Below are 68,614 nucleotides of genomic sequence, written 5' to 3'. Positions count from 1 at the left end.
TATTGAGGTTTTGATGTAAGTCTCTAAGCTATGTTTCTCTTTGATCATACAACAAGTCTACCCCTCTCACCCCTATTGAATGAACTTGGCTACTTCAATATATATATATGGCACTGAATCATAACGCAATCTAGACATTATGATGTTCCGGACCTTTGCTTGAGGACATTTTCTCTAACTGGACCTTGTTGAATTGTAATTGAATGCCCCTGCCCTACAGTCTCAGACTGACAGTTAGCCCTCACCTTCATCTGAAGTTCCTGTAGCTGCTGCTGCGCCTCGGCCAGCTGTTTGACCAGGACCTCGGACTCCGGAGGACATCTGCATGAGAGAGGCACAGACAGACACCCATCACCCTCTGACTCCCCAGTTGAGGGTTCAGGGGCCGTATTACAGAAACTTCCTATCTTAAGTCCTAAGTTAAGATAGGAAAGTAGAAGATAGGATTTATCTCAATTTGGTATTACAGAAGCAAATCCTAACTAACTTTAGGAATCCTATCTTATTTACTTCATCCTATCTTATCTCATCCTAAATATTAAATCCAACGTCGGTTATCAACGTTTATGTCTGTTACCTAGCAAACAATGGTACTTCCAAGGTAAGGTAGCCTATACGTTGTAACATATTGTAACGTCCCTATATTGTAAACAATAATATCTTATCTTATAATTATCTTATATAATGTCTTATATCTTATATAATGGATCAGAAACAACGACGGGCAATAAACTTCAAGACATTAGTATTATTATTATTATTATTATTCAAACTTCCTAAACATTTTGATTAAGTCTGTGTACATTAAAAACTGTAGTCGTCATCACAAGTTAGAAAATGGGTTTGAAATGTAAATGACCAACTGCCACTCCTTGAACAATAGCAACGGAATGCTGTGAAGCCTGCAGCACTCCACCACCTGGGTGTGATGTCTGACAGTTAGGACAGCCTAACGGTTATCCTAAAGTTAGGTTACTTTATTTAAGATTTGGTGAAGTTAGGAAGCTTGTGTAATACACTTTTCTTATCTCAAGTTAGGATAGGAACATTGACTTAGGAACTGTGATCTGTAATGGCTTTTCGGTCCTAATCCTAATTACCATGGTTACCAAACAGTTAAGATAGGATATGCAATTTAGGAAGTGTCTGTAATACGGCCCCAGGTCTCCATTCACATTCCCATCCCCATCCCATCTCAAATACATTATCTGGGATATCATGCTGGGGATGGAGGCTAAATAGTGTCATAATCAGCATGAAATCGATTTTGAACCATCTAACCATACCATGGGTCTGATCCTGTTGTGAGTTCTAAGTGTTCCATGTTCTAGGTTCTAATGAGAGAGAGTACAAGGTGACCTGTGGGAAGTGAGTGGGAAGTGGGAGGTCACCTGTCCTGCAGCTTTGGGTCTGTCTGGAGAGAGAGCGTGTGGATCCGTGGGCCTTCTCCCTAACACACACACACACACACACACACACACACACACACACACACACACACACACACACACACACACACACACACACACACGCAACAGAAGACAGACAGTCAGTACAGATGCTGTGGATGTATTAATGCTTGAAAGACAAATACTGAAGACAATTTTCCTTTTTAAATGTTTTATTTAACTTAATTTTAACATTTCATTTTGAAGTGAGAGGCATATTCATAACAAAGGTTAGGAAAAGTTTGTTTTTCTGTCACAGAGAAGAAAAACTGTCACAGTCACCCCAGTGGAGGCTGGTGGGTGTAGAAATCGGGAGGATGGCCTCACGTGTGTTTGATACTATTCCTCATTCCATGCATTATAATGAGCCCATCCTCTGAGTCCCTCAGTACCTCCTACTCAAGTGTACTGCAGTGTACCTTAGCCCCGTTGTGCTGTAGGGCCTCAGGACGGACTTCAGCTCCTTTGTCAGGGGTGTCCTTAATGTTCTCAATCTGAAGAACAGGGGGTATTTCCACATGACTTCATTTAATATCTAGACCACACATCCCACTTCCTGAGACCTCCATGTAATAATGCACATCTTTACAGTGTCAGGTAAGGTTAGTAGTACCGTCTCCATGAGGCTGCGGTTCTGTGCGTCCATGGAGCGCACTCTGGTCCTCAGGGCTCTGATCTCCTGGTCCAGGCGGTCGTTCAGCTCCTTGGCCTTCCGCAGCTCCACCACGTCTATGGGACAGTTTCACTTTGGGAGTAGCAGTGCAAAGGGGCCTTCCCCCCCCTTGTGCACGTTCATGCTTCAGACTGTATGGGCATTACTCCCCAGGAGGCACAGTGATTATCCCTAACCATCTTACAGGTGTACTGTATTATACTGTATTTACAGGTATACGGTATTATACTGTATTTACAGGTATACGTATACTGTATCATACTGTATTTCTGGAGAATTATCTAGAAATCAGGGGAGCCTGAGGAGGCTGGTGGACGTAAAAATTGGAGCCCGTCCTCTGATTACTCGCTCCACCAGTCACCACTGGTATCAACTACCTCCACCGGGCACCACTGGTATCAACTCCACAAAGAAGAAGTATTAGTTGGAGAGTGAATGCTTACAAAATCTCTCACCACAATTCTTCAACTTTTCCACTTCCTGTCTGAGCTGCTCTACTTCCTGCTGGGCACTCTGCAGCTCTGGCTCTGAGAAACACACGCGCAAGAGCACACACACACACACACACACACACACACACACACACACACACACACACACACACATGCACACACACCCACTTAATTAAAATGAAAATCTAAAAAATACACAGACACTGTGGATACACACAGGCCTAATTTAAACTCTCTGTTAGAGAAACTCTGTTTCTAATTCTGATTCTGAAATATGCTTCTGATTCTAAAATCTGCTTCTGATTCTGAAATCTGTTTCTGATTCTGAAATCTGCTTCTGCTTCTGAAATCTGTTTCTGATTCTGATTCTAAAATCTGATTCTGATTCTTATGCCTGCTGAGTGAGTGTCTGTCCTACCGTAGGTGAGTGAGTGTCTGTCCTACCGTAGGTGAGCTGGGTCATGCGGGCAGACTCCAACTCGTCGGTCAGGCGGCGGATCTCTTTGTGGGCCATGTCCAGCCGCCGGGACGCCTCCTCCAGGTCCCTCTCCAGACAGGCCCACTGCCGCTCCACGCTGACCCCTGACCCCTGACCCCTGACAGCAGCCTGAGGACAGGACAGACAGACAGACCCCCTGAGAATGGAGATGGACATCTACCAGTACACTAGTAGAGAGTAGAGACACAGAGACAGTGGGCCTCATTCCCGAAGGCCACTGATTGTGTCGTGCGAGACTTAAGATGTTCCCCCGAGCAGAGCGAAGTCAAAGCCGAGGGGGCGTCGACACATCTCAACGCCCGGTTAGACAACAGAGAGCGTGTTCAGGAAAGCACACATGCAGGGGCGTGCGTACGGTGCAGGAAAGAGGCAGTACAGTCAGACTCTGAATGTCCCGTTCCCTTCAGCCAGCGATTTCCACCCACAAACCGAACACATTGAACACAGTCACATGGTCATTGAGAAGGACTCAGAAGATGAACGGCAAGGATGCGGTTAAAAAAACGGATCAAACAGATGCACATGCATATAGAGGTCAACGCCATCAACGCCCTCCTCCACCTCCTCCGTCCAGTGTTAATGGAGATGCGTGTGTGTGATCTCAATGAACATACAGAGACAAAGGCCTGTTTGCTCTCAGCTGCCTTCCGGAGTCCAAAGAGCCTCTTCCACGGGCTCAGGCCACGGGAGGGCGCCCCCTTGTGGAGAGACTGTGAAGTTCAATTAAAAGTTTAGTCACAGGCGAGAAGTTGACACGACAGGGCACAGACACACACACACACACACACACACACACACGCCTAACCATACTGTGCTGGCTATGACAGTCTCTTCACATAGGCCAGTCCTGCACAGTTACAGCAAGTATGGAGGAGGTCATCTGTGGCTCAGTTGGTAGAGCATGGCACTAGCAGCGCTTAGGTTGTGGGTTCGGTTCCCGCTGGGACCATATACACTGAGAAACATATGCACTCACTGCAATGTAAGCCGCTTTGGATAAAAGCGTCAGCTGAATGGTAGATAGGAGGTGTAACCAGCGAGTGGGTCTCACCTCTGCGCCCTCCCCTGAGCCCCGAGGCTGGGCGTGGGCTCCCGGCCGGCTGGCTGAGGGAGCGGCCGCCTCGGCCTCCGTCTGGGACGCGGCGGTCTCGGGGTCCGGCCTCATCATGGTGGCCCTCTCCACCAGCAGGTAGGCCACCTGCTCACTGGGGCTGCTGGGGATCACGTCCGCCAGGCCCTCCTGATACAGCATCTCCGCCACCTCGTTCAACTGGGCCTCTGTGGACACAGCACGGAGGGATGGAGGGAGCAGGGTAAAAAAAACACTGATACCCACTGGCGGACTCGGGGGGGGGGGGGGGGGGCAGGGGGGGCGACTGTCCCTCCTGGTGCCCCCACGGTTGAAAAACGTCTCTCTTAAGTGCCCTTTTGAGTGGCAAAAATGCCCTTTTGAGTGGCGAAAATTAGAGGATGTGCCCTACTGGTGCCCCTCCAATGGTCTAAACTTGACCATGTGCCCCCACAGTTGAAAAACGTCACACTAAAGTGCCCTTTTGAGTGGCAAAATTAGAGGATGTGCCCTATTGGCTGCCCTTCCAATGGTCTAAACTTGACGATGTGCACTGATGGGGTCCCATGTTGTGCAGTAGGTGCCCTTTTTTTCTTTTCACCCCTGCCCTTCAAACAGCCTGAGGCCGCCACTGCAGATACCCATAGGGTATTAGCTTATACACAGTCGTAGCCTTTAGCATTTAGCATGATACCAATCTTCTAAGTACACTGATGCCACCGAGTGTTTGCTGACAGACTAGTAGTAGCCTTTAGCGTTTAGCGTGGCTAAAACCGTTAGCATGGTTCTAATCAGTGGGTGATTGCAGCTGCGCCGCCTACCTTGCTGAAGGGTCATGTGATGCAGCTGCGCCCGCAGGTCCTCGTTGTCCTGCTCGTACTCCTGAGCCAACGCATCCCTCTGCTCTGACAGGCTGCGGAGGTGCTCCAAGTATCTCTGGATCTGAGAGAGACGGGGAGAGAGAGAGAGAGAGAGAGAGAGAGAGAGAGAGAGAGAGAGAGAAAGAGAGAAAGAGAGAGAGAGAGAGAGAGAGAGAAAGAGAGAAAGAGAGAGAGAGAGAGAGAGAGAGAGAGAGAGAGAGAGAGACATCATCAGACCACCTGTTGATAGGTGTTCCTAATAGAGTGGTCAGTGAGTGTACGCCACCGTAACCTCAGACAGATCAAATCTCCAGGTGACGTCGTCGGGCCTCACCTCGTTCACCTCTGTAGCGTTTCGTGCGTGGAGGCTCTTGAGGTCATGGGTCACGGTGACCAGGCGCCCCTCGCTGTGTTGGAACTCCTGCCAGAGGAAACGTAACTGCTCCTCCAGAGAGGCCCCGGGGGCCAGCCCTTCCGCCTGCAGCCACTGGCCTATCTGCCCCAGCTCCTCCTGCTCCTGGGGGTGGAGGGGGGAGAGGGTAAGTAAGGGTTAGGGTTAAGTTAAGTAAAGCTTTATTCATATAGCACCTTTCATACAAGAAATGCAGCTCAAAGTGCTTTACAACAGGAATAAGAACATAAAGTGAATATAAAAACATATCTAAAAACATGAACATGCATAGAATGAATATAAAAGCAGGGGAAAACACTAAAAAGAAAAGGTAAAGATCTAACTTTCCATATCCCTTTCATCTCCCTACCTTACACAGTCTTTCTGTACTTCCCACTGGCTTTCCACCAGCACCACAAACAGTTTTTGGAAAAGGTCTGAGGGGTAGAACATCACTGACGTTTCACAACATACACTATGTAAATGGAGCAGTCTTTTCAGGATTTTCTGACACTGTGGTGGGTGGGGAGCTCGGACCTTCAAGTATTTCGTCAAGGGGGGCGGGGTGCAGCTGCTAGCTAGGTAGTTGGGTGACCCACCTCGCCAGGCAGTTTTTTACAAACACATTTCATAATGTAACCTGTTGATGGGAGGAGGAATGCATTGCGGTATCTCTTTTGACACGCAGCTCAGAAATACTGTAGGCCTACTTTCACATCTGATACACCACAATTACCTACTATAATATATGTTATTCAACAAACTCCTCTAACGAAACACGGTGAAACAGAGTTTGAGAGGGTGATTTGGGATGTTTACAAAGTTCATTATGTGTCCATATTGCTCATGGTTTTTGGATGTAGCAACAGATGTTACCTGAGAAATCTGTTTTAATAGATTCATTCAGTTAGAGAGGGTCTATTTACATTCAGTGTCTCTGTTGAGATGCAAGCAGTGGAACAGATGGAGATTACTACTGGTCAAAGCTTTCTCTTTGTAATGGACCGGGGGAAACAACTGTTTCTCCCTGTAGACGACAACTGTGATTTTCAAGAGAAGCAACTGCTAAATGCCCATCGTGCTTGAGTGAGACTGTCATGCCTATTCTAGAGATCTTAGTCCAACATTTTAATCCCACGGTCTACATGTAACACGTCCAAGGTGAATCGTGCTGAGTAACGGTACTTACTGCGACAATTCGTGACGTTAGAATTATAAGGTTCTATCTCCATTTTTGTCAAAATGTAGTTTTTTACATAATCTGATCCATTAGGTGTTTATTAATGTCTGTGTGGTGTTATTTTTTAAATGTTGACATTTTTGACTTAGTAATTCATAAAACACAAAGGTTCCATCTCACAAAACATAATGGAATGTAAAAACCTTGACGCTCGATATCTCTGAACTGCCCTAAACGGAGATAGAACCTTATCATTCTAAACGGAGATAGAACCTTATCATTCTAAACGGAGATATAACCTTATCATTCTAAACGGAGATAGAACCTTCTCATTCTAAACGGAGATAGAACCTTCTCATTCTAAACGGAGATAGAACCTTCTCATTCTAAACGGAGATAGAACCTTATCATTCTAACAGAGATAGAACCTTATCATTCTAAACGGAGATAGAACCTTCTCATTCTAAACGGAGATAGAACCTTCTCATTCTAAACTCACGATTTTACTGCGACAATTGATTGCATTGCAACTTTTTAAAGTCCCACCTCAAACGAACGACCAAGCTTTTAAGGCTTGATAAGATAACGCACCAAACTCGATCAAAGCATTCATAAGCATATTCATCCATTAATAGAGGATGTTATAGTTATAGAGTCCATTGCATAATTACTGTAGCGCTTTGGCACATATTATACAGTACCAGTCTTGCCACCCTTTTGTCTATTGACACATTTGCTTATAAATGATCTGTGATCAGCATCTTTGTAGAATGTATAGGGTTTATAAACTGCTAATCTGCAGTTTTGTCTCACATTAATGTACACTGTACTGTTACTGTATATGGGAGTGGAAAATAGGCTTGTAGCAGTAAAAGTAGCCTATTGATGAGTTGTGGGGAAACTCCGACAAAGAAAGTGATTTAAGTTCAACAGTTCAACATCCACTTGGAAAAAACAACACGAATGAACTTTAAAAGGGTGACTTACTTTGGGCGATTCCATCTTCCTAAATAAGAAGCAGTTACCCGATAGTGGAAAATTATAACAGGCCTATGAAAATATCAGAGAACGATCAGAAAACATGCATGAGGGATCTGCCTCCGAGATAATCTGAAGAACTGATTCTCTTTCTGCAGTGAGATACTCATTTAGGTTATTCTGCATTGCAACATTGTATCTTCGCATTCCATCTGTTGCGTAACATTTTGCATTGGGCCGTTCTGTGTCTAAACTACACTAAACAGAAGTCCTAGCGGACCACCTCTGACGTCACCTAGCGGACCCTCTCTGACGTCACCCAGCCCCCGTCCCATGCAAGGACGACCAATTCCTCTAGCCAACCCCTCTTTCTAAAAAAGATGAACTTTTCATGTGCTGGACCCTAGGCTTTAGTCTTGTCAAAAGCATTTACTTATTTTCAAGGACATTACGCATTTGTTTCTTAGTTGCTCATTTGAAACCAGTAGGTATTTTGTCGTGTCTATGCAATGCAACAGATCAGCGCACAGATGGTCGGTCTCTCTCCATCAGTTGGACTGCGGCTACGAGTGTGCACCGTTAACAGTTAGCCTCTGAGCTACAATCTGGCTATACCTAATTATTACCATTATTTTTTAAGAATTATACTTATTTTAAAACATGTAGTCACACATGCAATTGTTTATAAAAATGTATCAAAATGTCAACATTAGACTATAGGGCTATGCACATTTGTAATATGTAACATTTCGTCATTCAATTATGGCCATTTGTAATAATAATTTCTATTCTGATCAACTAAATCTATCTACCCTGTCCAACACGGCAATCCTGTAAGTCTAAATATGACCACTAGAGGACGCTAGTGTAACGCAGCTGAGGTTATGATCAAAAGAGGGCTCCGATCCATTGACATGACAATCAGTGAATAGTTAAATTAAAATGAATCCCAACCTGCTGTTCTCAGTTTAATTAATGTTCTTTCTATTCTTATCAAAAAATAATTGGCTTGAAAATATACAACTTAATTTATTTCTCTGGTAAATTCTGAGCTATTATTAGCTTTTTGTGCCTTGGGTGGTCTTGATTCCCCGCTCATTCGGAGTCAAAAGTGGTCTTTAATGAGCAGCAATTTCCTCTCGTTCACTGAATTCAAGATGGCAACATTCGTGTCCATTATATCTGGATGCCTATAAAAGAAACCCGCTAGACCCGTTAGAGTTTAGCAGCCAAGTATACCAGGCTCTCTGGTTGGGTTGGTAGTTTGCATAGACTTAGAGGTCTGTTTTATATATCAGAGATACAGCTAAAATGGCATACTCTAAGAAGAGGCTTGGAGTTTTTAGTGTTGAGCATTTTCAGGCAGGTCCAGTATGCTTCCATTCATTCCCTTTAGGATTACCATTTCTATAGGAGTTTTCAAACCTTTAAAGCAAATGATGAAATGGACACTTCTCAAACCCTCACTACATCCTCTGTTGTATAAGATCTGTAGCTGTGCCTCATAGACAGACAGGCAAGACGGGCTGGCAGGCAGACAGAGAGGCAGGCAGGCAGGGAGGGAGGGAGGGAGACAGACACATAGGCAGACAGACAGGCAGATAGTCACACAGACACACAGATACAGGTAGACAGAATGAGTGCCCTACAGTACACTAACACTTCTCGATCTCAAAGTAATGCAGCACATATCTCTGTACACAGTCTGACTGAATAGATACACATTGATATTCATCGGACTGTTTTAATGAACATAAATGTGCCTTGAAAGTGCAGAGAAAGGCATAGCAGTGGCCCATCTGGGTGTAAAATAGACATTGAACAATTTCTATAAAAACACATATTTTTCAGCCACATTTCAGTTTTCTAGAGAATCTGTCTCCAATGTGGGATTGATGATTCACAGCTGGACAGTGTGAGGTCCACTGGGCCATGCTGACACACACTGGGTGCAGATTTCAATGTAATGTTTACAATATGGAGCTTCTCATGTGGCGGGATTCTTTTCCCATCCATGGGCGGGTTCCAGTGGGTAGTCATTTTTTTTAGCTTGTTGGTCCGGGGGAGTTTGGGGGAGGTTAGAGGGAGAGGAGAGGAAATGGGTGGTGAGATCTCCCCTTCTATCCCCATCAGCATTCCTCTCCCTCTCTCTCTCTAAATGTTGGAGAGATAGGGAGCGTGGGAGAGGAGGAGGACGGGGTAGAGGGGGAGGAGAGTAAGAGAGAGAGGGAGACAGACAGAGAGAGAGAAAAGGGGAGAGAGAGAATCAGAGAGAGAGAGAGGGGGGGGAGAGAGAGAGAATCAGAGAGAGAGAGGGAGAAAGGAGAGAGAGAGAATCAGAGAGAGAGAGAGGGGGGGGGAGAGAGAGAGAGAGAGGGGGGGGTGGGTGGGAGAGTGGTAGTATAGTAACTGTGAGGTACAGAGGGGACCAGCAGAGCAGAGAGGGTGGGTGGGAGAGTGGTAGTATAGTAACTGTGAGGTACAGAGGGGACCAGCAGAGCAGAGAGGGTAGAACCGTGGTTTGTAGAACCGACATACTCGTATATCTAAGGTAAGTTGTTATATACAGTCTACATGTCTAGAGCTTAAACATAACTGACCATTTCTAATTCTGTTTTAGTTTCAGAGATGTATGTATCAATGTATTTTGGGCTTTGAATGAATAGTGGCTATACACTGGAACTCAGGATATATAGATAACCAGACACAGTATGAATGTCTTGTGTTCTGAAGTAGAAAATACACCCAATGAGTTTATTGTGATTTGGAAACTGGGTCCAATGTTTTATAGCTACAGTACTTACTTAGGAATGACGTACACATCAGTATAGGAAGATATACTATGAGAAAAGAAAGTAGATGTTTTTCTCATAAATGACCTACTGTGTTCACCTTTTGTGAGAATATGTTTTTGTCATTTATAATGAACCAATCATGCTGAGATGAGTGTTCTTCCTCCTGCTGGGGAAATCACTCAGGTTTGTTCCTGTTTGTACCAGAGACCTCACAGCCGTTTACATCAACCGCGGGAGGGCTTCATACAAGCCAGATGCAGAATGTACCTCTCACATACCTCTCATATAATAGCAGTCATTGTCAATCTAATGAAAACAAAGTTCACCTAGTCTTCTAACCTTCACGCAGTGGAACCAGGGGAGGCAGGTTGAGGGAGAAATCGGAGGACGGGCTCATTGCAATGCATGGAATGGAATGAGGAATGGTATCAAACACGTCTATTCTATACATTATAATAATAATAATAATTCTTTAGTTTTGAGGAGGCTCAAAGACGCTGAATGAGCTCCGTCCTCCGATTTCTTCCTCCACCAGCCTCCCCTGAGTATGTACTGTAGTTTCTCTGCGATCTTGAAGATGAGTTTAGGGAGAGAACAGTTCACTGTATCTCCTCTACACGTGCTCCACTCTCGTTTGTCCCATAAACGAGGCCTTTTCAGAGGAGTCAAATGAATTGAATCCTTTCATAACTCTCTGCACAGAATCACTGCTACCGCAGACATACCAATTCCCTCTCATCTCTATTGTCTCTTTGGAAATCGCATCTGTGGCACTAGTTCATGTCTTGAAAGAAATTGAGTTTTGAGAACATTGCTTGAAAGCAATACACAGTACTGTTGCTGGAACTGAGGCAGAGACCAGCATAATAACCTTTCTGAAAAAGTCAGATGATCTTTAAACATGGATTCAGCACACTATCAAACAACTCTAGAATAATTGTAAAAACCAATGGGATATCAATACCATAATGTAGAGATTTTAACCTTTGAATCTTCACTAATTGACCTTAATGGTAGGGCAGGATCCTTCTGTATTCTTGTAGTGCTTTTGAAAATCGGTTTACCTGCATCTGGGGAGGCTGGTGGTGGAATGAGAAATTGATTGAGAAGTTTCTCATGTCCCATGCATAACAATGAGCTCGTCCTCCCATTTCTACCTCCACCAGCCTCCCCTGTTTTGAGAGAGACCCAGGCACAATCTGTCTGTTTGCAAGTGATCCTTTTTCTGGGTTACTGTCTGTCTCACAGGAAAGACAAGCCACAAGACAAGCCACACGCCTCGCAGTACATGTGTGTACCCTGCAGTACATAAAACAATCAGTCAGATTAGGGTTACAAGCAGATGCTTGTTTACAAATGGCCCAGCGTGGTAGAGCTCTGCTCCGTCCCTCAGAGGGGAGGCCAGCTCTGTAGATAGAGGCTGACATTCCCCTGTCTGACATGCCTGTGGTTTGATAGATGACCAGAGATAGTCACTGCAGATGTGGAATGGGCCATGATGAAAGCTAGCCTATTTCCCCCCTTGAGAGAGAGAGAGACAGAGAGAGATAGAGAGGGAGAGAGAGGAGAGGCCCGGGAGAGAGAGGAGGGGGGAGAGAGAGAGAGAGAAAGGAAAGAATTTATGTCAAAGAGTGAGGGAGAGAGAGAGAGAGAGAGTGAAGAAAAGAGATTCAGAGACGCCATTGCTTCAGTATTTGACTGTATCTGTGTGTGTGTGTGTGTGTGTGTGTGTGTGTGTGTGAGTGTGTGTGTGTGTGTGTGTGTGTGTGTGTGTGTGTGTGTGTGTGTGTGTGTGCGTACGTGTGTGTGTGTAGGACCCCTAGCCTCAGAGGAAGCTCCCAGCAGCCATGGTCTTCCTGCTCTTGTCTGTGACCGTGCTGCACCTGGTCACCCTGGCCATGCTCTTCATCGCCACCATGGAGAAGGTGAGACACACTCTGCACCAGGGGAGAGGCTGGTGGAGGTAGAAATTGGAGGATGGGCTCATTGTAATGCAATGGATTGTCAGTGCCATGCTTTATAATGAGCCAGGCCTCGGATTTCTACCTCCACCGCCGGCCTCCCCTGCTCTGTGGAGGCCCAGGCAGAATCTGTCTGTTGTTGTATTCAATGAGCATGAAAGGCTAGAAGAAACGACCACAATTATGCTGAATATCAACATGCTTAAAACACTCGACACTTGTCAGAGATTCTACTGTGGGTTGGAGAGCTCTTTTAGTGTTTTGGCTGCGAGCCACAGAACCTTAATGTTTTAGTTTGTTTTCTTTTCTTTCTCTCTCTCTCCCCCTCTTTCTCTCTCTCTCACTCTCACTCTTTCTCTCTCTCTCACTCTCACTCTTTCTCTCTCTCTCTCACTCTCACTCTCTCCCTCCCTCTCTCTCTCTACCTCCCTCTCTCTCTCCCTCTCTCTCTCCCCCTCTCTCTTTCTCGCTCCCTGGCTCTCTCTCCCTCTCTCTCTCCCCCTCTTTCTCTCTCTCTCACTCTCACTCTCTCCCTCCCTCTCTCTCTCTACCTCCCTCTCTCTCTCCCTCTCTCCCCCTCTCTCTTTCTCGCTCCCCCCCTCTCTCCCCCCCCCCCTCCTCTATCTCTCTCTCTCTAGTCCTGGTGGATCTGGGCAGATGTTGAAATCACAGATCTCTGGTATAACTGCATTCACGACAACGTCACAGGAAACTGGTTGTGTGCCGCCTCCAATGAAAATGGTAACTATCGCATCATCAGTATGAAACCCCATCACGTGTACAGTCCAGGGGAGGCTGGTGGAGGTAGAAATCGGAGGACGGGCTCATTGTAATACATGGATGGAAAACACACGTTTGATACCATTCCTCATTCTAGTCTATGCATTTTACAATGACCATGCAGATGTGTCAAACCCCTAAAGGGACAACTCATTTCATGCTGATTTATTTGCCTATTTAGAGTTTTTGAATCCTTTCAAATGTTTCCAACTTGTCCCAGAAGAGATTTGTTGTGTCTCTTTTCTCTGTGTGTTATGTCGTCTACATACAGTATGTATGAATGTTGTGTCTATAGCTATATGCTATAGACAGGGCTGCATGCCACTCACTGTCAATCATAGTGTGTCCTATCTAGGGGAGGCTGGCGGAGGTAGAAATTGGAAGACAGGCTCATTGTAATGCATGGAACGGAAATGAGGAATGGTAGTTTGATACCATTCCATGCTTTATGATGAGCCCATCCCATGTCCTACCTCTGGCAGCCTCCCCTGGTCTTATGGTCTTGTACCCCTGTCAGCCTCCCCTGGTCTTGTACCCCTGTCAGCCTCCCCTGGTCTTGTACCTCTGTCAGCCTCCCCTGGTCTTGTACCTCTGTCAGCCTCCCCTGGTCTTGTACCTCTGTCAGCCTCCCCTGGTCTTCTACCTCTGGCAGCCTCCCCTGGTCTTGTACCCCTGTCAGCCTCCCCTGGTCTTGTACCTCTGTCAGCCTCCCCTGGTCTTGTACCTCTGTCAGCCTCCCCTGGTCTTGTACCTCTGTCAGCCTCCCCTGGTCTTCTACCTCTGGCAGCCTCCCCTGGTCTTGTACCTCTGTCAGCCTCCCCTGGTCTTGTACCTCTGTCAGCCTCCCCTGGTCTTGTACCTCTGTCAGCCTCCCCTGGTCTTGTACCTCTGTCAGCCTCCCCTGGTCTTGTACCTCTGTCAGCCTCCCCTGGTCTTGTACCTCTGTCAGCCTCCCCTGGTCTTGTACCTCTGGCAGCCTCCCCTGGTCTTGTACCTCTGTCAGCCTCCCCTGGTCTTGTACCTCTGTCAGCCTCCCCTGGTCTTGTACCTCTGTCAGCCTCCCCTGGTCTTGTACCTCTGTCAGCCTCCCCTGGTCTTCTACCTCTGTCAGCCTCCCCTGGTCTTCTACCTCTGTCAGCCTCCCCTGGTCTTCTACCTCTGGCAGCCTCCCCTAGTCTTGTACCTCTGGCAGCCTCCCCTGGTCTCATGGTCCCTCTCCTGTTCTCCCAGACTGGTTGCAGGCGGTGCAGGCCCTGATGGTCCTCTCTGTGGTCTCCTCCTCCGTCTCCTTCCTGGTGTTCCTGTTCCAGCTCTTCACCGTGTCGAAAGGAGGCCTCTTCTACCTCACAGGCCTCGGCCAAGCCTTCGCAGGTACACTGCAGGACAAAGCTGTCGGCATAATGAGCTAAATTGTGTTTGCTTGTGTGTGTGCGTGTTTGTGCCAAATATTCCGGTTTTACTTTGTATAATTTGGAACATTGTTTCCTCATCCCCCCCATGCAGTCATGTGTGTTTGTGTGTGTGTGTGTGTGTGTGTGTGTGTGTGTGTGTGTGTGTGTGCCAATTATTCTGGTTTTACTTTTTGTTCATAGGAACATTGTTTCCTCATCCCCCTCATGCAGTCATGCCTGTGTGTGTGTGTGTGTGTGTGTGTGCCAAATATTCTGGTTTTACTTTTTATAATTTGGAACATTGTTTCCTCATCCCCCCCATGCAGTCATGTGTGTGTGTGTGTGTGTGTGTGTGTGTGTGCCAATTATTCCGGTTTTACTATTTTTCTCTGGAACATTGTCCCCCCCCCTCCCCCCCTCCCTCCCTCCACCAGGGTTCACCACCCTGGCGGCCGGCCTCATCTTCACCTTCCACCGGAGGGAGATCCTGCAGGACTCCAGGGACCTGAGGACGGGCCGCTTCGGGTACTGCTTCATCCTGGCCTGGCTGTGTGTGCCCCTGCTGCTGCTCAGCGGACTCCTGTACCTCCACCTGCGCAAGAAGTACTGAGCAAACACAGAAAGAGGAAACATAAACTCTATCTAAACTCTTTTTTATTGCCGGTTTATTGTCGTTCAACTGTGATGAGGAGCGTCCGTGAGACAACTGAGCTGAGAGGGAAAAGTCCTTTATTTGAAAGATGAAACTGTCTTCGTTTTCATTGTGTTTCCTATGGGATATATGTATTGTGTACAAACTGTCCATTATATATCTGTGAAATATGTGCTATTACTAGTACTATTGTCACTTTATTGTCACTTTTTGTAACTTTTTATTATTAAAAATTCAATTAATTATTGAATGTACTATTACTTGTACTATTGTCACTTTATTGTCACTTTTTGTAACTTTTTGTTATTAATAATTCAATTATTATTTAATTATTGATTGCTGACTGCTGTGAGCAAGATCCCAAAGCATTTCACTGTATCAATTACAACTGCATGCGATATATGTGACAAATAAAATTATTTCATTTGTTTTGGAATATATATTCAGTTCTATCAAGTACTGTCACGTGAAGAAAAATAATGGTCTTGATGATGTAGTCAACAAAAATACAGCGACCCAACTCCCCTCTCTCTCTTACCTCCCGCCATGCAGTTGATCAGGTGCTTAACCTCACCATATCACTGCCCATAACCATGTGACTTCCGGAGGGTCTCAATACCACGATCAAAGCAATAAACAAACAATCAAACAATCAAAATATAAACTCACAATAAACCCTGTTCACCATTTATACTAAAAACACATTAATCACATTCATACAGTCATCATGGCCAAATGCCTCCAGACATGGAATTGAGAGAATAGTGTGACTCGTGTGTTTAACACCTCTGTGAAAAGCCTCTTTGTGCTCAGCTGTATGACAAACACTTTTAGAATGGACCCAGGAAGGTGTGTCACTAGGCTCTGTGTGTTTCTGTCATTGACAGCCACACCAGGGGAGGCTGGTGGAGGTAGAAATCGGAGGACTCGCTCATTGTAATGCATGGAATGGAATGAGGAATGACATCAAACGTGTAATTGATACCATTCCCTATTCCACCCCATGCATTACAATGAGCCTGTCCTCCGATTTCTACCTCTGCCAGCCTCCCCAGAGCTACTGTATGCGGAAGTCAGCTACACATTCTACCCATAGAGTCCTTATGAATATGTGACAGGGTCTGGTTAAAGTCCTCAAGTAGGGCAATGTTATTTTTCAGTTTGAATCAAAACACACGCAAAACAGCTGCTAAGTAGGCTAGCGCTAAAAAGGATGTATGCATGTGCATGTTTAGCACATCACAACATGCTGATAGAACATCAACATGCTAAAAACACATAACTTCACATAATTAGATGATACACAGTCCTTGCTTTTGAACACGTCCTAAAACGTTAAGCCATGAAGACAGTGAATACAATTCACAAATTATAAGTATTTACTGATCCTAAAACTGTTGTTAGTTATATCCAGTTGGCTCTCCAACACTTCGATATAATATATAATAATATGCAAAAAACTGAAAAAAAGAAGAAGAAAAAATAAGCTTTTTGCTAATTTGCGTGACTTTTGCGAGAATTGCCGACATGCGGACCTTTGTACCAAAGTATAGTAGCTTAAGTATCATACATCATTATTGGCGACCAGAGAATTGAATAACATCTTTAAATGCAGCATTGAAATGAAACCAGGCCTCTTCCTACTGAGTCTCCCTGAACGAAATATGCCATTGAATCAGTCTAATGTTCTGCTTCTCCAGAAATTGCTAGTTCTGGCTAGAAGATGTATTCTATTCAACTGGATTATGGAAAAGCCCCCAACAATCACTCAATGGTATCGTGAGATCTTCAAAATCTTACCGATGGAAAGACCGAGTGCTAGAGTAAAGGGCAACGAACAGCTCTTTATTAGAATATGGAAACCCTTATTTGACCACCTGCCACGTGACGTTGCGAGTCTGTGTATAGATTAGTGTGTTGTGCTGACTGATGAGCTTGCGAAAGGTGCATATTGACCCCCATTTCTTTTCTTTTATTTTGTGTATATGTATGTATATATTCAGATTCAGATAACGTTTATTGCCATTATGCATACACATACAGGAATTTGCTTTGGCGTTACAGTAAGTGCATTAATATGCATATATAGTGTATATATGTGTACGCGTATGTATGTATGTGTATGGGTATATATATATAATGTGTAATTTATGTTTGTTTGTCTCTTGTATGTGGGTATTGTGGAGGTTTGTTTTGTTGATTCAATGTAGTGTTATATGTATTGTGTATCTAAATCTAATAAAATAAAATAAATATAAAACTAAAAAAAATACATCATTATTGAGATCAAACGAATGTTATCTATGTTATTCCTAGATAACAACAAACATAAAATCACGTTACATTTTGTGTCTTTTTATAACATTGAACTTGATTGACGTTTTGTGTTTTTCCATAGTAAACACCAATCACAAGTGTCACATGATACAACTCAGGATGTGTGTTAGCACAGGGGAGGCTGGTGGAGGGAGACGCCAGGGGACTGGTTCATTGTAATGCATGGAATGATACTAGTCCTCATTCCATTCATAACATCTTATAATTGCATTGTGGTCCTCTGTGGCTCAGGTGGTAGAGCAGGGCACTAACAACTCTTAGGTTGTGGGTTTGATTCCCACACTATAAAACTCACTGCAATGTAAGTCGCTTTGGATACAATTGTCAGCTAAATGGAGTATGTTACGAGCCCGCCCTCAGATTTCTCCCTCCACCAGCCTCCACTGGTGTTGACAGTTGACACGACATGACCCACATTTGTCTCTTCAAACACAGTAGCTCCTGTCACTATCATTTTGACTAATATGTCAATAAGCTGAAAGTCAAACACAGACAGTCAGCCAGCCAGCCAACCAGCCAACCAGCCAGCCAACCAGCCAACCAGCCAACCAGCCAGCCAGCCAGCCAGTCAGTCAGTCAAAGCCAAGGACTGTCACAGGGGCTACCTTAAGACAGACTGCTAAATGTCAAAAACGTAAATGTAAAAAAGACAGGAAGTGAAGAGTTCAGCAGTCAGTGGGACTTCCAGCTCCTGTAGGCAGACCTGCCAGTCTGGCTGGACCTGTCTAAGGACAGAACCTGTCTGAGGACAGCCTCTAGGGTGAACTAGGAAGTCACAGAGAGGCTCTCTTTCATTGGAGGATAACAGTATATACAGAGGATACAGTAATAGGTCAGAAATATTAAACCAGGGTTACACCTCAAAATGCTTCATATAGGAGTGGATTAAGAAGGAGTGGAATAAGAGTCGCGTGGCAGTCCGATGCCCTTTTATCATATGGAACGCCAGGGGACCAGCTTTAACGTTTGATGAGCTGTCCAGGAGGTGCTGAGATGTGGAGAATGCAGGGCAGCAAGTTGGTTGGTTACGGCTCTATGTGAGTGGAAGGATCTGTGCTGAGTGCTCGAAGGCATAAAGGTAGTGTGAAGGGGGAGTGTAGAGGGACTAGGAAAGGTTAGGGGGAGGGACCACAGGAGGAGGGGGGATGAATAATATGGGAGTCACTCATACATTGGAGGTAAAGAGTAATATTTGAGGATATGAAGCGTGAGAGGTAAGTTGTGTGTCTTTTCTTTTCATCATTATGGATTATCATTTGGGGATTTCTTTGTGCATTTTGCTCGTTTTTTGTAGAGGTTAAAACAGGACAGTATGCTTATTTAAGCGTTCCCTCTAAGGCCATTAGTTCCTTGTGTCAACAAGTGGCTTGTTTGACAAGGGTTGGGAACATTCTTTTTAAAAAGTTTGCTCCTCCTGAATAGTCAGCACCAAAATGTTAGTCGACATGTACACATTTGATGGATTCCTTGACAACCCCTTTCATTGTGGTCCACTGTAAGAAAGTAAGTCTCATGGGTGATTGCAATATAATGTGGTGATTGATGGGTGATACAATCTCTCCGCTATCTAAGGAAACAGTTTTACTGTAAACACTTAGCCGGTGTTACCATGACGATCGTTATCAATGACCATTAATACAAGGATGTGAGCATGAGGATGTTCATGACCCGTGACCTGGAGCTGCCTGTGTTGTGTTGTCACTGTGTAGCAGGTAGTTGGGGGCCAGAGTTTAAATGGTAAATGGTAAATGGACTGCACTTATATAGCGCCTTTTTTTGCTGCTCCAAAGCTGCTCCAAAGCACTTTACAACGGCCTCTCATTCATCCATTCACACACACATTCACACACCAATGGCGGCAAGCTGGCCCACTCACTGGGAGCAATTTTGGGGTTCAGTGTCTTGCCCAAGGACACTTCGACATGTGGCCAGCCAGGGCTCGAACCGCCCATCTGTCAACCTTGAGATCATTAGGCGTTTTAACAACCCTTCTGATCCCCCAGAGACGCACAACAAGGCTGCAGCGATGTCCGACACCCAGGAGCAGAGCCTGAACGAAGACGTGGTCTTCCTGCCGTTGTTCGAGGCCAGCCCGGAGTTCCTCCACTGCGAGCGGGAACGCTACGCGCTGGAATGCCTCATGGCCGCCGGCCCGGCGGCGTTCTACACCCGGGTGAGTGTGGAGCGCCTGGCCGCCTTCCTCTCCCAGGAGGAGGTGAGACAGGTCAGCGACTGGGCCCAGGACTACAGCATCAGCCCGCTGCCTGCGGAGTTGTTGCAGGAGAACAACGGAGGGGGGGAGGAGGGGAGCTCGGGGATGCAGGACTTCTCGGCCAGGTACTTCCCTGCTCACTCGGACACCCCGGCCCCCGTCCTGGAGCTGGGCTGGCCTGAGAGGGACAGCTGGGGGGGGACTGGACAGGTCATGGTTCACACAAGCCCACCTGAGCACGGGCAACCTCCCCTACGAGAGATCGTCCGAAGACACTTGCAAGGGGCTACTAAGGTACCGTGGGACAGCTTTGGACGTCTCCTATCGACACACTCTTAACTGGATTACTTGTATTTTGGTCAATAATAAGAATCAGGCTTGAATGATTATGTGTAGCAGTGGAGGCTGATGGAGGTAGAAATCGGAGGACGGGCACGTGGTAATGCATGGAACCGTTCCTCATTCCATTCCATGCATTCACCATGAGCCCCGTCCTCCGATTTCTACCTACCACCAGCCTCCCCTGATGCACAGTCAGTTGTTTGAGGTAGGAACCTCTGGAGAAATGAACTCTGAATCTCTATTTATATCAACCTGATTGAAAGAGGGTTTGCTTCCCCCAGGTGGTCGCCATAGTAACAGACAAACTGACTGACAGCTTTGTGATCGGAGATCTACACAACATCGCCTCCAGGGGGGTCCCTGTGTACGTCATCCTTAACCAGAGGTCTATCCAGGAGAACTTCACTCCCAACAGGCTGAGGCACCCGGTGAGTAGCTAACTGCGGCGGCACAGAGGTGTCCATCTCACGGCTTTCTAGCAATCGGTGGAGGAGGCTGGTGGAGGTAGAAACCGGAGGACGGGGCTCATTGTAATGCACGGGATGGGATGGAATGAGGAATGGTATACAAGCCCGTCCTCCAATTTCTACCTCCACCAGACTCCACTGTAAACAGCACATGTCAGTTTACTACGCCCACATGCTAACATACTGTAGTACAGCATACTTGTCATGTCACTTATGTCGTAAGAGCTGTTTGACCTTTGAAATGTGATGTGTAGTCATCATAATTGGAGCTTATATACATCTGAAGGCGGGCTCTAGACCAGGTGAGGTGTGTCAGGTGGTTTCTAGTGAAACTGTATGGAAAGGCCAAGAGCAGGGGAGGCTGGTGGCGGTTGAGATCGGATTGTAACGCACGGAATGTAACGAGGAACGGTATCAAACAATGGGATTACCATTAACAATGGTATAGATACCGTTCCTCATTCCGTTCCATGCATTTACAATGAGCCTGTCCTCCCGATTTCTACCTCCACCAGCCTCCCCCTCTCGGAGGCTCTCGGACAATCCATGCGGTTTCATCAGAAACCTGACACACGCAGGCAGGCTTCTAGTGTCATCTTAACACCCGAGGGGGGAGTCTGTCACGTAATTATCTTTGCGTAACCGACTAATGGGAGATATGTGAGGAACTCGAGGAGGCCAAACTGGTCGTTCTGCATTTGAGGCCTCAGTACACGTATGTGTGGTGAGCACGCGTCCGTCATTTCTACATGGTTGTTTGTTGCTATGTTCTATGTTCTATGTTCTACGTGGCTGTTTTATGTGTGGCTGACGATCCAACAATACATTTCCATCCCTGGAATGGACAATAAAGTTGTATCTCTCATGTCATCTAATCTTTTATTTAGTCAATATTTTCAATATCTCGGATGATTATCTCTACAGTATGTGTACTACTACGCATGAGGTGCATGGATACCAAAGTTATTGGCAACAGATTTATCAAGTCATGTTAGATTCAGACCCTTATGGGAAAAATACATATTTTCTGTGTGTGTTGCTTGCTTCAATCCAGTTGTCTTCACAGAACATACATGATTGATTGATTGATTGATTGATTGATTGATTGATTGATTGACAGAATATACAGGTCCGTGTTCTTGGAGGAAAGACCTTCTGCTCGCGGGAGGGAAAGATGGTGGTTGGGGAAATGAAGAACAACTTCATCCTGATAGACTTGGAGACGGTGATTCATGGTAGCTACAGGTACAACAGATCTATGGATACATGTCTTTCTACCAGGGGAGACTGTTGCAGGTATCAGAGGACGGGATCATTGTGATGCATGGAACGGAATATGGAACACATGTTTGATACCATTCCTCATTGAGGTCCATGCATTACAGTGAGCCTGTCCTCTGATTTCTACCTCCACCAGCCTCCACCTACTCCTATCTTGATAGATAGATAGATAGATAGGTAGATAGATAGATAGGTAGATAGATAGATAGATAGGTAGAGATAGATAGATAGATAGATAGATAGATAGGATAGGTAGATAGATAGATAGATAGATAGATATATAGATACATACATACATACATACACACATACATACATACATACATACATACATACATACATACATACATACATTATTGATCCCTGAGGGGAATTTCAGGCGTTACAGCAGCTCACACCACAAACAACAACAATAACAAAATAAAGTAACAATTGAATAATAGACTAATTTTTTATTTAATTTTTTATATTAGACAAAATAAAATCAAGATATACCATCCTCCAGCCTGACTGATCACTAGTACCTACCCAGTGTGTTGTTCCTGACGTGTCCACTCCTCTGTCCCCCCCAGCCTCACATGGACTGACGCCCACCTGCACAGGCAGCTGGTGACGGTTCTGAGCGGCCCGGTGGTGGAGTCCTTTGACCAAGAATTCCGGATCCTCTTCGCAGCCTCTCTCCCCGTCCCTGACACCTGCAAGGTGTTCAGGCCCCAAACGGGTGTGCCTCATCACTCCGAGTTCCAGGTCCTTGACCGCCCTAGATATCTCCCCCCAGAGCGGGGCATGAGCCCCCCTCCTCCCCCGATAACAGACACCCCCCTAGACTGGGACGCCCTGGGGGTCACCCAGAGTGGCTTCTGCTTCCCTATGAGCCCTGTCAATCAACATATGGAGCCAATTAGAATGGAGGAACCACCACAGCCTCCTACGCCATTGGACAAAAGGACACCTGTCAGGGAGGAGCCGAGTCCAAGACGCAGAACTACGGCTCTGGATGAGGCCCGGTACGTGTAGTAGTAGTGATGTGCTGGTTCTAGTGCTGACAGTTAACCTCCTCCGTATGTGTGATCCTGAACCCATCCGTCAAATGTAATTCCCAAACATTCTTACCACTATGTTTTCTACACCAAAGAGGGACAGATTGTTTTCACTGTCCCAGGTGGAAATAAAGCATTTAAGGTGGGATGAAACAGCATAATAAGATCATACAGTTAGTAGAGTCCAAACAAAGTCTGTGTCATGTCGGGATTATTGGCTTTTGGAAAATAACAGTTGCAAACTTCATACCTGTGAAAACATGTACCGTAGTAATCTTTGCCGATAGTATTGTAGGTTCGTAGGCGTAGGTTCCCCACGGGAAGGAAACCTTTCATTCATACAGGAAAGAACATGAGGCCATAATCACACTGTGAATCACTTCTCTGTGAGAAAAAAACAGTGGAACAAGTTTGTGTTCATGTTTTTATCACCTTTCATCTTTTGAATGTCTTGATCCTATTGGACACAGAAGCAGTGTCTGTATCGTTGACACTGGAGCCTGTTTGTGCATGCCACTTATTCTCCCTCTTTTCATGTTCCAGGATAGGAGCCAATACCACCTTTGTGAGGAGAAATCATCTGGATAATCAAGCGTAAGTCTGTCTGTGTCTGGAGCTAAAATTAGACACACAACAAAGGATGTTATGACAGCCAACGAGAGTGAGCAGCACTATCAATGATACAGAAATATGGTGATAACAGTATTTCTGGTTTCTGATTCTATTACAGTAACAGACAAGTACAACCCTCTCAGACTGGCATAGAGCGCTCAACTGAGAGAGAAATCGAACAGAGGTAACAGTAATAATCCCTTTGAACCAGTGGAGGCTAGTGGAGGTAGAAATTGGAGGATCGGCTCATGTGTGTTACTTACTAGTCATATTACTATATTATATATTTATTTATTTTTCAAATGTTTAAAATATTTTTTTACATTTAGCAGACGCTTTTATCCAAAGCGACTTAACAAGTACATTTGTCTAAAGTAAATATCGCTTATATATTTCTTTCTCTTGAAGGGTCAAAAGCAAAATCGAGCTCTCCTATACCAGACAGCTCTCCAGACAGAGGAGCGCTGAAGAGGAGAGGAGGACTGTCAGGCCCAGTGAAAACAAATTGGAGACGAACTCAAGACAGGAGCCAGGGGCCTTCTCCCCTGGTCAAGGGAGAGACTGGACAATTAGGAGGCGATCTGGAGGCAATCTGGAGGAGGAGCTAAAGGCAGATGGGGCCCAATCACGACACCGGTTAGATAGCCAATCGTCTTCTAGGGTGAGTCTATAAGTTGAGGTTTATATGAAAACTACAGGCCGGAAATGGTTATCTTTTATGACATAAACTCAAAACAATCTGTGATAGACACACCGTTGAAAGGTCAGGGTATAACTGGTGAAGTTAAGTCTTTCCCTCCTCTGTTAGAAACCTCTGATACTGAGAGTGCCTCATGGGGAGAATTCCAGCGCTCTCAGTGACATTATGAAAAGACTCCGGCCTCAACAAAGCTTTCCGGCTCAGGAGCGGAGGGGCGCTATGACCACCGTGTCGGCGCTCAGCCGCTCCATGATGGACCTGAGCGCGAGGCCCACAGATACACGTGAAGAGAGAGGACCCCGAGCGCCAAAATTACAAAACAGTGTAAGTGTTAGGATTTGTTTAAACTCTTTACTGTGTGTGTGTGGGGGGGGGGGTGTTTGTGTGTGTGAGTGTGTGTGTGTGTGTGTGTGTGTGTGTGTGTGTGTGTGTGTGTGTGTGTGTGTGTGTGTGTGTGTGTGTGGGGGTGTTTGTGTGTGTGTGAGTGTGCGTGTGTGTGTGTGGGGGGGGGGGGGGTGTTTGTGTGTGTGTGAGTGTGCGTGTGTGTGTGTGTGTGTGTGTGTGTGTGTGGGGGGGGGGGGGGTGTTTGTGTGTGTGTGAGTGTGCGTGTGTGTGTGTGTGTGTGTGTTACTTGAATTCCCTTATGTTTGACCACTCAAAAGACAGATAAGAGACCACCTATTGGGATGTACTCTGATGTTCTCTCTCCCTGGCCCACAGTACTTCGACCCTGAGCGGGCGACCCCAGCCCTCGCTCTGATGAGGAAGAGGAACGACGACATTAAATATGGCCACCTCATATCTCCCAAAACCTTTATGGCAAACACCAAGCCTCGGAGTGCCAACTCCGGAGTCCAGAGAGACTGGAGGAGGCACCAGATTGACCAGGAACGAGGGAGAGAGGATGAAAGAAAGTGATTGAGCAACTAGCAGTGTTCAAGGATTTTCTCTATGTCAATATGACAGAGAAGGGCAGCTGCAATAATAATAGAAAGCAGAGCATAATGTTGAATTTGATCAATAAAGGGTATATTCAACCCCAGTTGATGTGTTTATAACCTCTATAAACGCTCAAATGACAAATCTAATCCAAAAACAAACAGGATCAACATGTTGATCCACACAGTACTGTATGTTAATGTGGTGCCACAGGTGGGAATAGAAATGGTTTCATTTAAAATGTCCTTGTAGTGTTTGTATAGTGATGTGTTCAACAGAATAACCAACCTCTGATTTATGTTAATTGAAACAGTTTCATCAGGAGTACAGTGATTACTTTTCATGTTCAGGTATTATGGTCGTTTCTGTATATTTTTTAATTTTATTCTATTATTCATTTGTCACTTTATGTTGTTGTTGTTGTTGTTGTTGTTGTTTGTGGAGTGAGCTGCTGTAATGTCTTCATTTCCCCTCGGGGATCAATAAAGTACCCGGTGATTCACAAACAGTGTGCAGGGGGGTATTCCACGAAACGCGATTATAGCTAATTCAGGCTTGTTTTCATAATTCGTGATCATTTCAGTTCCATTCCCTGAATGTGGCTCAAATAATTCGCTGTTCGTGTTGCTATGCAACCAATCCTTCAGAACAAACATGGTAGCGACCAGGTTTACAGGCTGGTTTAGGTCATACATGCGTCAAAAATGTCTCACAGGCGGAAACTACATCCCGAATGACAGTTCCGTCAAGTGTCAAGAAATATTAGGTCCCACCTTTTACGAGATAGATACAGTAGATCATTTGATATTTTGTTAGCTAGTTTGATAGATAGATAGATAGATAGAGAGATAGAGAGATAGATAGATAGATAGATAGATAGATAGATAGATAGATAGATAGATAGATAGATCCTTGCCTTTACATTTAACAGAAGCCTTCATGCTAATTGATTTACAATGAATACATCTGTCTCAGTAAGTGAATCATCTATCCATCAGTAATCATAAAAATAATAATCTATGCCAAATCCAGTTACAATGCTGGAAGAACATCATTTACTAGTCAGAAAGGCTTCAAACACCATTGTAGTTAGGTCAGTTCTCGTAAAATAGCCTACACCATCATTTCAATTAATGTCAAATTTTATTTGGTATTAGTAAATAAAACTAAACATTTGTGATAAGAGTGATAACTCGTGTTATAAAGGCTATTCTGCACGGATATAAATACAGATGTGCCTTGAGATTTTGGCTTGCTCGATGGTGTGTGGCTTGGGCACAAAACAATTGAAAACCACTGATCTACAGTATCCATCCATCCACCCTCCCTCCCTCTCTCCCTCCCTCCCTCCCTCCCTCTCTCCCTCCCTCCCTCCCTCCCTCCCTCTCTCCCTCTCTCTCTCCCTCCCTCCCTCCCTCTCTCCCTCCCTCCCTCCCTCTCTCCCTCCCTCCCTCCCTCCCCCCACCCTCCCTCCTCACCCTCCCTCCTCACCCTCCCTCACTCCCTCCCCCTCCTCCCTCCCCACCCTCTCCCTCCCTCCCTCCCCACCCTCCCCACCCTCTCCCTCCCTCCCTCCCCACCCTCCCTCCCTCCCTCCCCACCACCCACCCTACCTCCCTCCCTCCCTCTCCACCCTCCCTCCCTCCCTCCCTCTCCACCCACCCTCCCTCCCTCTCCACCCTCCCTCCCTCTCCACCCTCCCTCCCTCCCTCTCCACCCTCCCTCCCTCCCTCCCTCCCTCTCCACCCACCCTACCTCCCTCCCTCCCTCCCTCTCCACCCTCCATCCCTCTCCACCCACCCTACCTCCCTCCCTCCCTCCCTCTCCACCCACCCTACCTCCCTCCCTCCCTCCCTCCCTCTCCACCCTCCCTCCCTCCCTCTCCACCCACCCTACCTCCTTCCCTCCCTCCCACCTACCCACCATACCTACCGATATCCTCCGCACTGGTTCAGCAGCTAGATGGCGCTGTCACATATGTGCGCTTTGTGGCGTAAACAAACGGAGTAGAGTAGAACAAGAAAACCCGGAAGCACGTGGGGGACTGGAGAGAGAAACGCGTTGATGTGGAGGCTGACTTTATATCTCCTAAGTTCAGCTTTCAGTGTTTCACTGAACTTCTCAGGATGGTTCGAGCTCTAAGGTCTGTTACTAACCACAGTCATGTAGTAGTCATGTGTCATTGTAACTCATTGGATTGAATAACGTGTTATTTGGAAGAGTGTTTTTACTGTTCAGACAGATCGTGAGTTTAGAATGATAAGGTTCTATCTCCGTTTAGAATGATAAGGTTCTATCTCTGTTTAGAATGATACGGTTCTATCTCCGTTTAGAATGATAAGGTTCTATCTCCGTTTAGAATGAGAAGGTTATATCTCAGTTTAGAATGAGAAGGTTCTATCTCCGTTTAGGGCAGTTCAGAGATATTGAGCGTCAAGGTTTTTACATTCCATTATGTTTTGTGAGATGGAACCTTTGTATTTTATGAATTACTAACTCAAAAATGTCAACATTTTAAAAATAACACCACACAGGCATTAATAAACACCTAATGGATCAGATTATGTAAAAAAACTAAATTTTGACCAAAATGGAGATAGAACCTTATCATTCTAACGAAATGATGATTAATGTCGTGTTTCTTGTGTTGTTAGCTACCTGATGTGAATGGTCATCCCCATTTGTGACCAGGCGAGATTACATTTGAATGTTGTTGACGTTTGATGTTGAGTGAATTGTCCTCTTCCTCTTCCTCTTCCTCCTCTCAGAACCAAACGGGCTCCGAGGATCAAGAAGACAGAGAAGTATGATGAAGATGATCCTGAAGGATACAAGGACATGCCCGTCCCAGATAAGGTAAAGCTACTCTGTCTGTTTCTCTGACCCCTGAAACCCCCTACTACTCTTAGACCAAACTGCATCTTGGACAGTCTGTTTACTGACGAGACCTGTTAACTTTGAACAAATCATCTAGTACCTGTTGCTGCCTCCAGAGTTGTCCTTTCACTGTAACCTCCTCTCTGTTTCTAGAGGACAGTGCCATGGTGTATTCAGCATGCATCATCATTTTGATCTCCTTTCCTTTTTTTTGTTTTACCAGAAATCTGCACAGTACATGAAAGATAAGGTTGACCTGTTCCACGATGAGAAGATCTCAGTAAGTCTCCCCTCTTTCCGTTACATAGCCTACTCCTTGATAGAAGCTTTGCCGATCTCTGACCTCCTTGTTTGTTAACTGTCTTCTATAGCAACTCCTGGCACGTGGCGTGAAGGTGGCCAGCGACGAGGAAGACATCGATGACGAGGTGAGTCAGAGGGAAACAGCAGCAGCAGCAGATGATGAAGGACGACATTACATTTTTTATTTTACATTTTGGGCATTTAGCAAACGCCTTTATCCAAAGCGACCTACTACAACAAATACATTTGTCTAATTAAGTGAATCGTCTATCCTTCAGTCACTATAAGAAAAAGTAATCTATGTTATGGCAGGGGCCATTGGCAGTCATAATGCGAGAAGAAGAATTCATTTATTTACAGTAGAGAAACTGTACTGGGGGGTAGAGGGTTGAAGAGGTCTCACGCCGAAAACCCACCACGACATACATAGAGTGCATTATCCCGCTAATAGAATACAGTTCCAGTAATAACACTTATCTCTATATTATATTCATTCTCTTCATCTGTTTTTAAATGTTGATCTATTTATATCGATCTATTCTTGCCAATTCCTTATTACCAGTGGAAAGGGGGAAGGCTAAAACACTTTGAATGGACTAGATAGGACTTTCCGTTCGCTGAATAGGCGAGCCTTCTATTCTCGAGCGAGCGAGCAGCAGCAGTCAGCGTGAGTGCCTCTCACGCAGCTTGTGGGGCTGCTACAATCTGTTAGAACAGGCGCCTAAATGAGACTCACGCGCACCGCGCAGGTAAGGTACGGTTGACGCTTCCAGTGTAATTTGGGCCTTAGGAGACACAGACGTGAAGTCTACAGTCTACACATGTTGTGTGACTCCCTCGCCTGGGTGGCAGATATTGATTTGAGTTTTTTTCAGGAGGAAGTGATGGCCCTCGACCTCTCTGAGTCAGATGATGATGAAGAGGAGGAAGAGGATGAGGAAGAGGGGACGGATATGGAGAGTGATCTAGAGGGGAAGAAGGAGGATGGTAAAATCCTTGTAGCTCGGCATTGTTCCATCGGATGTTGCGCACGTTTGTCGAGCTGAATTGACTGGTTCTCTCTGTGTGTGTGTGTGTGTGTGTGTGTTTTCTCTTCTAGGTCTCCCAAGTGACATGGCCTGGGGAAATAGGAAGAAGTCGTTCTATGACTCTGACTACGTGGCTGCCAGTGAGTATAGTAGATTATATGTGTGTTATATTTAGTTTGTAAATTCATATTATTGACACTGATTACCATTGAATGTTGAGCATGTAGCTGTGTTAGTTTGAAGTCAGGTGTTTCCTTGATAACAAGATTACAAACCAGGGTAAGCGGGTTGTGTCCCCCTGTTATTGTGTGGGCGGGTGTGAGGTCAGGTGTTACCTTGATACCACTGACCTTTGACCTTTTCTTTTTGCAGAGGGGAAAAGTAAGGAGGATGCAGAGGCCGATGATGAAGAGGAGGAGATAGAGGCCAAGAACATTCAGAGACGTCTAGCTGAGAATCTGACTGAGGAGGACTACGACCTGAACCTCCTACAGGTACGCATTAGGCTTGGGTGGTTTTCATTTTTTTACCCCGGGAAACCGTCCCTAAATGAAACCGCAATTTTTCGGTTAAACCGTGGTATTCAAAATCACACTGTTGTAAGGCTTTGACTGAGCCAAATGATTTAGCCATCGTTTCTGCGAACCTGCTCGAACACTTTCCACGTGCAGTGCTGAACAATGCGCTTCAAATAAATAAATAAATACAAACAGCACTAAAAAATACTTTTGGTTCGTAATGAGTTGGGACAAATTTGACTATGTTTGGGAAACACTGAGGAGAATGTTTTTTTTTAGCACACTAGCATAATCATGTAATATCGATGAGCATAACAGTCAACACATCCGTCGATTAAATCCTGCGTGAAACCCCCATACGTCACAACTGCCACTCAGCCTTAAAGGGCCCTCGCCCAAATCCTACCATAGAAACACTTATGAATATGAATTATTAGCGTCTCACAGTAGCGTCCTCTACAATATAGCAATTTATGACGGTTTTGACTAAATACTTTTCGGGTTCACAGTTAAACCGTGAAACCGCCCAACCCTAGTACGTGTTGTTGTCAGCACCAAAACAGTCAGTTTTTACATCGGTCACCTTTGCTTCTCCCATCTCATTCTTTCAAAGTCAATACACTGTCCTAATGTTGCTGTATTGTGTGTGTGTCTGTGTGTGTGTGTGTGTGTGTGTTTGTGTGTGTGTGTGTGTAATTGTAGGAGTTTGCTGTGGAGGAGGAGAAGAGTGCGGATAAAGAAGAGAGGATCGTCAAGGACCTGCAGACGATGTCCCAGAAGGAGAAGATGAAGCTGCTGAAGCAGGAGTCCCCAGAGCTGCTGGAGCTCATCCGGGACTTCAAGACCAAGGTGAGACTCAGACCACAACACCTCCTGTATGCTGGGCAGCTGAATGAGGAATGACTTGAGTGTTGGTTTTCACAAGGTGGTATTAGAAGTCCTAATGTCTTATCTGGAGTAACTGAGGTTGTAATGTTGTGTGTCTTATCTGGAGTAACTGAGGTTGTAATGTTGTGTGTCTTATCTGGAGTAACTGAGGTTGTCATGTCGTGTGCAGCTGGCAGAGCTGAAGGATGAGCTGCAGCCCCTCTTGGAGATGGTGAAAGACGGTCGGATCCCACCAGGAAAGGTGAGGCCCCTTTCTCTGTCTTTCTCTCTCTCTCTCTGTCTGTCTGCCTGTCTTTCTCTCTCTCTCTCTCTCTCTGTCTGTCTGTCTCTCTCTCTCTCTCTCTCTCTCTCTGTCTGTCTGTCTCTCTCTCTCTCTCTCTCTCTCTCTCTGTCTGTCTGTCTGTCTGTCTCTCTCTCTTTCTGTCTGCCTGTCTTTCTCTCTCTCTCTCTCTGTCTGCCTGTCTCTCTGTCTGTCTGCCTTTCTCTCTGTCTGCCTGTCTCTCTCTCTCTCTGTCCGTCTGTCTGTCTTTCTCTGTCTGTCTGTGTCTGTCTCTCTCTGTCTGTCTGTGTCCCTCTCTCTCTCTTCCTCTCCTTCTCTCTCTGTCTGTCTGTCTCTCTCACTGTCTTTCTGTCTGTCTCTCTGTCTGTGTCCCTCTCTCTCTCTCTCTTCCTCTCCTACACTCTCTCTCTTTGTGTGACATTTCTGTGCTGTACATGTTTTTACTGTCCTCTTCTGCCTCCTTTTCTCCAGGGTGCCAATTACCTCCAGACTAAGCAGCAGCTCTATCTAAAGTAAGTGTCATTAGAATGGTAATGGGCATTGGAACACAAATAACGCCACGCTTAATTGACGATAATAAAGATAAATGATTCTTCTTCTTCTTCTTTTCAGTTATTGCACAAACATCAGTTTCTACCTGGTCTTGAAAGCAAAGCGGATCCCTGCACACAATCACCCAGTGATCGAAAGGCTTCTGGCTTACAGAAATGTGAGTCTGTGGTTTCTCATTGTGGTTTCACTGCCTACGTGTGTGGAGAGGTGGGGAGTATGCATACTCTACACTCTTTGTGGCGTGGGGTGGTGGTGTTGTTGTTATTGTTTGTCAGAGTTTGGGGTTATTTCTAAACTTAGATCATTCTGATCCCGATTCCATTTTGCTATCCAGTATCAGATCAGCTGGCTGATTTTTGTTTTGGTAGTAGAGGGGAAATCAGCCCAAATCAGTCTGATCCTGGATGATAAATGGAATCATTGATATCCAGATCAAATGTTTTGAAACACTGGGGTGCTGATGAGTATATCTGAGGTGCAGAGAGCTCTTATTGTGGGAGCGCTGGTGCTGATAACGTTGCGGGTTTGTCTGACTGGTTGCAGCTGATCAATGAGATGAGCGCCGTAGACGAGCGGCTCGCCCCACAGCTGCGCCAGCTGCTTTCTGGAGGGAAGAAGAAGAAGACGTCCGTCAGGCAGCCAGGAAGCTCGCAGGGCGCCGTCTCCAGCAAGAAGGACAAGGTGAGAAACGGCTTTGATGTAGTTTTTAATTATTTTCAATTGCTATATATTAATTGCTGAGAAATGTCAACAAAATCCCATTCACACATGCATCACAATGCATACACAATCTTAAGTCTTTTATATTTATGTCATTACATTAGATTTGAGTCATTTAGATGCTTTTAATCCAAAGCAGCTTAAAATAAGTACATTTGTCTCAGTAAGTGAATCGACTTGATATCCGTCGTCCTAAACACAGTTCACGGGTGAGAAGTGGCCAGGGTGACGCCTCCGCCGTTTGATGTTAATCCGTGGTGGATTGTGTGGAGGGTGTTGAGTTGCTCATGCTTCAGCGGACATGTCCCTGTGTGGTGTCAGGTGTCTGCAGAGACGGGGGCCGAGGCGGCTGAAGATTCAGATTCCGACTCTGACTTGGACGAGGAGGCCGCGCTGCGCTTCTACAGAGGAGTGGAGCAGAGGCTGAAACTGAAGAGGAAGGGCGCGGAGCCAGAGGCTACGGAGGAGTGAGTGGAACCTGGATACAATTGAATCCACAGCAGAGGAGGCCGGTGAAGGTAGAAATCGGACGATGGGCTTCATTGTCATGAACGGAATGAGGAATGGTATCGACGATACCACTGATACCATTCCGTATTCCGTTCCATGCATTACAACGAGCCCAGACTCGGGATTTCCACCTCCACCAGCCTCCCCTGGTCCAGTGTGGGGATGATGCAGCCAGTGCTTGATGGGAGATGTATTTCCTCATTGCAGAGTGATGAAGGGAGATGGAGATGAAGGTGCGGAGGTAGATCCAGATGCAAAGAGACGCATTACCTACCAGGTACGATGTCACCACCCTCCATGTTAACAACCTTTAACATGCATACCTTTAACATACATACCTTTAACATACATACCTTTAACATACATACCTTTACATACATACCTTTAACATACATACCTTTAACATACATACCTTTAACATACATACCTTTACATACATACCTTTAACATACATACCTTTACATGCATACCTTTAACATACATACCTTTACATACATACCTTTAACATGCATACCTTTAACATACATACCTTTACATGCATACCTTTAACATACATACCTTTACATACATACCTTTAACATGCATACCTTTAACATACATGTATACATACCTTTAACATACCTTTAACATGCATACCTTTAACATACATGTATACATACCTTTAACATACATACCTTTAACATGCATACCTTTACATACATACCTTAACATACATAAAGAATATGTTACATACGAGTCCAAATGTACGACAGTCATTTATTGTACAGTATGAATTGTTCCTACGTCTCTTGTTAATTCATATCATTCGGACCAATGACATGAGACAAGAACATTCTGTCCCCATGTCATACCCATGCGTCATATCAGATTTATCTCATTGATTTAGTCTTCACATAAGACAATATCCTTTCCCTGTTTTGGAAAACCATTACCATGATGCGATATGAGTCCATAATAATAATAATTGAAAATAATACAGATTTGTTTCACTCAAAACTGGGCCTGGGAAGAAAAAAAAGAACACTGCATACAGTCCTGGTACATCCTGATGGTCCTCTGTTGGTAGAGCATGGCGCTAACAACGCTTAGGTTGTGGGTTGGATTCTGGCTGGGACCATATGCATTGAAAAATGTATACAAGTCGCTTTGGATAAAATCGTCAGCTTAACGGCTCATATGATATGCTCTCTCGTCTCTGCAGATGGCCAAAAACAAAGGCCTCACACCGAAGCGGAAGAAGATTGACCGCAATCCCAGAGTCAAACACAGAGAGAAGTTCAGACGGGCTAATATCCGCAGAAAGGGACAGGTATGTAGACAGCGTCTAAACATGAATATTATTGTTGTTTGATCCATCAAATGACTCGTGGGGGGTCCCCACCCTGAAACCTCTAACAGGCACATCTCCAAGGACCACTGCTACATTTCACAGCGGAATAGGCAACTTACAGAGAGAAACATACTGTCTTGAGTTACCAGAATCTGATAGAGCTATTTATTCTTGTTTTTCCAGGTCCGCGAAGTGCGTCGCGAAGAGACGAGATACAGCGGAGAGTTGTCTGGTATCCGAGCCGGAGTTAAAAAGGGTGTTAAACTCAAGTAACCTACGCGAATACTTCTATAGGACGGCACAGAATATACGCCGCCATGGATAGTCTTTGGAACAAGACTGAACAATCCCAATGGATTGTTTGAGACCAGGGTTTTATTGTATTGTTATGTCCTCAACGTAACATTAAATACTGTACCAGTGTACTATTCGTGTTTTCTGTCCACAATCTGTTGAACTTGACTGATATACATTACCCTGATTTTATGTAATTAAACGAATGATGTTGCAATGTTGGGCCTTAGTATGTTCTTTACCAAGTCAATTCGGAATTTACGGATTTTTTGGGCGTGCTTTTAATTTTTTTATGTCTAATTTGGAAATGCCTATAGTGATGAACCATGCAGCAGTTGAGTTAACAAGGCTGTGTTAGACCAGATACACTCTGACCTGCAGTGTTAATCCAGTCCACACCAGACCAGCGGAGCCAGAGCCAGTAACCACGACGGCTGTGGAGCCTCAGCCTTGTTGAGTGATGAACTGGCTGTGTGCCGCGGTCAGGTTACTGACGATCATGTCTTCTATCTCCACGTCTCTCCTCACGTCCTCGTCTGTGAGGACCAGCTCAGCCTGGGTGTCGGGCGTCACCACCACCACGTAGCCGCGCCTGGTGTCCAGCACGTTGGCCACCACGGCCTGGTGCCTGTAGGTGGCCAGGGCTCGCCGGGCTTTGTCCAGCAGGATGGACGGGTCCGTCTCCAGCTTGAAGGAGATCACAAACGCCTGCGGAGCCCAGTCCTTCACCAGTGGAGACAGCATCTTGGGAACCATCTTCATGCTGATCTGTAAGGGCCACAGAAAAATGGTTTTAGACAAATGAAGGGGGGGGGGGGAGGGGTCAGATGTATGCATAGAAATAGAATGGGTAAAACAGACATGCCCATTGAAATCAGCATTCCACAGTGGGGGAACCGGCGACTGCCTTGGGGCGTACCATTTGGAAGTTTAAGTTTATAGCTTTTATTAACAACCAACCAACTCAACCGACAGGGGAATGTTCAGTTAAATGATGCTTGGCTGCTATGGGGCGGCCACTGACTCTGTAGCTTCTCTCTGTTCTCCACATGCAATAACAATGACGGAACTATATATTACAATTTCCATGTCAGCCATCTTTTGGTGTACGAGCCAAATTGCCATGGTCTGGGAGGGGGGGACCATGTCTGTTCTACCCATTTGAATTTCTATGGATGTATGTACCTCAGGGTTTTAGGTGCTTACTTACCTGAAGTGGTCCATTGGAAGACTGGATTTTATGCTCAGGCATGTCAGATGCAGGGATGTAGAAATCAGACACCGCCGCAGCCAAATAGAACATGGCCTTGGACCCTAAAGGGAAGTGAGCACAGAATGTTGAGTCTCAGAGTCTCACACTCACGAGGTACCTGAGGAGCTACTCCTACTATTTTGGCGGGTTAAGCGTTGACCATGTAACCGCAGGGTCCCCGGTTCAATTCTGTGGACATATCCTGCATGTCATCCCTCCTCTCTCTCTCACCCATCCTTCCTGTCTAAATCTCTACTGTATCTGACAATAAAATGAAAAATATGAGTGGGACTGCCCCACTCATAAAAAATAATAAAAAAAAAAGAAAGAAGCGTTCTCTGCATCCTGACCTCTGTCAAACATCAACTAGGCTCTAGCTACATAAAGCAACCATGTAGATCTGGGTAAATTATCTGGCTGTAGAAATACTGAACCTCAGTACCTGTGGTGTTCAGCGCCTGGGCGGCTGCTTTCAGGATGTGCAGATACTCTGACAGAGTGTTGAACTCCACGGGCAGTAGAAGTCCTGCTTCTTTCACCGCCTGATAACGCTTCAGGACTTTGGCAATGTTGGGGAGAGCCTGCTGATCGACCACGATCGCCCCAGAACCAGAACCAGAACCAGACCCTCCCTGTCCGCTCTCCAACTGCAGGCTGTCCAGCAGATTGACCCCCGAGTACAGGCGTGTGTAAGGGTACAAGGAGCGATGTCTGTGCAGGAAGATCACGGCGTAGCCCGCGTCTAAGAAGTACTCCGCCGAGGAGGCCCCGCGTCGGCCGCTGCTGAAGTTATCCAGGAAGCGGACGGTGCGTGACTCCAGGGGGACTTTGGTGCCTCCGGAAGTGATCAACACCACCCTGCGGCCTTCAGAGCCATGCTGTCCAGCGAAAGCTGTCATCTGCGCCTTGACCTCCTCGACATGGGAGGGGACTGCAAACTCTTCAGCTAGCTTCCCCTCTGCGGTTGCGGTTCTGGGTTCTGCCATACCTGGTGAGAGAGAGAGAGAGAGAGAGAGAGAGAGAGAGAGAGAGAGAGAGAGAGAGAGAGAGAGAGAGAGAGAGGAGAGAGAGAGAGAGAGAGAGAGAGAGAGAGAGAGAGAGAGAGAGAGAGAGAGAGAGAGAGAGAGAGAGAGAGAGAGAGAGAGAGAGAGAGAGAGAGAGAGAGAGAGAGAGAGAGAGAGAGAGAGAGAGAGAGAGAGAGAGAGAGAGAGAGAGAGAGAGAGAGAGAGAGAGAGAGAGAGAGAGAGAGAGAGAGAGAGAGAGAGAGAGAGAGAGAGAGAGAGAGAGAGAGAGAGAGAGAGAGAGAGAGAGAGAGAGAGAGAGAGAGAGAGAGAGAGAGAGAGAGAGAGAGAGAGAGAGAGGGCAGACAGACAGACAACATTGAAATGTAATTAGAAGAACCACATAAAACAAACTGAATTCAGAAAGAATGACCCATGGTTCAACATTGTGATTGATCTAACTCTCACCAAGGAACTTGGCAAGATTTCGATAGGCCTATATAGTTAGTCGATTATTAGTGAAAGTGACCTTGAGAAAAGAGTAGTAGGAACGTTATCAGTAGTGGTTTATTGACAGAGTGACTGATTAGCATAGGAAAAGTAAGATTATGTTGTCAGTCAGTACATGGATTTAACAGTGGTAAGCAGTAAGCACAATAGCTACATTCTTGTTGTAAACAGCTGGCTTTCAAAAAACAGGTAAAAGCGACGCCTAAATCACTTACTTGGTAGATTGTTCAGAGATAGAGAGAGGCTTACATTTAACATACTTGTTTTAAGTTAGTAGTGGTTAAGTTAAGAGCTCCAAACCTTACCTCTGAGAGAGTGTAGATAGTCAACTTCCTGACTCTACTCTTTGACGTTTTCTTCGATGACTTCAGTGACACACAAAACAACTCGTGGTGGTGCCCAGCTCTCTATCGCCCCCTCCCGCTGCGGAGGGTGAACTACCAAGAGAACAATGAGAAGGGGGGAGACATGTTCATTACGTTCAATCCACCTACTGTATCAGTACTTTAGAAAATAATTACCGAGATAGCGGTGACACGTTTTAGTCATTTAAAGTGCCTATTACCGACATCATCAAATGTGTGAGCTGGCAGCTAGAAATGTGAGGGAAGTGAGGGAAGTTCAGTGTGATTCCACTGGAGGCGCTGTTACCCCACCAAACTGATGTCTAATGAACAGGCTGATCTCAGTGAGCTGGACTGTGTCACCCTCTCTCATCTCTGTACCTTCAAAGGTTGGACCATCAACTCAAACAATGCAGTAGCCTACAGATATTGTAAAACATCATACGGCACTTTTTCTTCTGTGACATATCTGTGATGCTCTAGGAATGTAGTAGCATTACTTTTTTTGAAACATGTTTTGGAGATATATAATTTGTTTACAAGTATTCTATGGCAACACACATATGTACATGGACCATTTTTGGTTTGGTTATTGCTGGTTATTATGTTAAGACAGCTGTTCTACACTCATTAGGGGCGATGTGGCGCAGGAGGTAGAGTCTAATGATCACAAGGTTGGCAGATCAGCGGTTCGAGCCCCAGCTGGCCACATGTCGAAGTGTCCTTGGGCAAGACACTGAACCCCAAAATTGCTCCCAGTGAGTGGGCCAGCGCCTTGCATGGCAGCTTGCCGCCATTGGTGTGTGAATGGGTGAATGAGAGGCCGTTGTAAAGCACTTTGGAGCAGCAAAAAAAGTGCTATATAAGTGCAGTCCATTTACCATTAACGTACTTATTCATCATAATAAGGGGTATATTTCATTACTTAAAATCGCTGGATGGTTCGGTAAGGTTGTATGCACTTGTCACTTTTGACATGGCTTCAAAAGCGTAGTGGTGTAAGTATGGGCATAATGTTCATCATATATTTGTACACTAGCCCATACCTTCCAAAACCATGTGTGGAAGCACAGAAGTGCACAACTCAGGGAAAGTGTGGAGAATTGTGTACAGAGTTTGACAGCCGAAGCAAGCATCCTTTCTAGTAACTATCAGCATCATCACAAATTAAATATAATTAATATTATATTCATGATCATTAATTATCATGATCAAATTGTGTTATAATTATCCATATCAATAATACTAATATTATACCAACAATAATAACAACAATAATAACAATAATAATAACAATAACAATAACAATAACAATAGCATCTATAATTGTATGCTACTGTTATTTTAACAAGTGTGTAAAATGTGCACTATTTTACCTTCCGTCCATCTGTAACCTGTGGAAGCCTGTCTAATCACCGCGCTCTTCTCATTGGATGATTGGGCTGGAGGTGTGACAAGGACATGGGTGCGGCCGCCAAGAGGAAGGAGAAAGAGAGCAAACAAATAAAAGCTTTTGTTTTCGTTTGCTAATCCATTTGGAAGTGTACAATTACTACATTACTACAAAAGATCACCAGAGGAGGAGGGGACTAGTTCCTGTGGCTGTGTACATCCGCAGAGCGCGCAGTAATGTTGCCAGTGTAGTTCTCTATAGGGAAAGTAGTCCCGGGTATTTTAAGTGTAGCACCGTTGTAGCTTGGGCTGTGTTCGAAATGGCATACTGCATACTAGCATACTCAATGAGTATATACTGCATACTGCATACTAAATTCATAATAAGTATGCCAATACCAGCCGACCGAAAATCTAGTTTATACATTTCTTGCATACTCAAATGTCACATAATCTACAGTGTGAACGCACTGCATACACAAAATCTACGTCATATCTAGTATGAGCAGTATGCTAGTATGCCATTTCGAACACAGCCCGTGTAGCTCGTAGTGTGTAAGCAGACGCCAGAGTCCCGGATGTTGGCTGGGCTGTGGAGAGAAAGGCGAACGGGAAAAGGCGGAGAGAAGCTCCGAGGGAGAGAAGCCACTACACGGGCACACCGGTGAGGGTACAACGGGTCTTTACCAGGGACAAACGGCCAAGAAGAGAGTGCATTAGGCACCTGAGGGAGTTCTTTCTGGCTGAAGAAGAAGAGGTTGGAAGGGGAGAGGGGGCAGTTATTTCAACACTGCCCTGGAACCAAACCAACGGCAAACGAGCCTGAGTAAGTCTGTCGGCTGGTACACTAACAGGGATTGGAACTTGAACCGAGAACCGAGGCCCATGAAATGGACGCGACTTTCATGGGGGGAAGTGAAGCTGCAACTGAAGTTCTGGGGGGTTGAGTTCACCAGTCAGTCAGGCCTCTGACAGGCGGTTCTCTTGTTGCTTGGACGAGGCATATTGGGGACACCATTCTTGTCTTGTTGCCTCGGTAACACGGTCGTTGAACGTTAGAAGCTAAGCGATAACTCTCACTCTCCGTGCACTCTCCAACTTGACAGCTAGCCAGCTAGCCTCCTGCTAGCACCGTTGACAGCTGAGCAACGCCAACTTTGACAGCTAAGCTAGGCTAAGCTAACGCCACGGTAGCCTGTCCCCCTGTCCTCCAGAGCTGAGACCCCTGGCTGGTCATGGGTGTTGATCGTGTTGCTTGCATACTAAGCTAAGCCCCTTAGCGAGCTAACTTGCTTTAGGCATGGTTGTGTGTCAGTGTGATGAGCCAGTGTGTCAGTGATCAGTGTGTCAGTGATCAGTGTGTCAGTGATGAGTGTGTCAGTGTGTCAGTGTGTCAGTGATGAGTGTGTCAGTGAGCCAGTGTGTCAGTGAGCCAGTGTGTCAGTGATCAGGGTTCATTTGGTCTCATCAGCTGTTGGAATGCGTTTCGTCTGTCGTCTGTCAATAATAATGTTGCCAGACATTGTGGGATTTCCCCCCCAGATATGGACTGGCAGTCTTGATTTGTCTGAATGTGCACTTGGTACATGCTTGTTTTGCTCTATGATCAACCTAATGTGCAAGCTTAGGTTCAACCAGAACCATGATTTAGTTGATTCAGGTGTGATTTAACACTATCTGGCTAGCTGTATGGCACATGTATCTCCCCATGTCTTTGCAGGAGCTGCCCAGATACCCACCTATCTGCTGTTATGGCCGACCTCCCAGTTAATCTGATCAAAAGTAGCTCTAGTTCGATGGCAATAATGATCAGTGAAATACATTGATGTTATACCAACTGGTAAGCTTGAGGGTTGATACTTATCACTTCAATTTTCTGTCTCGATCCTACACTGTGAAAGTAGTTGGCAATGGATGATTATGTGGAGTCTGTTTGTTGGGAAGACGGCCATTATGGTCTCAGTTACTTATCAGTGGTTGTGGTTGTAAGGTTAAATCACACTTTCTTTTGGTGTGGAAACTAAAGGCGTGTTGACGCCAAGGACATGCCCCGTGTTAATCCAGGAAATGTTTTAACAGCAGCGCACATGTGTCCCAACAGCATGCATGTCACTTCTCCTATTTAGACCGAGTTCTGGTGTCATACAAATGGTCATGTCATGGGCACTTGTCCATAAAGTAAGACATTCAAGTCATTTTATTGTATTATATGAGCTCAATAATCACCGATTGTAACTTATATATCTGTATATCCTTTTTTCATATTTTAATATACTTCTCCTCTTGTACAGTAGCTCTCAGAGTTAATATGCTCTTCTTCTGAATGTACATTTTCTTAGTCTTAGTCAGCACCCACAAAGAAAGTTTAGATCAGTTTTGTGTGTTAATCACCCATTCTTTAAATAGCATGGCTCCAGTGATGCTGTCTAGATCTGCCAGTGCAGCCCTGCAGCGGATCTGAGAGTTGGATATTACTGCACCAGTAGATGGGTTTTTGTTAGTTCAATCGTGAATTGAGTAATCTAATTTGGTTTTGTTTGACTTATTGCTCAGATGTGATGAGATGCATTCGTCATAGCCGTCTGATTCCCTGAAACGCAGACTGTTTCTGTGCAGTGATGCAGATGATTTGTGCAAATGTGTGCGATGAGACATTCACTGGCATTTACAGTAGTGCTGTCTGAGGTGTTCCCCTCCTCTGCCTGGTCTTCTCCTCACTGCCCCCTTGAAATGCCCTGATCTCTGCTGTCTCTTAGGTTCATCAGATCAGGGCTAGTATGGGAAATATGTTTGTTGAATTGAACTCTATTATGCCATTTAGTCCAAAGTCACATTGCAGTGAGTGCATACCGATTTCAGTATATATGGTCCCAGTTGCAATCGAACCTCCAACCTAAGTATCGTTAGCACCACGCTCTACCAACGGAGCCACAGAGAACCACAAAGTTGTGACGACAGCAATGCTCTTTGTGTGTGATGGAGTCAATAGTGCTAAGTGGGGAAACTAATCCTCTTTTATGAGATGTATTATTAACTAGCCTATTTGCCGTAACAATAACTGGCATCCCCCATTTCCCTCGAGTTTGGAAACAAAAGACAATGATTGCATTTTTGACTGTGCTTTTCTCTCCCTCTCGATTTGTTTTAAAGGAATGGGAGAGGGAAGCATTTGTGCAGGGTGATGATGCAGCATCGCTGCTGTCCGTGAGAGCTGTATGCGAACCACGCTGTGAGCATTCTGACAACAGTCCTCCGGTGCACCAGGCTCCCCCACCGTAACCACTGTTGATCAATGCGTTTCCAAATCGGTTATCTATGCAAATGTGTGGATCATGTAAACTAGACTGGGGACAGAATAGGGCAGGCTGTAGCCTAGCTGTCTGTTTGCATTTACACGGTTATCCTGCTGGTTTTATATTTCGGCCCCATTTTCAAGAACAGAACTCTGCTGTTCTCTAGCTGTTAAGATGTTGTTCTGTAGTCCATTTAGGGATGCATTGGTTTTTGGTATTTTTCTTTTGTTGAATAGCATGAATTCCCTCCACCTGGCCTACTTTTCATCTTGCTACCGCCTAGGCTGCACTTAAATACAATTCCTCATTGAAACAACCTCATTCCCTTATAAATACACATAATGGCGCTTGAGGAAAAGGGTAGGTTAGACCCCTACATCTGTTTGTCCTCAGATGGTTTTACCGTTTCTGTGAAACGACGTAAGCAAGTAAACCCAGGCGAGCTTCTGCTTCTAAATGCAGAGGATGTAGACTGCTAAAACATGTCAATGGTCTGGTTTAACCAAACGAAACTCACCTGCAAACCACGAGCACGCACAATAAATATAGCCTCTGCCTTTCACAAATGTAATCGGCAGCATAGCCTGTCGTAGTTTACAAATTGCTTTGTATAATTGCATTTTTGCATGATAATGGAGTTTAGTGGTTTGTGTTATTACACAAATTAATAGCCTATCTGCTTTTCAGAAATACAATGTAATCATTTGGCCCAATACAGTGTTTCCACTGGAGTGCACTAATTACAGCGTTGCTACCAGGGGAGGCTGGTGGAGGTAGAAATCGGAGGACGGGCTCATTATAAATAATGCATGGAATGGAATGGTATCGAACACATGGTTGATACCATTCCATGCATTACAATGAGCCTGTCCTCAGGTATAATAGGGACAACTGTCAGCCTATGTGAAGTGTTATCCACCGTTCTTATGATGCAGAAGAGGGATATCAATATCTGATGCTGCTTCTACCCCCTCAAGGGGGTGTGTGTGTGTGTGTGTGTGTGTGTGTGTGTGTGTGTGTGTGGGTGTGGACCTGTGTTTCCATGGCTGTTTAGATTTTCTTTGTGCGCTGTTGATTGATGAGTTTACAGCCTGCATTTGGAAAAGTTAAGCTGTGTCAAACAGCGGTGGCGCAAACATCTGTTCTGACATTTCTGTTGAATGCAACTAAATTACATTCTTTGGAGTTTTGTCGAGCTTGTTAATCAGCGGAAAAAGGAATCCACCTAGTCGGCTATTCCCTCGACTTCATATTACATGAAATGGTGATTCTTATTTTTGTGCAAATTTTTCTTTCTCCCTGTATTTGATTGCACTACTGGCAGGACTGGAGTAATTGGGACTATCAACATGGAGTGGTGGTTAGTGTCTCCTACAAGCTGACAGAGCTAAGCTAAGAGCTGGTCTCTCACCTCTTTCCCATGCAGCCAGCAGCTCATTTGGAATTCAGTTGTGGCCCTGTGCCCAGCCGCGTCTTTTAATTTCTCCCCTCGTTGGAAGTGATTATTCAAATGGCTGTCCGTGAGACACAGTTAGAAGACTCCTGGTGGTAGCCGAGCCCCAGGCAGGCTGAGTGCTCCAGTCCCTCCCTCCTTGTGCTGGGGGTGTGCAGCCCAGCTCAACAGGTACCCTGGTGACCCCCTAGAAGACAGACAGCATCAGCCATAATGTAATCATATATTCATATATGCCATTTAGCTGACGCTTTTATCACAGCGACTTAGCCTACATTTCTGTGTGCATTGAGTTGCTGTGTGCACTGAGTGCATACATGTGTCAGTATATATGGTCCCAGCGGCGGGAATCGAACCCACAAGCTAAGCGTTGTTAGCGCAATGCTCTAGCAACAACTGAGCTGTCTTGAGTGACAGCATTGGGGTTGTGACTTCACTGATTGTGTGGTTGTGAGGCCCATGTTTCCTACTTTGATCTTTTAAATTGAATCTTGTTTTAAACACGGCTGATATCTCTTGAAGATGAGTGGAGGTCATCTACTGTCTGTTGTGATGTGAGGTAGGGGTGTAACGATACATCGATTCACATCGATGCATCGATTCATTGACTAACGATCTGATTACATCGATGCAATGTAAACATATCGATCTATATCGTCATCTTATGCGCGCAGAGAGAGAGAGAGACTTGAAAAAGATATGAATGTTTTTCATTTTTGATGAGAGACAGTAAGTCTATCCCTTTTAATATATATTTTGGAACATCTCTCTGAACCAGGGACGTTAACATACTCGCGTTCGCAATGTGTGACTCGCATTCACCGTGTGTGACTGTCGACTGGCTCGGCTCCACTTCTCGGCTCCTCCTCCTCTCGCGTTCGGCAATCTCCGGTGATCTTCGGAAATGTTCGGCTTGTGTGAGTGCGTCTAATGAGAGTGCGTCTAACGGGAGTCTAATGGGCGAATACATTGACCGTTTTGGACACCAAAGATATTTTTTAACATCTACTCTTCGAGGCGAATCCAGTCAGACCAATATCAGACCTGCTGGACGTGTGTGTTTGTGTGTGTGTGTGTGTGCGTGTGTGACTGGATGTCTCTCTGAACCTGTGTGTGTGTGTGTGTGTCAGGGTTTCCGTTAGAAAAATTTGCCGTCGGACATCGTGTCCGGGAAGAATTCGATTTACCGGACAAACGTGATATATTCCGGTCATCATATTAAAATATAATAAATTTTTTTTTTTGCAAAATCATATTTTTTTTCTCCAAATCTAATATAGCTGTTTGTCGCGGTGATTACTGTTGTGTAGCGGCCTATATATGCCATTTAATGTCTATTTCTCATCCGATACGATTAGATGCGAGCTATATAATAATATAACATGATTTGACGCATGCGCGCTATGCCATGCGTCAAATCCAGCGCTGAACGGGTCCAGCGCTGAACGGGCGCCTCACTGGGAACTGAACAGACAGCATCGATCAATGAACGGACTCCACATTACGTTAACTGAAGTTTGTTAAATTGTTTGGGATTAATGTGAGTTTTCTATTTTCTCTTTCCAGTTTTACCCTTTTTTAAAAATCAATAAAACAACGTCATTTCTATAACCAGGTCTCGCTGGTTGGGAAGGCATTTCGTTTAGTAGATGTCGTTTTCGATAGCCCTGTAAGCTCATACGGGTCTGTATGTCGTCCTGAAGACCGGCTGTTAGATCATATCGCTGAAGTTTGTCTCCATCTTAGTGTAAATGTTGTCCGTTTCGTTTGTTATCCTTGTTATTGTGCGATAAAGTTAAAGCGCTCCGCTTCGGGACACCATTTTCAGCTGAGCACCAAACACACACACCCAACACTGCCCGAGAGAGAAGGACCCGCCCCCTTTAGTTAGCCTATAGCCTATAGGCTAACTAAAGGGGGCGGGTCCTTCTCTCTCGGGCAGTGTTCTGTGTGTGTGTTTGGTGCTCAGCTGAAAATGGTTAGAGGGAATTATTTTCACCGGACATTTATGTCCGACGAGTTTTCAATGTGTCGGACTTCAACTAATTTTACCGGACAAAGACCGGTAATTATCGGTTAACGGAAACCCTGGTGTGTGTGTGTGTGTGTTAATGAGCTGTATGTTAATTACCACTTATTACAATTGATAATTGTGTTAGATTGGCATATGATATCGCGTTATATCGATCATATCGTCATATCGATCTTGAATCGAATCGAATCGAAATCGTATCGTGACTGACATTGTGATATCGTCAAACATTGTATCGTCATACAAACAAATCGATATAATATCGTATCGTGATGAAGCTGGTGATTTACACCCCTAATGTGAGGTCAATTCAGGGAAGGCTTTTTTAAACCATCCATCCCGTTGTTCCTTGTTCCATCCAACACAATACGCCACATGGTCTGTTCAGTGTGACGGCAGTGAATTGAAGGCAGGCAGTTATTTTATTTTTAGGCATTTTTAGGGCATTTCTGCTTTATTGGGATGGAGACAGTAGAGATTGACAGGAAGGATGGGGGAGAGAGAGAGGGGGGATGGCATGCAGGATATTATCGATGGCCGGAATCGAACCATGGACCTTGTGATGATACAGTGTTTTCGTGTGCTACGCCAATTACACACCCCTCGGCTATGTGTTTGAGATTTCCTATGTTCTGCTTTAATCCAAGTCCCTGTTCATGGTGGAGGTGTTGGCGAGCCGGGACTAGTTTAGTCTTCATTAGCAGCGTTGTTGTGCATCACTAGAATGCAGATGAGCGATGAAACCATTCATCTCCTAGAAATGCTTCCCTGATTCCGATTTGAATCTTGTTTGCAGTCATAACGTGCGAGCCCACTTCTCCGTGTTAAAGAAGTCTCTTTATGCGAGAGATCCAAGGGGGATAATTGCACTTAAGTGAACCTCATTTAGTGCTGGCCGGAGCAATTACAGTAACTGCAGTTCCAGCCGTTTTTTGGGGCCCTGCAGCAGCTGTCATAGGGGCTGTGAAGCTTCGCCATATCAAATGGTGAATGGATTGACATTGAGAGAGAACATTATGTGAAGTGGTGTTTCCTAGGACTGATTTTAATGAGCTTTTTCTGCAGGTTTTACTCAGCGATTTTTTTTCCATCTGAGGAAAATCGTAATTAAAAATGACAATTAGAAACACATTATTTTTAGTAGTGATTAAAAAATAAATTATTCCCAAGGTGCGTTAAGGTGAAATAAAGCCAGCACTGTTTTCTTCAGGCAAGACCCTTGGGGCCTGTGGGAGATGTTTTTATCATTAATGTTATTCAGGAGCCAAATTTTGAGTTTTGCTCAGCTGGGCGCTTTAATCTATTTTTGCTGTAAATTAATGAATTTTTAAAGAGCCCCTCGCTGGATAAGGGGGTGGATGTGGGAATGCAGTGCTGGTTCTGATACTGGGTTTTTCAAACGAACCTCCCCACCCTCCTCATGGGATGGAGAGAACGAGTTTACTGAAGCACTACACTTTCATTTTTTATTCATCCAGAAACACACTGACAGCCGTACTCTCTGGGTCTCTCCCTCCCATCCAATATGCCGGTGTTGTTGAATGCTGTCTGTAGGGTCGGCCTATACGTACGGAGAGGGAAATCTGGGGGTGAAATTAGTTGTGGACATGGATCGGTGGAAGCGTGTGATGTTTAATTCATCTAGCTTGCCCAGTAGTATTGCAGACACATTTGCACAGATACACATTTTTAACCAAAAGTGTTTAATCTACCCATAGTACCCATGTTTTTTTAGCAATCCGGGTTTTTCAGATGACGGAGGTTGTCTTGCGTAGAGGGGGGGGGCCTGTCAATAGACCTAACTTCCCCATACTGACTCATCCAAGCCCCAGAGAGGAACCAGCTACCCACACCGTGGCCTCGTGGCGGGTAGGGTAGAGAAAGTGTGGCTGGGCTGAGTAGGGAGATGGCAGATTCATTTCAGGCCTGTAACGCACACGTGGCGACTTTTGTCCCAGTCTCTAAGCACGCACGGTAGCGGCGTATGAAAGCCACCACACCACCACACGATTTGAATGAATGTGTTCAAAGGATGGTGATGGAATATAGCCTAGGCCTTGTACACCTTTGACCTTAATTGACACATGGAGAACATCTATTCTGCGGCCTTGCAGCCTGCAAGTGTGAGTAATCATGAACTGCATGCTCCGTGGATACGACTGACTGAGTGTTCTTTCCTTGAAAGAATTTAATTAGTTCATCTTTTTGTACCGTGTCCTTCAATTCTTTTGATACCCTTTCTTTCCCTGTTCAGAATAGGCGTAGTCCTCTTCGCCTTTCGTCTCCTATGCTCGGTAGGAGCTAGCAATTGATATGGCTATATGATTCAGTCTCTTTAGAGACTTGTGAGCTGTGTGCAGGGAAAAGATTTTGCTAAGCTTACACAGCTTAAGTAATGATAATTGAGCTCACACTGTACTAGCCTATTTAGTATCCATTTTAATTACAGTGGCTAGCTTTAATGCGCTTGCAGCGAAAAGCACGTTTCACCCCCAAGTATAAAAGGCCTTGATGGTGATGACCTGATGATGGCCGCTGACTTGAGAGGGAAATGTTTACCCCGGCAAAAAACCTATAGTGCAAGTCTGTTGCTATGTAGTACTAGCATGGTAATAACAACGCATTGACCATTTACGGGATGTTTTCTAGCGTGCTGCATGTCCTGCCTCCACAGGTGTACGATGTGTGCACACATGTGCAATATGACAACCCTTGTGTACATAAGGTTCAGATATAGGAATAAGTTAGGATATTTATAGCATAGCATAGCATAGAGTACAGCACAGTGTTTTATTGTATAGTATAGTAGATAGTGTACATAGCCTTTATTTATGCAAACCAGCTCTTTTCCCTCTTTTATTTTTACCCTTGGCTCTCTTGTTTTTAGTCTTTTTTCCAAGCACCAGGGGAGCCCCCCCTCCTAAATTTCGTTGTATGGTACCTGTACTGTATTAATGACAATAAAGACCATTCATTCATTTATTCACAGCCCATGTGTTTGTATGTCGTAAATGTAGAAAGGCCTAGCCAGCCTATACTTTAGACTGCCGGTGCTTTCCCATGCGCTCCGTGAGGGTAAGCGGGCTAGATCGGCTTAATGAAGTCTGCACCCTTAAGTCTGATTAGTAAAGCTTATTGAGTTAGCAGTGTGTGAGGACACTGCTTAGCGTCAGTTCAGTCACACTGGGTCAATGTCTGCTGAGCTGTCAGTCCGCCCGGGGGTTGCACCGGTCAGGAGGGCACTCGGAAAACAAGCCGGTCTTCTCCATAGCCTCTCTCTCGGTAGCCAGGATCAGAGGCACACTCTGTCTGTCTGTTTTTCGTCTCGTGTCATCTTCATCTCTGAGAACGCTAATGCAGACCAGAATTTTCATTTTTTTTTAAACTACATTTTGGAGCTTTCATCTAGAAGTTGTAGACTGCGTGTGATGTGGTGTTGAGTGAGGCTCACGATCTCTTAAGCGATGGCCAAGTTTTTTTTGTTTTTTTTTGCAGATGAGATTATTTGGAGGGGGATAGCTGCGTTAGTGAGATACGTCTCAACCCTATGATTTACATTACTCTCTCCCCCCAGGCCTGCGCCTCATCACTGTCTGCAGGCTCAGCAGAATGCAGATGGCTCAGTTTCTCTCTCTCTCTCTCTCTGCTATATTGTGTCTGTGGAACTGGATAGATTACTCTTCATGTACTTCTTGTGCATGAAGGTTTCATCTGTGATTCAGAAAACCCCAGATTGAAGCCAAGGAGGCTCTGCGGAGTCGGAGGAAACGTCGATCTGTGGAGCGGTAACCGACACAATGAGTGATCACTCTCTTCCCCCGCCAGTACCACCCCCTTCTCTCTCTTTCTTTCTCTCTCTCTCTTTCTCTCTTTCTTTCTTTCTCTCTCTCTCTCTCTCTCTCTCTCTCTCTCTCCCTCCCCCTCCCTCCCCCCTCCACCCAACCCCACGCCACTGCATTCACTAGCTGCTCTTCACTTAGCAAACAACACGTCTGTGGAGATTTCTGAAGAATGCGTCTTGTTACTCAGATGAGTCATACTTCCTCTGGCCTGTGTGCTTCTCCCTCAGGGTGGATGAATGAGAGGGGGGGGGAGGGGAGGGGCGGGGCAGGATGGCTGCGGTGACGGGGTTCATGCCAGTGGCCCATAATGTAATTAAGGAAGTGTTGGCGATGGAGCGGGAGGCACGTGGATCAATGCTGCTCCAGAATGACTGTCCCCAGGTGGCCGACGTGACTGACAAGTGAGCTGGTCAGGCTGAGTCATCCCCCTCTCCCCCCTCCCCCCCCCTCCCCCTCCCCTCCCTCCGTTCTTGTAAACTTGGTGCCTGGAGTCCCAGCCTCAAACTGACCCCGCAAGTGACCCAGGCAGGGCCACGGAGCTGTGTAAGGCCTGGGGGGGGGGGGCAGGGCCACGGAGCTGTGTAAGGCCTGGGGGGGGGGGGGGGGGGGCAGGGCCACGGAGCTGTGTAAGGCCTGGGGGGGGGGGGGCAGGGCCACATGTCTGGAGAGGACGGAGGTTGTGCCCGGTGTGTCTGAAGGAATGACTGTCTTTCTGGAGGAATTCGGGGTGGGCCTTGTCAACTCTGTCCAGTCCGGTGCAGGAAGGAACTACATAAAGGCGTAGTATGTAGCTACTGTATGAAGTGTGTGTGTGTGTGTGTGTGTGTGTGTGTGTGTGTATACACGCACACAGCGCAAACACCACAGCCGTAAAGTCCAGCATGGTTCTCAAATAACGCAATTCTGTATAAAGGTCGACATTGCTCAACCCTTTTGAATTCTCATGCTAAGCTCTAATAAGTGTATGTTACGCTTTGTAAACGAGATAGGGAATGCATCGAGCAGCATATGTAATCCTTGTAAGTGAATCATTATGGCTTTCACATTAGTCGTGGCGATAATGGTTAGTGTCTACCATTAGGCCTACGCTCAGTCTCCTCCTCGTCTCCTTGTACCTGCGCTGTTTGGTCGCCTGCCAGGATCTCTGACTCACAGGAGACGGAGTGACCTACTTTCTAAGTGTTCTGGGAGTGCCAGAGCAACTTCTTTCTTCTATTTGCAGGAGAATACAGTGGGTAAATATAAGTCAATTAAAATGTAGTTAAACCCATTTTCTTTGGATTAAAGAACCCAACGGCTGTGTTGGCATGGCGGCCACATCTGAGGATTCCCTTCATTATCACGAGGAAACGAAAGGCAAAACCACAAAGACATAACAGCTATAATATCTCATTGGCAAACAAGTGATTGCATTTTTATTTTTGCCCAGCTCCTCATGACACATTCTGGAAATTCTGTCAGCATCAAACTTGTCAAAACATGTAGTTGTATGCTTTTTTTTTTTCTTTATGGCTATTCCATATCATTGCACATTGACACCAAAGATAAGTTCCACATATAGGACTTCCACTTGTCTGTATGATAAGCAATATAATACTGATAGCCAACGGGCTGGTTTCACAGACAAGGCTTAGCCTAAGTCTAGTCCTGGACTAAATCATACTTTCAATGTCAAATCTCCATTGAAGATGATTTTTAAGTCTACGAATAGTTTCAAGCCATCACTACTATCTAATTTAATCTAAAGAATCTAATCTAATCTAAAGCCCTTGTCTGTGAAACAGGCCCTATATGTTTTATAGAAGTGAACTAGGAAGGGAAGGGGAGATTTGGGTGTTTGAGCAGTGTGTCAGCAGCCCTGGTTAGCGGTTACCACTGGCTAGAAAGTAGGGGTGGGCGAGCATCAAATATCAAAGGCCCCGACGTCGGTTGTCAGATGAGCCGGTTCTGATTGGAAAACGGTGCTGTTTTCCCCACACAGACAGCATCTCAACTTTAATCGCTAATTGCCGTTTTTCGGCGTGGTGCGTATCATTGAAGCAGAGACAAGCTGTGTGGTTGAATGCGACGCCTCGCCCGCTCTCTCCCCCCCCCCCCCTCTACAAGGCTTCGCTGCTTTGAAATGTCAGTTTTGTTTTGAGTCTGCCGCCTTCGTCTTGACACCATCGGTCCCGCTCGGGCCGACCCCCTGGATGCCCCCCCGGCACGCCCGCCCCAGGGTACGTTCAGTCATTTGTTTCGGCTTCCTCTTAAATACTGCCATGCTTTCACTTCCTTTCTTGTTTCCCTTCCCACCCTATTAGGATGCGGGCAGGCAGAGGCGTGTTGGGTCTGAAAGGCTGCGTGCCATGGGGGGTGATGGTGTCCTACAGTAGGGGGTTGGGCAGGGACACTGTGCAGCGTGACTTTAATCACTTAATGCGCTCTCCCGCCAGGCCTGACTTCTGTAGCTTACTGGCTAGCCTGATTGCTGCCTCTTTTGTTGCTCGCCAGAAGAAGTCAAAATGATGTTCTGCAAAAGTGATCAAGATTGAAGACGAACAAATGAGCTCCTCTTAGGCTAATGCTGATTAGCCTACGTCTGAGTGGAGAAGTGGTCCAAGTCTTGATAATCCCCATAGTGATCTCATCATATTAGCCTTCCGAAATGACTGGCTTTGAAAAACTCCTTGCCGTTTGCCTGTTGGCTGATGAATGTTGTCACATTAATGCCTTGGGTTTCTACGCTACCACTGAAGCCGTATTGGCTGTGATAGCTTTGTTAGCTCTTTTGCCGGCTTTTGCTTTCAGGTTTTTCAGCTGAATTGTTACTGGAGCAGAGGTCACCACGCGTCACCACCTACATAAGATGTATGGGGCCTATTTAACCGTGACGCTACTATATTATAGGCTAGAGGGTGAAAAATTGATACAGTTAGGCCCCGGTGCTGTTACCTTTTTTGTTTTTTGGGGGGCGGTGTTGATCCTCCCCCCCCCCCAAAAAACAAAAAACTAATCACAGGAGCCACTGATTGGCTTAATAGAACTTCCATCCTAAAATGTATGTTAGAAATGCTAATACATTTAATTCAAAGACCCAAGATACCCTCTTGTATTAATCTTGTAGGCCTTAGAGCATACAGTAAATGCTTATAGGCTGGCCTTACACCTCTGACTGTATTTAAATGCTCCAGTCTCAGTTTGCTGATGGAGCTGTCAATGTGACTCTCCTGGTGGAGGGGACCCACAGGGTAGCAGTAGACCAGAGATCCTCACCTCTGCTCCCCTCCTCTTCTCAGCCCCCCTCCCCTCCTTTCTCCTCCCCCTCTCCTCCCCGGGGGGAGGGGACCCATAGGTCAGCCCTCTACGCCAGAGATCCTCTCCTCTGTTCCCCTCCTCCCCGGGTGAGTCATGTTGCATGGCACATGACGAGCCACTTTTGCCAAGTGACTCATCCCAAACAAAAGCACCTCATACGAGCTGGGCCAGAGAGGGAACCAGGGAATTTCTTCTTTTTTTTTCGTCTTTTTTTTTTCTTCTTCTTTTTTTTTCTTTTTTTCAGCCAAGACATTTTTAGTCTTTAATTGTCAAATTGCAGTAAAGGTCATATGATGAACATTTTCTCATGACTCAGTCATGCTGTCTTTATAGTTTGCGAGTCGCACAGGCCCAGATTCTGTCGAAATATGTGCAAAACAATGCCAAGGGACCCTAGGGGCTCGACGTAAGTAAACATTTCACCAAAATCAATTAAACAGTCGATTTGCTCAACACTAGAAGTTACTGTAGAACACAGTTATTGGGCAATAACATCTGGACAATAGCTTTGTTTCTGCTGCTCCCAACGTTGTGTTGCAGGGAGGGCTCTGTGATGGCACCACCCCGCCCCCCTCCCACACACCACTCCGCCCCCCTCCCACACACCACTCCGCCCCCCCACCACACACACACACACACACACTGCCGTTAAACAGAAGCCAAAGCCTAGAGACGAGACCCAGGAGAGCCGTGGAGAGTTTTATTGACCTGTACAGGACTGTTTGCCCTTGACCAGCGCATGCTTCCTCATGCTTAGGCTGTAATAAAGTGGTAATGACAGGCGGTGAGAGGCCTAGACACACAAATGAAAAATGATCATTGTCTCAGGCATGTGATCGCTCTCTGAGGCAATGGAGACTGATTGGATTGGAACCCTCCTGTAATGTTGTGTGTGGTCCGTCCCCCCCATCAGCCTCTCTGTGTCCCCCCCCCACCCCCCACCCCACTCTCCTCAGCAGAACATTTTTGATTGGTTCGGAAAGCGCAAGGCAGCGTGCTGGATGCAGGGTTTTTCGATTTCCCATATTTATTTCCTGTGCATAGCGTAGAACGGCTTTTTTGATTTATTAAAGGTGAATATTGTGTATGGGAAATTAGGGCTATGGTTGTCAGTGTTTCTGGTGTACATTGGATGTGCATTGCGGTGCGGCGTGGCTCCTTTAATGAGGCAGCGCCGTTTGTTTGCTGGCTATGTCTGGGGCCTGGAGTGAATATCTCTCTCTCTCTCTCTCTCTCAGCCTCCCCCCCCTCTCTCTCTCTCAGCCTCCCTCTCTCCCAGCCTCCCTCTCTCTCTCTCTCTCTCTCTCTCTCTCTCTCTCTGTCGCTCTCTCTCTCTCTCTGTCTCTCTCTCTCTCTCTCTCTCTCTCTCTCTCTCTCTCTCTCTCTCTCTCTCTCTCTCTCTCTCTCTGTCTGTCTGTCTGTCTGTCTGTCAGAGGAGTGAAGCTCGGCAGCAGCAGCCACTGGGACTTGTGTTTCATCTCCTCTCACACTGCTCTGGAGCAGACATGCAAATCCACTGTAATGAGCGCAGCCTGTGTGGTGGGGTGGACTGGGGGAGGGGGGGTTGGGAGGGGGGCCGGGGTGTGCTCAGGAATTTAAAGAGGAGAGGAAGGGAAGGTGAGCAGCCTTACCAGAGCTCTCTCTATCTCTCTCTCCCGCTCTCTCTCTGTCTCGCTCGTTCTCTCTCTGTCTCGCTCGTTCTCTCTCTCTCTCTCTCTCTCTCTCTCTCTCTCTCTCTCTCTCTCTCTCTCTGTCTCTCTCTGTCTTGCTCGTTCTCTCTCTCTCTGTCTCTCTCTCCTTCTCTCTGTTACCTGAGGTGATACCTGAGAAGGCTCTCTCTCTCTTTGGTGTTGAAACACTCTGGGATGAAGCCGGCTGCAAATGGTTTTGGTAAATGTCAATTCAAAACCGAAATGAACGTAACGATAACATCATGGGAATTACAGTGCATTACTGTAAATCCTGTACAACAAGCCTTTTGAACTATTGATTTCTAGTTTACAGGCCTCCCAAAACGCTCCTTTGTCTTTGTTGTTGATCTGTTCAACCCCTCTCATGTGGGTTTATGGGCTGTATATAAGTGTCGGCCTAGGTTAATGTTTCCGGGTCACAGGCCCATAAGGGGCCACAGTTCAGACAGAACACCGTTTGGACTTTATATCCTTTGAGACCAGGTATGCAGGAGCTCTTCACCTGATCACTGGGATTGACCTACAATCCACCACGTCTGATTGCGTCTTGATATGCCTAATACTAATTAGCCTGCCTTTCTGTAAGGTGTGAGAAGGCACGGTTGAGCTTTTTTGCGGTCAACTCATTTGTAAAATAATCAAGTATCCGCGATCAATGTTGGATGTAATCAGCTTCAGTCACCGGTGTGTAATGTAGGTTAGCTAATACACAGAGGACTTTTGATGAGCTCGGCGAATCAATGGGAGGTTAACAATCTCATCAGTCGCCATTGATTGAGACCTGTTTTCTCTCTCGAGATCTACAGGCCCCTCCGTTTAAATGTCCCACATTTACCTCTTTGTCACATCTACTCCACTGAACAATCAAGAGACCATTGGGTGTTTATGACGATTTTTAAATATTCACATGGTAAATGGACTGCACTTATATAGCGCCTTATTCCAAAGCGCTTTACAATGGCACTCTCATTCACCCAGTCACACATGTATTCACGCACCAATGGCGGCAAGCTACTATGCAAGGTGTCGGGCTGTCGGCCCGCTCATTGGGAGCAATTTGGGGCTCAGTGTCTTGCCCAAGGACATCTCGACACGTGGCGAGCCGGGGATAGAACTGCCGACCTTGCGATCATTAGACCCTGGCTCTACCTCCTGAGCCGGCACCTCTCTGTCTGTCTGACAGGCTTGACTATGCTACCATAATGTAGCTTCCTCTCTGTCTGTCTGACATGCTAGGCTAGGCTACCATAATGTAGCTTCCTCTCTGTCTGTCTGACATGCTAGGCTAGGCAGGCTACCATAATGTAGCTTCCTCTCTGTCTGTCTGACAGGCTAGGCTAGGCTACCATAATGTAGCTTCCTCTCTGCCTGTCTGACATGCTAGGCTAGGCTACCATAATGTAGCTTCCTCTCTGTCTGTCTGACATGCTAGGCTAGGCTACCATAATGTAGCTTACTCTCTGTCTGTCTGACATGCTAGGCTAGGCTACCATAGTGTAGTTTCCTCTCTGTCTGTCTGACAGGCTAGACTATGCTAGGCTACCGTAGTACCTTACTGTAATATCCTCTGTCTGTCTGTCTGTCTGTGATCCACTGCCGTCTGTCTGTCTATCTGTTAGCCACGGTCAGTCAGTCCGTGTCCGCAGCTGTTTTCTGGGGTGGATTTCGAGCTGTTGACCATCTTGTCTGACGTGACATGAATTGTGGCAGGAAGCACCTGCGAGAGGCTAGTGTGTGTGACCGATCCAATCATTTGAGTTCACAGTGATTACCTTCAAGATAGGGAGCAGGGAAGGAAAAGGAAGGAAATAAGCCTTCATGTTTTGATATATTCAAACGGGGCCAAGTCCCCGGCAATGTCAGCCAGCTCTCAGCGGGAGGCTCTCATTGGTCCACGGCCACGCCCACTAAGCTTTGACTGTGTGTTTCTGGCAGTATACAGGAAGTCCCCACTGGTACAGTAGCTGTTTTGGAATTGCATATATGTGTGGGCTGGAGCTGCTATTGAGGATGAAACAGGTTGATACCATCATTTGAATGCACTTGGCTTTGGGGAGTTGCGTTTTTAAATCTGAATCATCTGCTTGGGTCTTATGACAAATCCCCAGGTTTTTGCGATGGATGACCTGTTGTGAAGAGAGAACAAGCAATATCACCATAATGATCCCCCTCTCTGCCCTGGGGTGTTTGAACAGCAGAGGCTATAACAACAATGATTCTCACCACCACCACACACCACCCCCCCTCCCCTCCCCTCCCCTCCCCTCCCCTCCCCTCCTCCGCACCCACTAAAATAATATGGTCTCTTGGAAACCAGATAAATTAAAATTACCTGGAACAGTGTGTGTGTGTGTCTGTGTGTCTGTCTGTGTGTGTGTGTGTGTGTGTGTGTGTGTCTGACTGTGTGTGTGTGTGTGTGTGTCTGAGTGTGTGGGTGGGGCGTTGTTGACAGGTAGAGAGACGCTGAAAGCTGTCTCTCCCCTCATCTGTCACCAGACATATCACACAGTCTAAAGCCTTCTACAGCCACCCTCAGAGTTTCCGGCTGTGCCATTACAGTTCGACAGATAGAGATTTACATTTTAGACATTAAGCAGACACCTTCATTCAGAGTGACTTACAACAATTACAAATTTACACAAGTGAGTGAATCATCTATCCATCAGTCTTCATAAGAAAAAGTAACCTTTTGCTATGGCCAGAGGCCATTGGCAGTTAGCCACCATGCTAGAAGAAGGAAGAATGACTTAAATATAGACATCTGAAACATTATATACAGTAACAACAGTCTAGTATGATTTAACATCCCCCAGCCTGACTCTGGTCACCCCGATCAAGCCAGCCGGAGGAGCAGTTGTACAGTCTTATTGCGGCAGGCAGAAAAGACCTCCTATAGCGTTCCTTAGTTATTTTATCACTGGGAGAGAAGACAGGAGGACCCATCTCTTCAGGCTCCACCTTAACTGTCCCTCCTGAGACCTCTCCATCGCCTCTACCGCCCTGTACAGTTTCTCTACTGTAAACAATCATTTAATTACATTTGTTTTAATTAATTAAGGGTTAGGGTTAATTAATTCTTCTTTCTTTTAGCATTATGACTGCCAATGGCCCCTAGCCCAAGCATAGGTTACTTTTTCTCGTGACAACTGATGGATAGATGATTCGCTTACTTAGACAAATGTAGCCTCTTTGTTGTAAGTCGATTTTTCAATAAAGGCGTCCGCAAAATGCCCAAAATATGAATGTAAAGGAAAGACAGGAGGAGAATCCGTTCCTGATCCCCCCAGTTCAGAGAAGGCCAGAGAAGGCCAGAGGAATTCTTATCCAGGTACGCCGGCCGTCGGCTGCCTCCCCCGTGACGCACCGCAATCCCGGGTCAAATTCCACGGCTGATTGCAGTTCCTCTGCACCCTGTGTCACCTCACGTTACCGACGGTTACCACGCCGGCAGCTCTACAGCCCTGCTACAGTACCTCACACTCTCACCCTAGCTGCTCTACACTACCTCACACTCTCACCTTAGGAATGAAACAAATCCCTCCTTCAGAAGAATGGAAAGCATTCTAGATCTGGGAGATGAGTGATTCTTCATCCACTGTTTCTCCTGGCGGCTGAACAGTAGATGGAAGATATGGGCCACCGTGGGAGGAGGAGAAGGAGGAGGAGGAGGATAATAATATAATAATAATAATAGTAATATATGCCATTTAGCTGACGCTTTTATCCGAAGCGACTTACATTGCAGTGAGTGCATACGTTTTCAGTATGGTCCGAGGTGATGGTGGTGGTGGTGGAGGAAGTGGTGGAGGGGGGGGGGGGGGGGGGGGCTGGCTGCTTGTTGAACTGTGTCTGTGGCTCAAGGTGGAGCCTCAAGGTCACAAACCTGACAATGGCCAGTAGGGGTGGGCATCGACGATCGATAATTGATCGATAAGGATCTTGGTCGATCACAAAATAAAACATTTGGTCGATCTTTTTTTTTTTTTTTGTGATCGACCAAATGTTTTATTTTGTGATCGACCAAGATCCTTATCGATCAATTATCGATCGTCGATGCCCACCCCTAATGGCCAGCCCTCCTGTCCTGGCTACAGTAACAGTCCTGTCCTTTGTACAGTAACTGTCCTGTCCTGTCTACAGTAACAGTCCTGTCCTGGCTACAGTAACAGTCCTGTCCTGTCTACAGTTACAGTCCTGTCCTGGCTACAGTAACAGTCCTGTCCTGTCTACAGTAACAGTCCTGTCCTGTCTACAGTAACAGTCCTGTCCTGTCCTGTCTACAGTTAGAGATGCTCCGATCAGGGTTTTTGGTGCCGATCACCGATCACTGGAATCAGTGATCTGCCGATCCGATATCACCGATCACCGACCACAGCGTCGAAAATGGCAATTGAAGCATTCTATTTATTGTGTAGCATTATTTATGTTTTTTATTATTCTTAACACCATTGACATTGTATATTATGTATTCAAATGAAATTAGGAGATGAGAAAGTATCATGAATTGACAACCATCTGTTTTATTGAATTCACAACCACCTGTAGCTTACTTCAGGAAAAACAAATAAAATGTGAAAATAAAAATCATAATAAATAAAATGTACACTGTCACATCAAATGTGCAACATTCCACTCGAATGAGAGGAACTAGGGGCTCTTAGAGAACTTGGAGCTTATAGTATACAGTAGCTTTCCTGAGGAACAATAAACATACCCAAACTAAACTGCAACATAAACAGGCTATAGCCAAATATAAAATAAGTCATATTTAGGAGGAGATAAGACAGCAAGTCAGCAATAATCAATAAAACAAAAAAACAAAACATTGCACCTAAGGAGATTTCAGACTCAAACCTTACTTCTTAAGCAGCATCACTGGCAGATTAATAATTATTTATAATGATTATAATAATAATAATAATTTTTATTATTATTATTATTATTATATATAATTATTATAATTAAAAATTAATAATAAGATAATGACAATAAAGTCCATAAATAAAATAAATAAAGATTAGCCTTGAGAAATACAAGCATCTCAGCGTTTTTGGCACTCAGCCTGTTCCTCTTATCATCTAAAATATGTCCTGCTATGCTGAAAAGTCACTCGCTATCTACACTTGTGCAAGGTGCACAGAGGAAGACCTAAAACTCGCGCGCTAATAGTTGTTGTTGCTATGGGCCTTAGTCTAGCTTAGTGACTTCCTGCTCGCTGGGTCACATGACGTCGCTGAACACTACCTACACTACGCTCGTGAAGTCGCGCTGGAACTCTGACCAGCACTCGTGGAACGCCTCTCGTCCAATCAAAGCACTCGGTCCCTTTATGACGTCGAGCCCAGTGTGCGCTTCGGCGCTCTCGGAGCGAATCAACGAACGCAGCAAATGCCGTATTATATTCGTGGTATTGAAAGACCTTGCGTGCGTTCCTCCGCGAGGTATTTCTTTTGAGCAGACATTACAAACGGCATATTTGTTGTCTCTTTCCGACACTGTGTAATATTTCCAGACTGGCGACGCCATTTTGTAAACTGATCGGTCGTGTTTGATCGGCCGTTTTGAGAACTCCGATCAAAACCGATCAAGGCCATATCGGCCGATACCGATCGGCGCCGATCAGATCGGAGCATCTCTAGTAACAGTCCTGTCCTGTCTACAGTAACAGTCCTGTCCTGTCTACAGTAACAGTCCTGTCCTGTCCTGTCTACAGTAACTGTCCTGTCCTGTCTACAGTAACAGTCCTGTCCTGTCTACAGTAACTGTCCTGTCCTGTCTACAGTAACTGTCCTGTCCTGTCTACAGTAACTGTCCTGTCCTGTCTACAGTAACTGTCCTGTCCTGTCTACAGTAACTGTCCTGTCCTGTCTACAGTAACTGTCCTGTCCTGTCTACAGTAACTGTCCTGTCCTGTCTACAGTAACAGTCCTGTCCTGTCTACAGTAACAGTCCTGTCCTGTCTACAGTAACAGTCCTGTCCTGTCCTGTCTACAGTAACTGTCCTGTCCTGTCTACAGTAACAGTCCTGTCCTGTCTACAGTAACTGTCCTGTCCTGTCTACAGTAACTGTCCTGTCCTGTCTACAGTAACTGTCCTGTCCTGGCTACAGTAACAGTCCTGTCCTGTCTACAGTAACTGTCCTGTCCTGTCCTGGCTACAGTAACTGTCCTGTCCTGTCTACAGTAACTGTCCTGTCCTGTCTACAGTAACAGTCCTGTCCTGGCTACAGTAACAGTCCTGTCCTGTCCTGTCTACAGTAACTGTCCTGTCCTGTCTACAGTAACCGTCCTGTCCTGTCTACAGTAACAGTCCTGTCCTGTCTACAGTAACTGTCCTGTCCTGGCTACAGTAACAGTCCTGTCCTGGCTACAGTAACAGTCCTGTCCTGTCTACAGTAACAGTCCTGTCCTGTCTACAGTAACTGTCCTGTCCTGTCTACAGTAACTGTCCTGTCCTGTCCTGTCTACAGTAACAGTCCTGTCCTGGCTACAGTAACAGTCCTGTCCTGTCTACAGTAACTGTCCTGTCCTGTCTACAGTAACTGTCCTGTCCTGTCCTGTCTACAGTAACAGTCCTGTCCTGTCTACAGTAACAGTCCTGTCCTGGCTACAGTAACTGTCCTGTCCTGGCTACAGTAACTGTCCTGTCCTGTCTACAGTAACAGTCCTGTCCTGTCTACAGTAACTGTCCTGTCCTGGCTACAGTAACTGTCCTGTCCTGTCTACAGTAACAGTCCTGTCCTGTCTACAGTAACTGTCCTGTCCTGTCTACAGTAACTGTCCTGTCCTGTCTACAGTAACAGTCCTGTCCTGTCTACAGTAACAGTCCTGTCCTGTCTACAGTAACTGTCCTGTCCTGGCTACAGTAACAGTCCTGTCCTGGCTACAGTAACAGTCCTGTCCTGTCTACAGTAACTGTCCTGTCCTGTCTACAGTAACTGTCCTGTCCTGTCCTGTCTACAGTAACTGTCCTGTCCTGTCTACAGTAACTGTCCTGTCCTGTCTACAGTAACAGTCCTGTCCTGTCCTGTCTACAGTAACAGTCCTGTCCTGTCTACAGTAACTGTCCTGTCCTGTCCTGTCCTGTCTACAGTAACAGTCCTGTCCTGTCTACAGTAACAGTCCTGTCCTGTCTACAGTAACAGTCCTGTCCTGTCCTGTCCTGTCTACAGTAACAGTCCTGTCCTGTCCTGTCTACAGTAACTGTCCTGTCCTGTCTACAGTAACTGTCCTGTCCTGGCTACAGTAACAGTCCTGTCCTGTCCTGTCTACAGTAACTGTCCTGTCCTGGCTACAGTAACAGTCCTGTCCTGTCCTGTCTACAGTAACTGTCCTGTCCTGGCTACAGTAACAGTCCTGTCCTGTCCTGGCTACAGTAACTGTCCTGTCCTGTCTACAGTAACAGTTCCCCCCTGCTACCAAACGCCCTGTCTGAACGGAGCAGAGGCTAAGCCGGAGTGCCAACAAAAGCTGAAACTATTGACCTGTGACTTAATCCTCTAATCTCTGCTATGACGGGCCATTGTGCAACCACAAACGCAGAGGCATGATCAGTCTGGGGAAAGGGCATAGTTTTATGACGGGTGGCCGCCCCTCTAAAAAGTGTGTGTGTGTGTCTGTTTGTGTGTCTGTGCGCGTCCGCGTGTGTGTACACAGCGCTCACTCTAGCGTATGATAAGGTTGATCTCGTTCAATTACTGTCGGCAGCGTTCCGTCCTATAGCTCGGCGCATGCATGTATGAATGTAATCTTTGTGTGAGTGTGTGTGTGTGTGTCTTTGTGGCCCGTATGAGTGTGTGATCACATGTAGGTACAGTGAGGGCCTCATGAGGGGCATTTTAAAGAGGGAGGAGATGGCGTGACAGCCGCCAGGATGGAAGTGCAGTAAACTGCTGAAATGGAACTCCTGGAGTCAAAGAGCAGCGCTCCAACAGCTTAATGATGCAGCCGCATCCAACCCCGTCAGGCAGTAAACTCTTTAATATGCTGTTAATTATTTCTGAGAGATTGGATATTGATTAAAAAGCAAAACGGCTTTAATTATTATAACTCAAACCGTTAATGCCATCCCAAGTGAAGACAATTTTTCCGGCTTACCGTGAGAGGAACCTCGAACGACTTGAGCCCCTAAAGCTGCTTACTGTCTCAATTAGATATTAGAATCTTGTTTTGTTTTTTAATCTACTTTCAGGACTAAAGAACCGCTGTTCTAAGTGTTACTCTGTGCTGTGTCTCTCTCTCAGCTCCAGCGACAGAGTTGCCTAGCCTGAACCCCCCCCCCCCCGTCTCCCTCTGAAATTCATGACCTGATTTCTGCCTGATTTCAGAGCATGCCTCACCCGCCCAAGTAATTCCTTTAAATCACGCTTGGGCAACTTCAGTTTTCTTTTTTTTCTTTTTCTTGTTAACACGTTTGCTTTTTTCGTTTGTGAATGGGATGATAGTGAGGGTGAATCAACATGACATGTTGTGTTAGGTCTCACACTAAGGCCTTGTCTAAACTTGACTACACTTAAATCAGACTTCTGTTCTCTCCAGTATTATTATGATCAGATCACAATCTGATTTACAGTATGGTTTTATTACTGCATCCACACATGGCGTTACACGTTTAATGGTCTCCTGTGCCCATACTGTGTCGCAGACCGTATCATCACAAGGTCCCTGGTTGGATTCCAGCCTCTCTCTCACCCATCCTTTCTGTCAATCTCTACTGTCTCTATCCATCCCAATAAATCAGAAATGACCTAAAACAACATATAATTTTATTTTTTTATTTTTTATAGTAATTATAAAAAAAACTATATTGTTCTTCCCTTGTTGTATTGAACAGGCTATATGCACCTTCGCTGGCCGCATTTCGATAGCCAGATTCAGAATGCAACGCGAGCTCGCCCGCCCGCGTTGTGAGAATCAGGCCATGATGCTAAAACACAATGCGACTTTTTGCACGTCGTGACCTGCGCAGCCGTCGTAAATCTCACTCAAATGACAAAAGTGGGATTTAAGTGTCGCATATAGACACTGGAAGACAAAGAATCCTCTCTCTCCGACAGTATAGCTGTAACCTTTAAAATTGTATAGGAAGTGTATGTCTGTCTGCAGGAGGGCGGGCCTGAGGCGGTACGAGGGCCTACCTTCACCCTCACCTGGCTGCCTGCCCCAAAGCCTGGCTCAGGATTTAATTGTGGCTTCGGCCAGGATCTGGGGAATGCTGGTGGGGGGTGGGTGGGTGGGTGGGGGGGGGGCTCTTAAGAATGCCACCAAAACCACTCTGCCTGCTGCCAGTGCCTTAAGTGGTCTATTTGTGATTCAGCAGCAGACTCTCCCCCCCCCCCCCCCCCTCTGTCTCTCCCTCTCTCAGTCCCTCCTCCCTCCCTCCCTCCCTCTCTCTCTAGCAGGCTGCCAGCCTGGCGTGCAGTCAAGCTCCCAGGGGTAGTGTGTGTAAATGTGGGCCCCCAGGCCCGGAGACCGGGGTAATTGGGTTCGCATGGTCGGTGTCGGGGCACCCCCCCCCCCACCCCACCCGCTCCCAACACAAAGGCCACCTCCCAGCCAAGCTGCTGGGGGACAGAGAGACAAACCTCCTTCTGATCACTGGCCTAATTCATTGGAAGGTGGCTTATTGAATTAGCAGAATGCTAGTTATGTATGTGGTTTTTGTGAGGGGCCTGCAGATTGCAGAAATGAGCTAAAGGGGCTTGTGTTTGGCTGTGTGCGGACGCAGCTCTCTCTCTCTCTCTCTCTCTCTCTCTCTGTCTCTCTCTCTCTCTGTCTCTCTCTCTCTCTGTCTCTCTCTCTCTCTGAGACGCCTGGCTCTGAACGCTACCGTGCGAAGCCACGGAGCGAGGGCAGACTATTCCCGAACGGCGTAATTACAGCAGCATCCGTTCAGATCCTTCCCTGTGTCTCTGTCTGTCTGACCACGGCAGCGTCTAGGGGTCACAAAGCCTGTTGACTGGGCTGTGACCCCCTGACATGGCCTGCAGCGGTTTGGCTCCTCCTAATCCCCCTTATCCCTCTATCCTGTCATCCCCTATCCCTCTATCCTGTCATCCCCTATCCCTCTGTCCTGTCATCCCCTATCCCTCTATCCCCCCATCCCTCTGTCCTGTCATCCCCTATCCCCCTATCCCTCTATCCCTCTATCCCTCTATCCCTCTATCCCTCTATCCCTCTATCCCTCTATCCTGTCATCCTCCATCCCTCTATCCCTCTATCCCTCTATCCTCTATCAGGGCTCTACGCTAACCTTTTTCACTAGGAGCACACAAATGAAAAATGTTAGGGGCACACAAAGAAATTTAGGAGCACAGTGAAAAATGTAATTATAACACATTTTTATTAGTGATTTTGCAATTTTTGCACCAAAATCACACATTGGCCCATGCCTACAGCCCTACTAGACGCAGAGTTGATGGCATTGTATTATGGTAACTAGCTGTGTCAAGTTCTCCTGGTTAGCAGCATGTTCATTCATTCATCCATGTCATGCCTGTCAGCTAGCAGCTAGCAGCCCAGCCAGGCTTTAGGGCTAGGTCTGTCAGCTAGCAGCCCAGCCAGGCCATGCAGAGGTCTGTCTCCATGCTGCCCACCTCCCTGCTGCTGGGTCAGGCTACATCAGTCACACACGGTGGCCAGACAACTCCACATCTAGGGGTATTAAACTACCCCACATCCAGATGACCAGTCCCCAGCCCCATGCTGCCCGGGGTGGTGACATGTGGAGGTGGCCAGCCCAGCACGGTGCCTCTGCGGCGGCTAGCTGTTAGCACACCACCGTCCCCGGGGGTCCCACCTCTCTGCCACACTCAAGTACAACATGTTGCATTTTCATGCCATTAGGCAACTTGCTTCCTAGGGTTTCCTAGGATTAGAGATGCATTTGGACTTCTGGAGTACCTCCACTACTTTCAATGGGTTCTGAAGGTCTGAGAGCTTTCTACTTTGTACCCTGGGTAGTTAACCCTGGTTGTAACCTTGGGTTCAAATCTGGAGTGTGTGGGACCAAATCTGTAGATGTGGTGAGCTAATGAAGCTAATGAAGCTTGAGATGAGAAAAGGGCGCTTGTCTCTTTAAGGCCCAGGAGGGAGTTAGCGATTAGCGATGTTAGCTTAGCGCCAGTTTAACAGAAGTAACTTCACTTTTAACATGACTTCCCGTGGTCGTAGCGGGCTGGCTGACGGCTTAAAATGTGGCCACACGGTTCGCGCAGATTTATTTTTAGAATATTAAAAAAAAAAAAAGTACTCGCACGTGTGCTCGTAAATGTATTTCTCTAGTCGCACAGATGTATTTTTAGTTGCAAATGCGAGTGAAATGGTCGCACTGTAGAGCCCTGTCTATCCTTCTATCCCGTCATCCCCTATCCCTCTATCCCCCTTATCCCTCTATCCCTCTATCCCCCTATCCCTCTATCTCTCTATCCCTCTATCCCTCTATCCTCTATCTCTCTATCCCTCTATCCCTCTATCTCTCTATCCCTCTATCCCTCTATCCCTCTATCCCTCTATCCCTCTATCCCTCTATCCCTCTATCCCTCTATCCCTCTATCCTGTCATCCTCTATCCTCTATCCTCTATCCCTCTATCCCTCTATCCTCTATCCCTCTATCCCTCTATCCTGCCATCCCACCTGCTCTTCTGCACCTTGATGTTGTTGAGTGGACTCGTTCCTGTGTGGATTGGGTCGATTGCGGTACTAGCACCGGTCCTTAGTAAGGGCACATGTAAACGCGGGGCAACGAGACGGTAGCGGTCGGTTTCTTGTCTTGTGTCTCACTTGCCCTTTTAAAAGTCTGCTGGGTTCTTAACGGGAACCCGGTATTAAGCTGGGCCGCGCTGACACGCTGACACGCCTCTCCTTCCGCCTGGACGTTCAGAGCCTTCCACTGGCCCACAGCCACAGCGGCGCTCTGCCCTGATTGGCAGAGTAATTATGGCGTGCTGCGTTGGAGACGCCACTGGTGCGGTGGGATTTAGGGCACAACTATTGTGTGTGTAGTGCGTGTGTGTGTGTGTGTGTGTGCATGTGCATGTGAGCGGTCTCCATATGTGTGTGTGTGTGTGTGTGCAGCGTGCATGCATGTGTGTGCACGCGTGCGTGCGTGCCCTCCATATGTCGTGTGTGTGTGTGTGTGTGTGTGTGTGTGTGTGTGTAGCGTGCGTGTGCGCGCGCATGGACATTACTAGCCTCTAGAACTCAGACAACCTGTGTTGTCTGAAAAACAGAGCAGGTCATAACCCCAATCAATACACGTGCGTACACACACACACACACACACACACACACACACACACACACACACACACACAGCTATTTGCAGACAGAGGCCCTGCTCTGAGCCAGGCTTGGCTACAGACGGCAATAAGCCGACCGCCGCACTCAGCAGCCTGTGCAGTGAGGTGATAATTGACACATCCTAAAAATGCAAGTAAGGACCAGGTTATTAATGCTGCTGCCTTCCTGGGGCGGCGTTCTGTGGAACCATTAAGCCTTTCATTGAGAAGGAAGACTAATATTAGAAGCTGTTGCCTTGGCATTGGCTGTTACCTTACTTTCTATTTTTTCTTGTTATTATTTTTTGTTGAAGATGAGTCTCGAGGCGTTCCACATACGCGACTACAACAGCTCACGTGTCGTCAACAATAGTCGGCTAATATTAAAAGCTGTTGCCTTGGCATTGGCTGTTACCGTCTCTTTTCTTTTTTCATTCTTCTTCTTCTTTTTTTTTTTTTTACGAAGCTTAGTCTCGAGGCGTGCTCTCTTACGAGACGACAACAGCTCACGTGTCATCAACAACAACAGTTGGGCCGCCGTGTTGCTATTTTCGTTTTTTCTAGTTTTTCAAAAAATAAACATAAAGCCCTCCTTTTGCCTCCCGGGTCTGGAAAAAGTGAGGAATCTCACCCGCTGGCTGAAGGGGCAGGTGAGCCTCGGGAGTTCCCGCCCCTCCCTGTTTTTCTTTTTTTGTCCCTCTCAGTGCAATCACTATGAAAACAAGGGCTTCTCCCAGCGCTGGGAAGGCGTCTCTGTTGATATGGAAGGTATGGCCAGGGTTTCGGTGGGGAGAGGAGATGCCAAGGCCTTGTTACCAGGTTACCTCACTGTTGTTGTTGTGGGTTTCTGTGCCAGAACTTCAGGCATAGCAGAGGGAGTGATTCCCCTCTCCTTCGCCAACTTGCCCTCCCTCCCTCCCTCCCTCCTACTAATACAGGAAGATCTCTGTCACAGCAAGCTTTTCTCTCTTTCACTCTCTCTCTCTCTCGTGCACGTTTGCTCTCTCTCTACCTCCCTGTCTCTCCCCACTCTCTGTCCCCCCCTCCCTCTCTCTCTCGCTCTCTTGCTTTCTCCTCCACTCTTTCTCTCTCTACCCCTCTAACCCACAAACACACACACGTGCACACACACACACACACACACACACACGTGCACACACGCACAGGCCCAAGATCCGGGCAGCATTTAAACCATCAGCGGCATAAATATGTATCGTTGGGTGTTTTTGAATCCCGACGACAAGTGTTTTGATCTTGGCGTTCATCACGTCTGGAATCTCCATCTACATAAAAAATAAAATAATAATAATGTGCAGCAGCACCAGACTCTGGCTAATGGCTGCAGCCAGGTGGACATATGCTGGAGTGTTAACTGTGACAGACGCATGACTGGAGTAAAAGGTGGATTAATTGCGGAAATTGCAGATAAGTGCAGCAGGATCACTGGTCTGGTACCCATCAAGACTCTCTCTCTCTCTCCCGCTTGAACGCGCAGTCGGGAGCCGGAGATTTCCTTTCTAGGGGGAGAGAAAAAATGTGTTTCTAACTGTTCAGGATTGTAAATGACTTGATCTACTGGTGTTCTAGTGCTCTGGGCAGTCTGTGTATGGAACTGAAAGGAGGTACTGAAACGTATCAAGTGTTTTCTAAGTCTCGGCAATGCATCAATTTTGCAATAGTGGAAACTGCAAAAGGGGGAGGGGATGGGGGTGGGGGTGCTGTCTGTCAAATACGATTCCTCAGTTTCATGTGTGCACACTCACACTCACGCGAGTGTACACGCACACACATACGCAGACACGAACGTGTGCACACACACATACGTAAGCACACACACACACACACACACGTCGTGCACGCACTTGCACAC

General features: G+C 46.1%; 4 protein-coding genes across 4 annotated transcripts; 3 read left to right on the top strand and 1 right to left on the bottom strand.

Moving 5' to 3' along the window:
* Nucleotides 1–12,192: 12,192 nt before the first annotated feature.
* On the top strand, nt 12,193–15,087 carry emp3a (epithelial membrane protein 3a (MAM blood group); the record flags this gene model as incomplete). The annotated part of the gene is made up of 4 exons (XM_080546143.1): nt 12,193–12,270; nt 12,945–13,047; nt 14,317–14,457; nt 14,912–15,087. The coding sequence occupies 4 exons, from the start codon at nt 12,193–12,195 to the stop codon at nt 15,085–15,087; spliced, it is 498 nt and encodes a 165-aa protein (XP_080402269.1).
* A 4,405-nt stretch (nt 15,088–19,492) lies between these two features.
* Nucleotides 19,493–25,038, top strand: fam83e (family with sequence similarity 83 member E; the record flags this gene model as incomplete). Its single annotated transcript, XM_080546142.1, has 7 exons — nt 19,493–19,972; nt 20,302–20,448; nt 21,608–21,732; nt 22,341–22,775; nt 23,352–23,373; nt 24,229–24,384; nt 24,841–25,038. 7 exons carry the CDS (start codon nt 19,493–19,495, stop codon nt 25,036–25,038), a joined length of 1,563 nt encoding a protein of 520 aa, XP_080402268.1.
* Nucleotides 25,039–27,101: 2,063 nt separating this feature from the next.
* On the top strand, nt 27,102–34,757 carry utp3 (UTP3 small subunit processome component). The gene is made up of 16 exons (XM_080545886.1): nt 27,102–27,202; nt 27,828–27,915; nt 28,160–28,216; nt 28,308–28,364; nt 29,115–29,226; nt 29,339–29,407; nt 29,640–29,761; nt 30,488–30,634; nt 30,843–30,914; nt 31,425–31,465; nt 31,566–31,662; nt 32,049–32,186; nt 32,547–32,692; nt 32,943–33,012; nt 33,937–34,044; nt 34,249–34,757. The coding sequence occupies exons 1-16, from the start codon at nt 27,186–27,188 to the stop codon at nt 34,336–34,338; spliced, it is 1,431 nt and encodes a 476-aa protein (XP_080402012.1). The 5' UTR covers nt 27,102–27,185; the 3' UTR covers nt 34,339–34,757.
* Nucleotides 34,758–34,779: 22 nt separating this feature from the next.
* Nucleotides 34,780–37,452, bottom strand: ppcs (phosphopantothenoylcysteine synthetase). Its single transcript, XM_080545887.1, has 4 exons — nt 37,428–37,452; nt 36,054–36,599; nt 35,570–35,673; nt 34,780–35,127 (listed from the first exon to the last, which is right to left on the bottom strand). The coding sequence occupies exons 2-4, from the start codon at nt 36,595–36,597 to the stop codon at nt 34,804–34,806; spliced, it is 972 nt and encodes a 323-aa protein (XP_080402013.1). The 5' UTR covers nt 36,598–36,599; nt 37,428–37,452; the 3' UTR covers nt 34,780–34,803.
* Nucleotides 37,453–68,614: the final 31,162 nt, after the last annotated feature.

Source organism: Nansenia antarctica, assembly GCF_963989245.1.
Source record: "Nansenia antarctica genome assembly, chromosome: 15".
In the NCBI taxonomy this organism is placed as follows: domain Eukaryota; kingdom Metazoa; phylum Chordata; class Actinopteri; order Argentiniformes; family Microstomatidae; genus Nansenia; species Nansenia antarctica.
The sequence above is the reverse complement of the archived record's forward strand: the minus strand, read 5'-3'. Positions and strand labels throughout refer to the sequence as shown.

Excerpts from the sequence above, each read along its gene's own strand:
- utp3 (XM_080545886.1), top strand. Across the intron at positions 31,466-31,565 it reads AAGCAGCAGCTCTATCTAAA|TTATTGCACAAACATCAGTT; the intron begins GTAAGTGTCATT and ends TCTTCTTTTCAG. Across the intron at positions 32,187-32,546 it reads TCTCCAGCAAGAAGGACAAG|GTGTCTGCAGAGACGGGGGC; the intron begins GTGAGAAACGGC and ends GTGTGGTGTCAG.
- ppcs (XM_080545887.1), bottom strand. The coding sequence starts at position 36,597 with ATGGCAGAACCCAGAACCGCAACCGCAGAGGGGAAGCTAGCTGAAGAG. Across the intron at positions 35,674-36,053 it reads CCAGGCGCTGAACACCACAG|GGTCCAAGGCCATGTTCTAT; the intron begins GTACTGAGGTTC and ends ACTTCCCTTTAG. Across the intron at positions 35,128-35,569 it reads CTTCCAATGGACCACTTCAG|ATCAGCATGAAGATGGTTCC; the intron begins GTAAGTAAGCAC and ends TGGCCCTTACAG.